Genomic DNA, 72089 nt, shown 5'->3' with positions numbered 1-72089 from the left:
TCATCAATCTAAATCAGCAAAAACAACACAAAATGGAAAGTCAAACTGTTTCAGGGTGCGTTTTACGTATATGAATTCATACAGTTTATTATGCATGTTTTTAATTTAAAAAGGTGTTTTAAACTCATTGATAAATGGACATTGAAAAATCTTTAATTCTGTAATGGAGTTATCAGATATTTAAAATTTCAAAACTATATAGATTATAAGAAAATCAAAGTTTTGTTCACAGGAAATTTATAAAAATGACCACATTATTGATATTGGATAGTTTGTTGGGTTTACACCATAACTGCTTTATTAACTGTTCAAATGATCTGTTCTGTTATCAATTGTCATTCGGATGACGATGAACCTGCTTTATTGCAATGCCCACCACTAGCGACAAGGAAATCCACATCTGAATTGGCAAGAGAGGCATACGACACGGTTCAGGAAAGCGTAGACAGAGGAAAACAATTAGAAAAGAAGATGGACAATTTTTCCATGTGCTTGTTCAGAAACAAAATTATTATTCAGTTGTATATCTTGGTATTACTTTGGAAAAAAAGTGATATGAATGCCAAACAAAACTCTCCACATGAGTGACACAGAACTTGTACAGGTCACGGCCTTAAACAATGAGCTTAATCAAACCGCATTGTGACCTATGAATGGCCGCGAAAAGACAAATGTATAACAATTCAAACGATAATTCTTTTATTTATTGGAAGGTCTATTAAAATAAAAATGATAATTAATGAAGAAAAACAAACTCTGTCCTCCAAACTATCATCCAGAGGTCACATCCAAGTCTTCAACAATGCGGAAACGTTTTAATTATAGTTATAAAAGGTACCAGGATTATAAATATTTCTAACGCTTTCAAAAGAAACACATGATTTCCCACAAAACCCCGAATGAATGAAGATACAATTGAAAAAGAATATTGTATCTTTGTTATAAAGAAAGTAGATGACATTTGGGGATTAACAAATTTTGTATTATGGTCACATCAAAGTATTTGTCCTTGCTATATACAAGAAAGAAGCATCATACATTAACAAATGTCAAGAATGTCAAAACAGAACCAAAAAAAAAGAGAACATTCGTATCAGAAATCAAACCTGTGTTAATGTAGATCGTTGCTGCTAACAATCGGCCTGTTTTCACGAGAATTGATTTGTGTGTAAAACACAATTGTAGATCAAATAGATCATATAGATAAGTAAGATACTGACAAATATAATATACAGATATAATTAGTTATCAAAGGTACCAGGATTATAAACAATTCCAAATTTTCACATTTTTATACTTTTTTTAAATCAACCAAAAACTGACCAAAAAAAGACTCATTTTTGCAGAGTTATCTCCCCTTTCAGTGTTTAATTTTCCCGAGGAAAATTAAAATGGTGATTTTGAGTTTTCCTCAAGTTAAATTTTATGGGTCTTTTTTCTGTGTTTATAAATTAAGGGCATTATTCTATAGATAACAACTAAAACATTTTCTGTTGCAATTAGTTTAATGTCAAATCGTAGTTTGACTGGTCTAAATGTCAAACGTGACCATTGTTGACTCATATTTGTCACTGCTTGTAAATTTTCTAAGTTTCAATGCTTTACAGTTGTGGTTTGAGTTTCGGATTATCTGAATTTTTTTATTTTTTTTACATTTAAAAGTCATTCACATAGTATATTATCTTGTCAGTCTATTTTAGATCACACCTTGATAAAGAAGGTTTTAAAGGCCAAGGTCATGCCTTTTAGATGGTGGTGCAGTGGTCTGCAGCCAAATTTACAGATTATAGCAACCAATTAAGGAGAAAAGTAAGATTTTTTTATGGAAAAATATGTGCCTAGGCCACACCAATTTAATTCCTTGTTCGACGGACTTGCCCACACCTTTTTATTTCAAAACTGATTGTTTTAATATTCCGGCTTCCCGCATCTGTAAATGTAATCATGTCCATTTCCAGCATCGTTTTTTTTTGTAAATATTATAAATAGATAAATAAACATTTGTCTTTAGATCAAGTCTTTTAAACCTGTATATAACAATATTAAAGATATTAGCACCCCACCACACTGTACATACATGTATCTGTGAAACCAATGAATCCCAAGTTGGAGTGCTCCGAAATGTAACAGCGGAAATACCTATCCAGAAAAAAACATGTTTCTTTCCCCCTTACCTACTTCTATTTGCTGGTGATCTGGTCATTATCTCAGAAAGTGAAGAGGGACTTCAAAACAGTTTAAATAAATTAAATGATTACTGTGAAAACTGGCAACTTACAATGAATACTAAAATCAAAGTGCTGGGTGGGGCTGACCCAAAGGGACTCCCACTTTATTTCATTTGATTTGTTTTGTTCATATTAAAATCAATTTATATATGTTTTATAACAATAGCGAGTAAAACACCTCCTTAGGATATAAAACTTAGTACTTACTAACGTAGTTAACATAGATCACAAATATGTTTTATGTATTGTAAATTTTAAATTGTGTTATACTTATCATCATGCCGAACGGAAAAGAAATATGGATGGCTAAACAAGACCAAATAGGGGATGCAAAGAAATGGCAATTACAAATTTGTCGATTATTCTGGACAAAACATTTGAAACACTGGGACAGAGCAGAGTTAAAATTTCAGCCTTTGCATATGTGAATGGTTTAGCCCTCTGGGCCTTCAAGGAATGGGTCAATTTAAGGACTTAGGTCGTGATGATCCCGCGTATAGGCATTTTGACAATCTTTTAAAACTCTTAGAATCACGTCATTATAATTTGTATGCTTATCATGTTGGATATAACCGATATGAATATATTGATGGTACTGTACATTTCTATACACACAAAAGCAAACGCTGGTATGTAAGTTTTATTTAAGTTGGTGCATCTTTACCTTATCAGTATGAATACTATATTCAAATTAATATTTTTATTTCTTTTTATTTCTAGCCTGAAACTAAAATATCGACAAAAAAGGCATATCCTTTCGTTCGTTTATCCGTCCGGTACAATAGAATTTTATACATTACCAAAGGAAGATAAAAATAACCATAGTTGTTCCTTACAGAATCAATTCATTGTATGATGTTGATGCTTAACAACAAATACAAGTACAGTTAAATCTTTGTTAATGAAAATTGTATTATAAATATTATTATTCTGTATTTTTATAAAGATATGTTTTCTTCAGTTGATGACAATGAAAGAAGCCAGACAGAGAAGAGACTTAAGATATATAATAAATTTATGTGATTTGAAATGTTCTTCTTTATCAATTTCATTTACGGAATAAAACAAATGATTATACCATTTTTTGAATAATAAGAAATAACAAAATGTTGGCTATAGTTGATTCCTATATATTTTGGCTTCACGGACATAACATGTATTCTGTTTCCGGCTTCGGCGGCATCAACAATGTATTCGTCTGTGATTCAGTTAGTTTATGGTGAACCACAAGGTTATTCATATTTGGTATGCAGTTATATAAGCATTGTCACATCTTATTGCTAAAGAGATTATTTGGTTATGTCCCCTAATTCATTCATGGTCTGTTGACTCTGGAACTTATGTTTATTATACATGTCAATGTTTAATCGAAATAGGTAAAATTTCCAATGAGTCAAATATAGGCCAGAGACTATACTTTAAATGAAAGGAACTATAGAATTGATTGATAGATTGCATATTCAGGACGAGAACGAGTTCACAATAAATACAATAGATAGGTCTTGTCACAATAGAGGCCATCTGGGATGATGGTCGGGGACATTTGGACTGCCACTGAAAAATAAGGGTATATTGGATAGGGACAGAAATATTGCCTTACAACAGGCCTCAAAAGAGTTGTTGCAAGGGTTCTTAAAGTGCAAAGAGCATGGCACTCTCTGTACGCGAGGCATCGGATTTAACGTCCCCTTTCTGACCGGACGTGACTGCGAATTTGATACATCCCGCACAGCCAAACGGACGCCCCACTTCAGCAAGCGTTTTACTGCCGGTCGGGAGAAGACCAAGTGACCATATTTCTATTCCCCAGTCACCCTTGGGAGGGAACTATAGGAAAACGTATGTTTATTTGGTGGGATTGTAGGAGGATACCTTAGGTCCTGGTTCGATCACTACTTGTGTGTTATTGCTGGGACTGTCGGAGGATACTTAAGGTCCTGGTTCAATCGCTACTTATTTTTAATTGAATTGACTATATGAGGGTAACTTAGGTTCATGTTCAAACCCTTCTTATGTTTTATTGGTGGGACTGCATGAGGATACCGTAGGTCCTGCTTCGATCCCTACTTATCTTTTATAGGTGGGACTATAAAATAATACATTAGGTCCTGATTCGATCCCTACGTATGTTTGATAAGTGGGACTATATAATACTTTAGGTCCTGGTTCAATTCCTAGTTATGTTTTATTGGTGGGAATGTAGACGGATACATCAGGTCCTGATCCGATCCCTACGTATGTTTAATAAGTAGGACTGTAGGAGGGAACATTATGTCCTGATTCGATCCCTACGTATGTTTAATAAGTAGGACTGTAGAAGGGAACCTTATGTCCTGATTCGATCCCTACGTATGTTTAATAAGTAGGACTGTAGGAGGGAATCTTATGTCCTGATTCGATCCCTACGTATGTTTATTAAGTAGGACTGTAGGAGGGAACCTTATGTCCTGATTCGATCCCTACGTATGTTTAATAAGTAGGACTGTAGGAGGGAACCTTATGTCTTGATTTGATCCCTATGTAGAAGGATACATCAGGTCCTGGTTCGATCCCTATGTATGTTAAATAAGTAGGACTGTAGGAGGGAACCTTATGTCCTGATTCGAAATTTGGGATTTACCCTTTTTAGCTCACTTGGCCCTTCGATTTTCTCATCACTTGGCGTCCGTCGTCCGGCGTCGTTAACTCTTACAAAAATATTCTCCTTTGAAACTACTGGGCCAAATAAAATCAAACTTGGCCACAATCATCATTGGGGTATCTAGTTGAAAAATTGTGTCCGGTGACCCGGCCATTCAACCAAGATGGCCGCCATGGCTAAAAATAGTACATATGGGTAAAACGCAGTTTTTGGCTTATAACTCAAAAACCAAAGTATTTGGAGCAAATCTGACAAGGGGTATTTTCAGATGAATCAGACAACCCGTTGTTTGGTTGCTGCCTCTGAATTTGTAATTTTAAGGAAATTTTGCTGTTTTTTTGTTATTATGTTGAATATTATTATAGATAGAGAATAACTGTAAACAGCATTAATGTTCTGCGTTGTAAGATCTACAAATAAGTCAATCATCATTGGGGTATCTAGTTTAAAAATTGTGTGGCGTGACCCCGCCAACCAACCAAGATGGCCGCAACAGCTAAAAATAGAAGATATGGGTAAAATGCAGTTTTTGGATTATAGTTCAAGACCCTGAATTGGTAATTTTAAAGAAATTTGCTGTTTTTTTGTTATGATCTTGAATATTGTTATAAATAGAGATAAACTGTACAAAGCAACAAATGTCTGCAAAGTAAGATCTACAAATAAGTCAACATGACTGAAATGGTCAGTTGCCTCTTTTAGGAGTTATTGCCCTTTATAGTCCATTTTTAACCATTTTTCATAAATCTTAGTAATCTTTGACAAAAATCTTCTCTGAAACTACTGGGCCAAGTTCATTATAGATAAAGTTAATTGTAATCAGCAAGAATGGGCAATAAAGTAAGATGTACAAACACATCACCATCAACAAAACACAATTTTGTCATGAATCCATCTGCATCCTTTGTTTAATATTCACATAGACCAAGGTGAGCGACACATGCTCTTTATAGCCTCTAGTTTTGTTGATGGAAGAGAAATATCCTGATATAAGATCAACAGTATGTAACATGGATATCAACGATATTATTATTGAGACAGATGTGCTTACAAAGAAGGAAGCACAGATGTCCCATCTGCAACTTATGCTAAAAAATTAGCAAACTTATTCAATATATCTCTCATGGAGGTGGCCAGTGTTACTACTTCAAACGCTCTGAAGTTGTATAACATAAAGCATTAGTTCCAGGATTCATGCGATTTTAAAACTCTACAAAACTTTGTTTAGTAGATATGACTTGTAACTTTTGTGTTCCCTATATGTTTGGGATAAAAAAAAAAAAAACGTTTGCCACGTGTGCGTACCTGTATATATGTTTGTGTGTTCATGTTTTAACGGATTAAGTTAATCTAACACTTTTGATGTTAGATAATATAACTCTTGGATTTTGTAGAAGGGAGAGGAAGTGGAGTACACCGATAAGGTACAATCAAACATCATATGCATCGGGGATTCCCTTAGAGTTAATATAGACGGTCAAGATAACAGACGTGTTCCCTGGACGTAGGAGCCTGGAATTCGGTGCTGTTCACAGACCCTAACTCGCAACCTAAGAGTACTCAGCGACACTCTTGGGCAAGTCATATATATCTATTGGTATACTTAAATCACCACACAACTATAAAAGCAACAAATGTAAATTAACCCGAATGAAAAGAATGGCTACCCAAAAGTCAATGTGGCCACTCATTTTGAAATGGTTAAACTTGCCTGTAAATGTTTGACAAATTTGCTTGTTGGTATTATTCCAGGAACCAAAACATCTTGATCCGTATTTATAGTTAATTGTTGATGAACTATTGCCTTTATCCGAATGTAAACTATTAAACACCTACAAAGCAGCACCATGCAATGGTAAAGTGGCACTATTACATGTGTCAAGTCAGGCAGCATTAAGAGGATGCTCATATTGCAGAGAAACTATGGAATACTAAGTTGTCCACTTAGGTAACAGATCATTTTTACTTACCAACCATCATCTACGATTAGATACCACAAACGCACAACAACTCAGCACATGTATACCAACGACGAAGAGTATGACTTGAGGAGGCAATATGATGATCTACCGAACACAAATAACAACAGCAATACTAGTATGCAAAAAAGAACAGGTTTGAAAGGTACACAGCTTCATGAAACTACCATATCATAAGAGATCAGAACAGATGGAACGCAAACAATTGCTGATGTTATTTGTAATGTTTTGGATACCACAACTGGAAAAGATGATTCAAAGACAGGAAGACTATGCGAACAAGAGTTCGGTCGTTTTAAAGTCACGTGGATGAAAGAAAATACAGATGTGACAGAAGAGTCAACAGACGGTTCCGGTAATGAAGTAGTGGGTCAGAAAAGGAAATCAGTTACTCAGATTAATGTGCACCAGCAAAAGAAAAAGAGTAATAACTTAAAGGTTGAACAATGCGTATTACCACCTGCCCTTTGGTGGTTAGATTTTACAGTTCTAGCACTTGCAGAAAAACAGATAAAAGTTTGCATAATATAATGCATGTCCCTTGAACTTAAATTTACAATTCAATTCGATGCTTTACTTGTCAAAAGTTTGGTCATGGAAGCAAACAATGTCGTGGTAAGCAGAGATGCTTCAAGTGTTCTGACGAAGGACACGAGGGAACAAACTGTCACTCTGAATCTTCTAAATGTGTAAACTGTGGTGAATCCCATTTTTCATCGTCTAGGGACTGCCCTGTTTACCTTAAAGAAAAAAATATTATTAAAATTAAAACAGAAAGAAACATTAGTTACCCAGAAGCTAAACAGATAGCTTCTGTTTCGAATGATCTCCTTGTTTCAAACAGACCATCGTACGCCAGCAAAGTTGTCCGCTAATTCAGTCACGAGAATACACAAACTCGCATGACTTGGCCAATTGATGCGGACAATTTTAAAATGCTGCCTGTTGAAACAGAACCTACCGATAGAATATTAATTCCAAGAAAACCAATATCTTCCAAAACCAGTACTCAGTCAACTCAATCTTCCCTACAGAGCTCACTATCATCACCAAAAAAAAATGAGAAAAAAAATAAAAAGAAACAGTAGAAATACACAATTGGAGCGGTGAATCTGTCTGGGATCTTCCCAGTGACATAGATGATTCTTCTACCTCCAAAAGTCTTCCTTCATCTGCATCTAAGAAGGAATCTTCTTCGTCCAGTACACAGTCTACCAGAGCCCCATCTCCTCTTCGTTCTCAAGAAAAGAAGGATGTCCAAAAGAAGCCAGGAAATACATCCTCTCAGAAGTCTTCTGATTCGAGGTCGCGGGGTAGGGGTCGAGGCGGAGTAACACCAGCTGCGCGTAGTCCTGGAGATCGACGACTCTCCTCGCACAACAGATTTTCAACACTTATCATCGAAACTGAAATGGAAACTGAAAGTGTTCCGCCACCCGAAAGATCACGATCTCAGGGTGAGCGAAATAAGAATGCTGGCAAACTCGACAGCATTCGCCCTTCTTTTATTAAATAATGTCAAATATAATCCAATGGAATTGCCGAGGTCTTAAAATAAATCTTCTCGAGTTAACACTTCTAGTCTTTTTTACCTATTGCATTTTGTCTTCAAGAAACTCATCTAAAAGAAAGTGACAACGTCTCTTTAAAAGGATACAACATGTATAGTACATTTTCTAAGGTAGATGAACGTGCTGCAGGCGGATCATCCATTTTTGTGAAGGACAACGTCATTCATAGCACAGTCCAACTCACAACGGATCTGCAAGCAGTTGCAATTCGTTTATCATTAGACAAAACAATTACATTATGTTCGATATATATTCCACCTAATTCAATTATCGATAAAGCAAAACTCAAAAACCTCACTGATCAATTACCCTCACCGTTTATACTTATGGGCGACTTCAATGCCCACAATCCATTATGGGGTAGCAAGACTCATAATGCCAAAGGTAAGATCATTGAGGACTTTGTCTCTCAAGAAGGATTATGCATTTTTAATGATGGATCTAATACGTATCTTCATCCTGGAAACGGGTCTTATTCTTCTATTGATATCACTATATGCGATCCCTCTCTGCTTCTGGATTATTCATGGCGTGTTCATGATGATCTATGTGGAAGTGATCATTTTCCAATAGTACTTGAACATCTTTTTAATTCTGCCCAACAGAGAGTACCACGTTGGAAACTTGACAAGGCGGACTGGTCCTTGTTTGAGAATCTCTGTCGAGCGGAACCTCAGTCAAAGATGTTTGAGACTGTGCAATATCCAATTTTAACTTTTAATACAGTTCTAACGTCAATTGCTGACAGAACTATTCCTAAGACCTCGGCAAATCCAAAACATCCCAGTAAACCATGGTTTGATGACGCATGTGATCAATCCATAGGTGACCGTAAAAAATCTGAAAGACGGTTCAATCAACAACCAACGACGGAAAACTTGAGTAATTTCCGTATTTTTCGCGCTAAGGCACGGCGGACTTGTAGGCAAGCCCGACGAACATCTTGGAAAAAATTTGTCTCGGGGATTACATCTCGCACTCCGATGACAAAAGTTTGGAATATGGTAAATAAAATAAAAGGTAAAAATTCTAAAGCCACTGTAAAACATTTGAAAGACGGCAATAATTTATTAACATCTGAAAAGGATATTGCCAACAAACTTGGTGAAACTTTTGCAAAGTCTTCTTCTTGTAACAACTACAGGGAAGACTTTAAAAAAGTTAAAAAACAAAAAGAAAAAAATAAATTAAACTTTAAATCAAAAAATGGTGAAAATTATAATAAACTATTTTCTCTTGAAGAACTTAAAACATCTCTGTCAAAAGCCCATGATACAGCTTGTGGGCCTGATAATATTCACTACCAACTCTTAAAACACTTGCCAGATTCCTCGCTAGAAGCTCTCTTGCAGCTCATGAATAACATCTGGGAATCTGGTGATTTACCATCAATCTGGAAGCTTGCAACCGTCGTGCCTATTCCAAAACCAAGTAAAGATCATACGGATCCTATTAATTATCGACCAATTGCTCTTACCAGTTGTGTCTGTAAAACACTCGAACGGATGGTCAATGATCGCCTTGTTTGGTTCCTGGAATCCAATGGGCTATTAGCCAATATCCAGTGTGGATTCCGACAGGGTCGCAGTACTCTTGATCATCTTGTTCGATTCGAATCATTTGTCCGTAATGGTTTTGCGAAAAATGAGCACGTGGTGTTGGTCTTTTTCGACCTTGAGAAGGCCTATGATACTGCATGGAAATATGGTATTTTAAAAGATCTATTTGATATGGGGTTGAAAGGCAATATGCCTAATTTTATTTCTAATTTTCTCTCTAACAGACAATTTAATGTTAGAGTTAATTCGACCATGTCTGATCTTTATGATCAAGAGATGGGTGTCCCTCAGGGCAGTATTTTATCTGTCACATTATTTAGTCTTAAAATCAACAGCCTTGTTGAAGTTTTAAAAAGTAATATTGAAGGTTCATTGTACGTTGATGATTTTTTAATATGTTACAGAGGCAAAAATATGAATAACATTGAAAGACAATTACAATTATGTCTTGGAAGAATTGAAACATGGGCCTCGGAAAATGGTTTTAAATTTTCCACTTCAAAAACGGTCGGGATGCATTTTTGTAACAAAAGAAAATTGCATCTTGATCCAGAACTAACTTTGTACGGCAACCCAATTAAAATGGTTGATGGTTTACTTTTCGATAAAAAGTTAACCTTTCTACCCCATATCAAAATGTTAAAAGCGAGATGTTTAAAAGCTTTAGATATTTTAAAAGTTGTCGGCAGCACTGACTGGGGTGCTGATCGCAACATTTTACTCAATTTATATAGATCTCTTGTTAGATCTAAACTAGATTATGGCTCTATAGTGTATGGCTCTGCAAGGAAGTCCTACATACAGATTCTCGATGCTGTGCATCACCAAGGTTTGCGTCTCTGTCTTGGCGCATTTAAAACCTCACCAGTTGAGAGTCTGTATGTAGAGGCTGATGAGCACTCACTCACTGACAGACGTTTGAAGCTTGGACTTCAATATGCTGTCAAACTAAAAGCGCATTCAGATAATCCTGCCTACAGCTGTGTTTTTAATCCGATTTATGAAGATATTTTTGCAAAACATGAAAATAAAATTCCTCCGTTAGGTTTACGTTTAAAACCACATTTAGCTTCTTTTGATTTAAAATCTGTTGCTCAAGTTCAAACTTGCAAATGTCCTCCATGGGAACTTCCCAAACCAAAAATGATATTTGATCTCCGTGAACACAATAAAAATAAAACAAATCCTCTTTTAATTCAGCAACACTATGCTGAAATTAAAGCCGATTATCTCGATTTTTCAACTGTCTATACTGATGGATCAAAAGATGGTGATAGAGTTGCATCTGCTGCTGTCTTCAGGGACAGAGCTGCAACCCTCCGTTTGCCATCTGATGCATCCATCTTTACTGCTGAAGCAGAAGCAATAATTTTGGCTTTGAAATTTATTGCTTCTTCAGATAAATCCAAATTTATTATATGTTCGGATTCACTTTCATGCTTACAAGCTATACGAAATACTAAAATTAAAAACCCAACAATCCTGAAAATTTTATATGTAATGAGGAATTTAAAAATTCTTCTGAAAGAAATAATATTTCTATGGGTTCCGAGTCATGTTGGAATCCTTGGAAACACAGCTGTAGACCTTGAGGCAAAGAATGTTTTTAATATATTGAAAAATAAATGGAGTAAAAAAGACGATAATAAATTGCATGAAATTAAACCTAATTTAGGCAAACCTTTTGATAATATTATGTGCAGAAAAGATCAGTGTGTTATTACTAGATGTCGTATTGGCCATACTAGAATAACACACGAGTATCTTTTAAAAAATGAAGATGAACCACAATGTGTTCCTTGCAACTGCAAGTATACTTTTAAACATGTTTTAATTAATTGTATTGACTTTGCTGATATTCGTAAGAAGCATTTCAATGTCAATAATATGTATGATTTATTTAATAATGTTCCATTTACAAATATTGTTGCTTTTTTAAAAGAAATTGGAATTTATTATAAATATAAAAATGTTATTATATTTAAATCGATTTTAATTTTTATCACGTTATTTTACTGTTGATTTTTATTTGTATATAATCAATTTGCTTTAGTCAAGAATTTTAGTGCATTGAAGGACCTTTTGTCTTATTTTAAAAATATGCTTTAAATTGTAAAAATATTCGAATTAGCTCTCGCCGCGATATAGCCTTTTTGTGCTAATGCGGCGTAAAGCAACCAACAATCAATCAATAAATTTACAATTGCCGAAAATATTTTCTTCTAAAAGGTCCTCTTTCGTGACCGAATTTTGGATGTTCTGTAAGTCGGTCCAGGAAATTAAGAGTTCTTTATAATATTTGGACATTTGTATTTGCCTAAAACATGTAGTATCCGAACTAGTGACGTTAACCAGTATTTTCCTATTGCATTCCATTTTTGTGTTTTTGAGTTGACAATACTGTACATACTTTTCACTTGTAAGTTTATCATTCCTATCCCCTTTTTTTTTCTTTCGGTAAACAGCACACTGTTCTAGCGATTTGGTTTGTTTTCCCATCCCATATAAAGGACCATATAATATTATTTATTTGTTTTTCGTATATATCCGGGATACCTCTCATTTCAATTTCGTATCCAATGATGGACAGTACAAAGGATTTAATAATTAAAACTTTTCCCGTAAATGTGAGATCTCTTGATTTCCAAACTTCCATACAGCTTTTTACTTTATTTATTTTTTCTAACCAAATTTGATCCAAGTCCACCCCGTATCCATGTAGTACCCCTAGTGCTTTCACAGGACGCTTAGACCATTTAATTTTGTTAAATTTTGGTTTTTTATTTCGCCACTTGCCTAAATACATGCCAACAGTCTTATCCATATTCATTTTAGCCCCCGAAGCATTTTCGTACAGTTTTAAAGTTTTAAATGTTTCTTCGATAGATTCCTCACTTTTATTAAAGAGTTGAGTATCGTCAGCAAACATATTTAGCTTTGTTTCAATAAAGTCCCCAGTTCTAGTAGAAATTCATCAATGTTGATAACCAAAATAAGATGGGTGGCTGATTCTGTAAATGGCAGACTCAAGCTGTGGCGGTACCTGGCAAATATTGTGCCAAACACACAGATACCACACATTGTAAATGACATAAAATTAGTCGCTGCCATTTGTAATAAATACAAACCTCGTATGAATTCTGGAAATCAAGAAGAAGATCAACTTCTTGCTACTAAAATGAAGGTAATTAACGCACTTAGACAAGGAAGAATATAATTCTAGAATAATGAACATTATGTATAATTACTATGCTGGTGTTTCACACATCTGGGGAATTAATTTTTAAACTGAATGTGATGACTCAGTTTGCATGTTACCATTAAGGGCTCACTGCTGGTTCTCAGAACATGTTATACTGTAAAAGCCCATAAAGATAGTATTATTCGGCAATGAGCATGTTCACTATACAAATTCAGGGTAGGAATACACTACAGTAATATTAATTCAGTGAACAAATGTCACTTTTAAGCCACACCATTGACGGAAGTGGTTATTCTGGAATTAAATATAGTCCATAGACATTCAATGATTTTTATGCATAGTGTTCTGTTAAGTTACTTAGCGGCGATGAGCCGAAGACAACAGTGGTGAAAATGATTTGTATGTAGAATACATGCATATAATATGCAACATGTGTTTGTCAAAGTAAATGATGGTCAACACCGATTCCAACACCTCTATGAGGACAGACATAACCTCTTTATTTCAAATTTTTAATTGATGAACCTAACAAAATCGATCTGAGTACAAAGAAGCCTAACTTATACCTTGGATCCTCTGAGAAAACCTATGCTCAGGAAAAGCCAACTGGAATTCCCAAAATTGAGAGCACATTTGTTCGTAAAATAACTTTTGATGAGGAATGCAAAGCTTTCCAGAGACAAGTTATTCGTTTCGTATTGAAGACGAACAAGCGCCGACTACAGGTACACTTTTAAAACAAAATCTGCCAAAAGATGCGTTTATGTATGATATATATCAATTGAACGTAACGAATTTGAACGATTAAACCTTCAATTCCTCTAATACTGAAGTCAGACGATAAAGAATTAATATCAAAGATACATTAAAATCATGTCAACGGAGAATGTAATCTTACTAGAACAGAAATATTCCATACAATCGTATCAGATTTTTTTCCTAAAAAGAAGTTTGTTTCCAGTTTTTGGAGAAAAAAATAATTTGTTTTTGATTCTGCTTGTTTCACCCTCACCTGTCACTTTATGTAATGCTACAATTGAAAGAAAAAAAATGTTTTCGACTTGTTGCGAAAAAAAAAAATTAGCCACAAACAAATCCATATTTTATTTATGTTATATTTTATTTTAAAATGTGCAGTTGTTCACAAGTGATGATCCACAGTCTGATGTACCAGATGATGAGGTGAATACCACAAGTCCATGGTTGACATGTCATCAGGTACCATAGAAGCTTTCTTTGACATTGATCCTTACTTGTCATGCCCAAAGGCCAGTTGTAATAATACCAAGGTTAACTTATTCCGATTGAGGTAAAATACAGTTTAAGGAACAACACATGGATTTATCAATAAACAAATCCATAGACCCCCCCCCCCCCCCCCCCCCCCCCCCCAAATTGGTACAATTAAAAAAAAAAGTGTTCTGCTTAAAGATAATGCTAACAGAAAATAACTTTGATGTTCATCTGCATTTCATCAATCGTACTTGCGAAAACATTACGAGATGTTGTAACAATGGTGATTAAATTAAATTCACCTTCAAATATTAACAGAACACTACATTCAAAAAGTCGAAGAAGATCAAACAAAGAAATACAACAACTATCAAAACGAATGTCCTGATAAGGAGATTCGCTGACGAACATGATTATTTTATTTCAAAATCGTTTCCTACATATTTTGTCTTCTGCATTATATAAATTGTTTATTGCCTCAAAAAAAAAACATAGCCCCCCCCCCCTAAAATCAAATGGTTGCTGCCCAAGGAGACCTATGTCTTTCAAGGTTTTAGGACCTTGATGTAATGAAAGTGCATGCCTTACTGGAGGAGGAGTAAATAAAAAAAATGATTGGCACTAATACCACATATTTCTATATCTATTGAGCATAAATGCAATAATCATATACCTATCGGTCATCAAATTACCATATATGAGGGTAGAGGGATAAAGGCGGTGGATTTTCTGTCAATTTTCCATGTTTAGCATTGAATCCATGGTACATTATCCTTAAAGTCATAAAAAACGAGTGACCGGTGAAAAATAATACAAGAGTCTACAAGAGAAATCAAAATCATTATTATCTTGTAATCGTACAAATAAATGTATAGAAGTTCATTCAATTAATCGATCATCAATAAATGTGTTGAATTTTAATCCATCTTTATGTAGTTTTATAGTTGAAGCTTCAAACATATTTTATGCAACATTACATTTTAGCTAAAATTTTGTATAGATAGAGCTACAAAATAATTTTTTTTATCATGCATCCAATTTTTCCTCGAAATATGCACACTGGGGATCATACATTTTAGAGCCTGCAAACCCTGATACACGGTAGCTATTTGACATATCAGAATGGTACTTCATGGATCGAAATCGTAAATTTGAACGTACTGCTGACAACATTTTTTTGATTTTGCGTACAGACGTTGGTTATCATCTAAATAACGCGTTATAGTATTATTTTATTAGTCTTTATTAATATTACTTGTAAATTTTTGAGATATTCTTTTGAATTGACTCTGTGGTTATATAAAAACATCATGCTTTGAACGACAATATTATTTCATTTACTTAAATTACTCTTGCTTATGGATTTTGACAAAATTACTCTTACTTATGGATTTTGACATACTATGAATGAAAAAATTATTTCATTCAATAAAATACTTTAAATTTCTGTGGAGTCTTTTATATTTTATACTTTTAACGTGATACTGTACGTATGTATCCCGCCATACTTTGAACCACACCTTATTTAATTGTTATTACCATGGTGATACGGTCTGATTAGTCAGAGGCTAAACGTCAGGTTCGGGGAAATCTGTTTACGGTATTTCTGTTATTTAATTGGTTATAAATACTATCTAATGGCTGCTTCATGGCTGTTTCCGGAATGATTCTGGGGGAAATGAAGGTCATTTTAACGTCTGATTGGCTATAAATGAGTGGCATGTATTATATGTTCCACACGTCCGTAAGTGGGGTCGGATTGATACTAGGTTATAGGTACATATTATGATAAAGTGTTCATTTGCTATAGTGATTAGTTATGATGATAACTCACGACAAACTGTCAATTTGGTGCAGATTATATAATCGTGTGACAATGTAAGGATTTAATCTTGAAATTCTGTTGCTAGTTTGGTAAGAAACTGTACATTTATGTATTATTGCTATTCTCTAAAAATAGAACAGTAATATGTATAATTTACACTTTACACTGCGTATTAAAATGGTTAAATGATTGAGATACTTTTGTGTTAGATTTCTTCGTATAAAGCTTAAATTTTAATGCAATAATCATATACCTATCGGTCATCAAATTACCATATATGAGGGTAGAGGGATAAAGGCGGTGGATTTTTAAATAATACAATGCCGTATTTAGCAAAACCTTTTCAACTTTTGATCTTCAGTGCTGTACAACTTTGTACTTTTTTCACTTTCGATCTTGTATATCTGGGCGTTAAGTATTCGGGTTTAGTTTTCTGTAATTAGTTTTTACTTCAGTTTCATTATGTATATCTCTTTCATATTCATTTGTTAAAATTTACTGTTTGCAATAGTGTGAATTGTTTTATATTATATGAATTTTCTTATCCTGGGCATACAAACAATGCCGTATTTGGCAAAACCTTTCAACTTTTGATCTTCAGTGCTGTACAATTTTGTATTTTTTTCGTCACTGGTGAGTCTCGTGTGGACTAGACGCGTTTTTGGCGTATTGAATTTTAAACCTGATGCTTTTTGTTATCTATTAATCATGCTTTTCTTTGTCTAATATGTTCTGCTTTTTATTTGTATTGTAGTCCTGTAATATTTTGTTTTCATTTCAATGTTATATTTAACTGTGCCATTAAAGTGCGAGGTTTGGCATGCCTTAAAACCAGGTTCAACCCACCACTTTTATTCCCCTTTAAAAGTGTCCTGTACCAAGTCAGGAAGATGGCCATTGTTATAATATTGTTCGTTTCTGTGTGTGTGTTGCATTTTAACGTTGAGTCGTTTCTGTTTCCTCTTATTTTTGAGATAAGACGTGGCACGGTACTTGTCTATCCCATATTCGTGTATTTGGTTTTGATGTTATATTTGTTATTCTCGTGGTGTATTGTCTGTTGCTTGGTCCGTTTCTGTGTGCTGTTGCGTTTCGGTGTTGTGTCGTTGTTCTCCTCTTATATTTAATGCGTTTCCCTCGGTTTTGGTTTGTTGCCCCAATTTTGTTTTTTGTCCATGGATTTATGAGTTTTGAACAGCGGTATACTACTGTTGCCTTTATTTAAATAGTAAAATAACGAAACGTATGCTCTATTTATAAAACTAATTACTATTTATTTTTCATTGCTTGGACATATTGATTAGGAAATATTTAATATCACGGAATTTACCGAAGAACTTTCATCGCTTCATTGATTTCTGGTGTAAATAAACAAACCCGACGATACTGATTAGAAGAATGCAAAAATTACAAGGTGAGCAATATGTGCAAAGAAGCCTATACCAAGCATCAAGGTATTGTTACTGGCAAGGGTTTAAGTGCATTATAGAATACTATAGTGTCAGCTGTTGCAAATCATATAATTTAGCGTTTTTCAATGCACAGCTCTATATTTGACAATGACCCCCAAGGCAATCATTTATACGATCCTTCGAACCCAAAAAACTTGCAACACAGCGAATTCCCAAAAAGATGTTTACATGTTGGGGTAGACAGTTTGATGATCTTTGATGTACTCGTACATGATGATTTATTCTTAGGAGTTGTCAGGAGGCTGATTTAGAAGGGGGCCAGGGGGCATGCTATCCTTTTCTGGGAAATTTTGTGGGCCTGCACTTATGAAAATTTCTGGATCCGCAACTGGTTGTTGGACCATAATAGTCCCAGTATGGACACAGTGGTGATCAGCAGTCATTATAAAAAAGAAGATGTGGTATGATTGCCAAGGAGACAACTGTCTACAAGAGACCAAAATGACACGGACATTAACAACTATAGGTCACCGTACGGCCTTCAATAATCATCAAAGCCTATACAAAATAGTCAGCTATTAAAGGCCCTGATCTGACATGTTAAACAATTCAAACCAGAAAATCAACAGCCTTACATTGTATTTATATAAACAATTGAACAAAAAACAAATATGTAACACATTAACAAACGACACTCAATGAATTATAGGCTCCTGACTTTGGACAGACACATACATGAATAATGTGGCGGGGTAAAACATGTAAGCGGGATTCCGATCCTCCCCCTTATCTTGGACAGTGGTACATGTATAACAGTACATCATAAGAACGAACAATAAAAATCAGTCAAAAAAGACCTAACTTATCAGATTGCCCATTGATATATCAAAAGCACTGAAAATTTCATTTGATATGTCTGATTTCAATTTATTTACATCATCAGATCTTACACTTAAGTATATTTTCATGATGATCATTAATATTTGGTTGATTATGTAGGGAATCACTGAAGCATGACTGGAGAAGTCGCCCACCTCCCCCACCCACACTTATTGTCCCAATTGACCTGAGAATCTGTCCCTCTATAACCATTAACGTCATACAACACTTTAATACTTTTCCATTGTGGCATCATATATTTTGTATTAAAACATCAAATTTTTACATGGAATATTTGTGATGTACATGTACAGTTTGTAATTGCGGATATATTGTAATTGCGGATATATACATATAAATACATATTGTAGCAATAAGGTGTATTCAAAGCAAAATAATTAATAATAAATCAACTCAATGGATAGAAGCATACTGGTATGTCAATTATTTTTTCACACAGCATCTGCATAGAGTGATGAGATGTAAATCAGGAGATCAATCACTGGTTTTAGAAGTCAAGATTTTTTTTAACTTATTTGGGTAGATACATGTATGCTCAGTGTTCTTCATGAAAATTATCACACTGATTTTAAATCATTATAGGAAAGCACAGTGTATCAGTAAACTTTTCAGAAGGCAAAGAGTCTTTTATAGGCTGACTGCAATAGTCTGTATATTATCTGAAAAAGCTTAGTTCTTGTCAACTTTCTTATTATTTCAAACATTTTAATAGATGTCTCCCAAATTTGGTGTATTTCTATTAGCATTTTTTCAAAGTCATTTTCATTTATTTTTCAACCCGGCCCAGAAATATGTTAATACATGTATAGCTGATTTAGAGAAAGGCCACCTGGGTCACCTCTAATAAAGGCTATATTTATTGTCAATGCAAACATTTTACCTGTTCAACACCAAATGCTGTCAAGCTTAGGGCCCCTGGCCATGGCTCTTTTTTTCATAATTCATCTTACATGTACAATGTACATCTCCTTTGAATTTGTTTGCTTATTTGTTCTATGGTCTATCTATGCATATCTATCTATATACCACATTTTCATGGTCCCTACTCCCACAAAAATGTTTAAAAAGTATACATTTTACTTCTTTCTAGCTTCTCATGTGACAGCCGTACCTTTTTGGTCACTATTTATGTGTTGCGTTTAAACATGAATTGTAACACTTTACAGTGACTGAACAGGTAAAATAAATACTTCTCAAGAAACAGAAAAAAGAAGACTACTTGGAACAGCACCAGACTACATGTATGTATGAATAAAAACTCTGATCAGAATAGCATGAAGGATATTATATGTCCTTGTGAATAAGCAAGGAAAGCTTTTAATAATAGTGCCTATTTTTTAATTTACTAGATTTTTCATTCATTATCTGTGCAAATTTCAACATTATTTGTCATAAATTTAATTGTTATCTAACTTTACTCAAACTTTCAGTGGTGGATCCAGAAATTTTCATAATCGGAACCCACTGACTGGCTAAGAAGGGGCCAACTCCAGTCATGCTTCAGTGATTCCCTACAAAAACAACAAAAGTTTTCCTACAAAAGGGGTGGCCAAGGCCCCCAGATAAACCCTCTAACTCAACCTCTGACTTCAATTTAATATGACATGTAAGTACCAAAGACAACTGTCTATCCAAGTCATAATTTATAAAAGTAAACTATTAAAGGTTGTAGTTTGGTCTTCAAAAAGCTTGGTTCACACCAAACAGCAATTTTATATAGTCCATATCAATCATGACAATGGCGTTTGGGGTTAAACATGTTTTCGTAGGTAAATAATATTGCCATGGTACTTTTTCATTAGAGTGTTATAGTCTATAGAGTATTACTTCCTGTTTGGTGGAATAGTGAAAAAAAGTCAATATGGTCTTGCTCAATCCTATTTGGCTTTGAAGGTGTCATGATTGTCATCCTCAGCTTAAGCAATGTGTTACTGTAATTTTAACTTCAAAATGACGTGAGCGATGTTTTTCGAAGCACTAGTCAACTCCACCATAGCAAATCACATGACTTTGACAATCAGTAAATTATGGCGAAAAATATCTTCTTAAGTAAAGAATTGTCGCATAAATATTAAATAATAAGAGTTCACAGGTTATGGCGAAGTTCACATAGTCTAGTAAAAGCAAAAGGGGGAGATGGGGCGTACGCCCTCTACGTCCCACTCTGGATCCGCCACTGCCTTCTGTTGTTGTCCATTTTGTCAAGTAGTAATCCTCAAAAGTATATTTACTTTATATGCTATTTTCATCAAGTTGTTTATCGACACAGAATACATTTATTATAATATCATTCCCCATTTCCATTCTTAATTTTATAAAGTCTCCTTCCATTATAACACGGGTCCACCAATAATACAACAAAAATGACATATTAGTAATAAAGCGCTATGTTTTCATATTGCTTGAAGTGCAATATTCCAATAAAAATAAACTACTCACAAACCACTGATCTCAATATAATCAGCTAAAATACGGCAAGCTTTTTAGAAAAGTTATTACTTGTTATTACATTTACTGTTGAGTCTGTTGTTTGTTATATCAACTTTACGTGACTATGCATGTATGTATACCTTCATACTTTGAACGACAAAATTATTTTTATGTCTACCTGTGCGAATTTCAAACGCGCAATTTTTCACCAGCAATGAAAACCATCTTTTCCTTAAGTGTAGACTTTATATAGATAAATTAAGTGGTATAAGAAAATCATAATGAGTATAATTAATTTGATGTATGCCTTTTTGTGCTTGTTCGTTACATTTCTTGTTTTTATAGTGATGCAAGTATGTTTGTTTTGTTCATACTTTTAACGACAAAATTATTTTTATGTCTTCCTGTGCGAAATTAAAACGCGCATTTTTACACCAGCAATATAAACCTTCTTTCCTTTACGGGTAACTTAAAGTTGATAATTTGTTCTAAATCTATGCTTAGGCACCACCCTCCCTAACAACAGGACAGGTAAGCTACTGTTACTAAATGTATTCACACTAAAATATAGTTCCCTATAGTTCTCATGTATGTGCACATAATACACAAATAAACTGAAAAAATGGGAACATTATTGGAGCAGTTCAAGAATGCATGTCGTTGATGTGCAGGATTTTTTAAAAAACATTTTGATTAGGTAAGTGGGTATTGATTCAACTAGTATGATTGACAACTGTCATTATCACTAAACAATCAGAGACAAGGTGGACTTTTAATTACAATGCCCCACCTCCTAAACTGCCAATCAAATTGACCACATTACCTATCTACATAAGTCTTACAGACGCGCGTTTCTTCTTTTCGTTTTATATTCAGGAAATTTATAAAAATGACCACATAATTGATATTCATGTCAACACCGAAGTGCTGACTACTGGGCTGGTGATACCCTCGGGGACGAAACGTCCACCAGCAGTGGCATCGACCCAGTGGTGTAAATAGTTATCAAAGGTACCAGGATTATAATTTAGTACGCCAGACGCGCGTTTCGTCTTCATAAGACTCATCAGTGACGCTCATATCAAAATATTTATACGCCAAACAAGTACGAAGTTGAAGAGCATTGAGGATCCAAAATTCCAAAACGTTGTGCCAAATACGGCTAAGGTAATCTATTCCTTGGATAAGAACATCCTTAGTTTTTCGAAAATTCAAAGTTTTATAATCAGGAAATTTATAAAAAATAACCACATAATTGATATTCATGTCAACACCGAAGTGCTGAATACTGGGCTGGTGATACCCTCGGGGACGAAACGTCCACCAGCAGTGGCATCGACCCAGTGGTGTAAATAGTTATCAAAGGTACCAGGATTATAATTTAGTACGCCAGACGCGCGTTTCGTCTTCATAAGACTCATCAGTGACGCTCATATGAAAATATTTATAAAGCCAAACAAGTACGAAGTTGAACATATTTGTTTTTCGTTCCCTTTTTTAATATAAATGGGCCGTTAGTTTCTCGTTTGAATTATTTTACATTGTCATATCAGGGACTTTTAAAGCTGACTGTGGGGTATATGCTTTGCTCATTGTTGAATACCGTACAGTGCCCTGAAGTTGTTAATGTCTTTCATTTTAGTCTCTCGTAGACAGTTGTCTCATTTGTAATCAAACCACATCTTTTTTAAAATTAATATTATCAATTTTCTTTAAAGAGGTCTCTTGAGCTTACTCTTTAAATTGTTGTCTCCCTCCTCTTCCTCTGGCCTTCTGGCTAAACAGTTCCCTCTTTCTGTAAATATAACAAAATATCATTAGCATATCACACTACATACAAGGAAAGATAATATTAAACATTTACACACTGGTTAAAACAATTCTATAATCTTATGAAATTCAAGCTTCCGTTCAAAAAAGAATATTGGTGCCACATATTATTATGTACTTTGTACAAATTTACACATCCAATACTTGTAAAAGGTATCATTTATTTGCATGGCATTGATTCTTTTCTTCTCGAGTCACAGAGAGGCATGTTGCTACTGCTAGATGTTGTTGGTAGATTTTGTGTGGCAATAAACCCATATGAATACTTATTTGGTGTCAGCTGTTTAATTTGTCTACTTTATCTATGTTTGGAAAGTAACCATGTTCCGGAAAAGTATATTTTCGTGTTTGAATTCAAAGACGGACATCTCACAAGGACCTTCAAATGCTGGCATAAGTAGTCTCGTTTGCAGGTGTCTAATGTGCAATATTTTTTTCATTTTAATTTGTCATCCCTTGTAAAAAAAATTGAAATGTCTGTCATATTATAAAAAAAGATTTGCAGTTGCTGGCAAACCATCCATTCCTATTCTCCTTTTTTCCTGTATATATGCTGAAAAAAAATACTTATGGTTAATGTACATGCTTTTATTATTTTATTTTGTGCCATAATAAAACACAAGAATTATTGCCACAACCTATAAAAGTTATCAAAGGTACCAGGATTATAATTTAGTACGCCATACGCGCGTTTCGTCTACATAAGACTCATCAGTGACGCTCATATCAAAATATTTATGAAGCCAAACAAGTACAAAGTTGAAGAGCAATGAGGATCCAAAATTCCAAAAAAAATGGGCAATATACGGCTATGGTTATCCATGCCTGGGATGAGAAAATTCTTAGTTTTTTCGAATAATTCAAAGTTTTGTAACAGGAAATTTATAAAAATGACCACATTATTGATATTCATGTCAACACCGAAGAGTTGACTACTGGGCTGGTGAAACCCTCGGGGACGAAACGTGCACCAGCAGTGGCATCGACCCAGTGGTGTAAATAGTTATCAAAAATGTTCATTGTAGTCCATATTGCTCTTGTGTACTACTGCGTTTTACAGACTTCGGGGCGTCACATTTATCTCCATTTGCTTAAGCATTTCCTTCTGCTCTCTTGCTTAATTTCTGCCGCTGCCAACACCAAAATTGAAAGTATCTTTCTCTGATGTCAGCAGAATGACTTCTTGGTCTGGAGTCACGTCAGGCATAGTTGGCAGCTTCCTCCTATGGCTGTATAGTAGTGTATTTGTAATTGGGAGGCCTTCGGAAAAACGTTTCATCATTTTCCCACAGCCACATGCTTTTATCACTGTACTCCCTTTCCTGTTAATGAGGAAGAGGGTATCAACTGGCTCGTAGACTTGTTCTTTTTCTAACTTGGTGGCAAATTTCTGTAAATTTAACAATTCTGCTTTTGGACTTTTGAAAGGCATTTATTTTGCAATTTCTCTCCTTGTACTTATTAACATATATTCTCTTCTCCCCTGGTTTTAATTTCTCCTATCTTCTCTCTATAACTGAAAAAAAAGTAAATATAAACCATTGAAATTACAAACATATACTGTAAAATCTAGGAATGAGGTTTAAGGACTTGCAATATTTTCAAAAAAAAACAAAAAAACATTTTTTTTAATTGTGTTTGTTTATTTTATGTTATAGGTTAGTCATTTAAGGTGTTACCGTTCTTAACATAGCAGGTCTATATTCAGTGCACAACTTTCTTTTGATGAAGGATAACTCTTCTTGCATTTCGGAGGGTTTTGCAGGGTTTCCCATTTCCTCCCTTATTAATGCACTGACTTCAGTCTACTAGAGAAATCAAAACCATAATTATCTTGTAATCGTACAAATAAATGTATAGAAGTTCATTCAATTAATCGAACATAAATTAATGTGTTGAATTTTAATCCATCTTTATATAGTTGTAGCTACAAACATATTTTATGCAACATTACATTTTACCTCAAATTTTGTATAGATAGAGCTACAAACATATTTTTTTTTATCATGCATCCAATTTTACCTCGAAATATGCACACGCCTAGGCAAAGCCAAACCCACACTGGGGATAATACATTTTAGAGCCTGCAAACCCTGATACACGGTAGCTATTTGACATATCAGAATGGTACTTCATGTATCGAAATCGTAAATTTTAACGTACTGCTGACTACATTTTTTGTTTACCTGTGTTGCAGTTCATGGTTAAATAATTCATCAAACTTAAGGTCATGCAAGGTTCTCGTTGAAAGACCTGTCCTGTGATGAAATTATCATTGCCAGGACATTATTTATACGAACCGTTAAATGTTTTTGTGTCTGAAGTACGTTATACCAACTATAACCATTTCACAAAATGCATTCGAATCGGAGGCGAATACCCGCCTTTATATAAAACTAGTATCTCAATTGTTTGTAAAAACTATGTTGACAAGAAGTAAACAGAAGAAGTCTCAACCAATCATTGAAAGGCCTTTCCTGTAAAAGCATCTGAATCTGCACCCATGTAGCCATAGGTAACCATAGCATGTGTCAGAATAGGGGAAAATGCTACACCTTGAATTATTATTGTTGCAAGCATTTGCCCTATAGTTTTATATGTTCCTTCTATGAAGGCCAACATATTGAATGACAGCTCCTGACCATTGCTGCCTATTTCTAAAAAATAACAAAGAATTTGTTGCTTTAAATCATTAATTTACATGCATTCACAAGACAATAGCAAAAAAAAGTGATTATTTTGTATTTCATTATTTAAATGCATAAAGAATATATTAATAAATTGTGCTCGAACAACACACTAATTTTGGACCCAAAATTCCAAAAAGTTGTGCCAAATACGGATAAGGTTATCTATTCCTGAGGTAAGAAAATCCTTATTTTTTTCGAAAAATGTAGACATTGCATTATATGTATTAAGACTGTAAGTATTCTTGTACAAGGTTATCATACTTTAACTTACTCTATTGGTAATGTATAGATACCAGCTATGGATATGAACCAACTAGGCTTTAATTTCAAAATGTAATGTTGAAAAATGAAAAAAAAAAGGTAATATTAAAAGCTTTACTATAGTATGAATGAAGATACAACATATGTTGATGTTAAAAGTATTCAAACTACCTCTTTGACTGGGCAACAATTAATTATTGCTTTTTCCCTAAATCTTCATCATTACATTTTTATCAGTAGATTCAACATGTTTGTAGTAGTAAGCATAATGTTGTAAGTGCTTAATAGCATCATGAATGATTGGTTGATGCAAATTAAAGTTAGAGAATGGAAACAACAGTTGTCAATTTTGTCCATTAAGAAATGTTTTTTAAAAACATATCAAGTGTTTTGTTCATATTTTTGTATATTAATTCGGGCTTTAGTTTTCTTGTTTGAATTTTGATTTCAGGGCCTTTTATGGCTGACTAATGAGTATAGGTATTGCTCATTATTAAAGGCCTTACAGAGACCTATAGCTGTTAATGTATGTGTCATCTGGTCTATTGTAGAGTCTCATTGGCTATCATTCCTAATCTTTTGTATAATAAATAAACACTTACTTCTTCTTCAACATCTAACAAATGTTCTGGTACCACATTTACATTTTTGAACTTCACTTCATGCTTAAGTGATCTCAAGCCCAGGTTTTCTTCTACTGTAACTAGTCTGCGAGACCTAACGCTGGGTATAAGTCTCGTATTGTATCGATGTAGATATACAGTCCTGAAGACTACTACTTTATACTTTCAGAAAAAAAAGGCATCTGCTCTATTCATGTCAGCTACTGTTCTCCATTTTTAGTGAGGTACAAAGTCTGTCTGAAAGTAGCTAACGACAATTGTCTTCAATTAATATAGAATATGCCGTTGAAGGGAAAAAAATGGTTTTCGAAAAGAAACTACTATGTATCTGTAGTACAAACTAGAGGCTCAAGAAAACTTGTCTTCTTCATTGTAACTTATACTCTATAGAATCAAAGTCTTAAGTAGTTCCGGATTGAATGCACTTAATTGACATCTCTACATCGTCCAAAAAATCACGCCACAAAGACACAATTGCCGTCTAAGTTTAGTGATTGTTGCTCCCTTCCTCTGATACACAAAAACTGAAAAACTCTGTCCATGTTTAATATTTTGTTCTTTTGAAACAACTTTCTGAGACTGCCGAAATTCTCATGCACGTCCAATGTCCTGGTACCAATAGAAGCAATTGTCACAGTTTTATTTGGTTGTATTTTTTGGTGGATCATTTTCATTTTTTTCGCAAGTTAAACACAAATAGTATTTTCTGTTCAGAAATTCGCTATATATTCAACCAAATTAAATTAAAAAAATTATTTTATGTGTGCACATAAAGAAAAAAAAGAAACAAAACACCTAAAGGCAAAACATTTACCAAATAAACAAACATACTTTAGACAAGACGTCTTTGCAGAACGTGCATGATCTTAAAGCTGCTTGACCTGTTAAGTGCAGTAATTTTGCAAATGCTGGAATATCACATAGATATTGAAGGAGCGCCATATTAACTGTCACTGGAGCATTTTTGTGGAAATCATATAGCTGACATCCCATATGACAGCAACTCATCAACTAATATTGTTATATATGGATCCAAAGACAGGCTTTTTTCTGCCATTCCCTGGGATAATGCCGACCAACATCATTGGTCCTAGAATGTAGCGAATCTCCTGAGGCAATGATATCCAAGTCAAGATGATAGGCCACATACATTTGTGAGCAGCATTGTTTTTGTTAGGTTACACCATCAGTAAACAGTGCAAGTGGTACACAGTGCTCAACATCAGTGTCTTTAAATGTACCGTTATTTAATTCTGCTTGAAATATTTGCCCATCATTATAGTCACAGTTTCCCATTTGTGTCAAATTTCTTTGCACAAAGTATTTTTGCTATTTTTATTTGTTCCGAACCAACAAGCAAGTCTTGGAACAACTGGCATATAGCTGAATGTCTTCTTACAACGATTGCTGTCTTTATATAGAATTGATTCATTACAAATGCTGCACTCATTCATTGAATATATTTTACAGTCATTCCTACTGTTTTATAGGAATTTAACTTGGTTTGATCATTTTAACTGCTTCCTTGTATGAGGCTGGTGAATAATAAGGTTGAGGCATGATGAGCTTCTCATGCTGTAAGCATTCAGTTAAAGCTGCTTTGGGCATTCCACTGTTTGATGAAAAGATAAGAAAATGCTCTGATATAGCTTCAATCAATGATCTAGAAGAGCCTTCATTCAATGGTTTCAGAAGACCATTCTTTTCTTGCTGTGCCTGTACTTTTTCATTGTAACTTGTCAGTTGAAACATTGTCCAATTATGATATTCATATGAGTTCAGATGACTAGCATGGGTCTGTACGCAATGTACTTTAAAAGTTTTTCTTGGAACAGACTTTTCATTACAGATTGTACACATGCACTTTTGTTTACTGCTTGATGCCATGTTGTATAATAATACTGTCGACCTCTCTGTACCACATAGGTCTGTTTCCCTGAAATAAAAAGATATACATATATTATTGCATGTCTTAACCAAGAATGTGTCCATAATACATCGATGCCTCCAATTTTCTATGTAAGATCAGATGCCACCAAAATGTAACCGGAGGGGTTTTTACGTTGTGTATTTTCTGTGTCAACTTTAACATTTTTTACCCCAGACCGGGTAAAGAGTAGGTATTAGGAATCCTTCATATTCAAAACTTGCTAGTGTTTTCATAGTTTATTAGCAAATTACATAAATCAATCAATCAATCTAGCAATAGTACTTTTGGTGACAGGTTTGTACGGTTTAACAGTAGCAGGAACACTTTTTGTTCTTTGTTCCGAAGAGTTTCTGTTTTTCGTACATACTTCTCACAAGATCATGTCTATCTATCATGTTGTGTTAGTATTTGTAGTGAAGTCCTCTTCATAGATCATAGATAATCGTGAATTGAGACATTTTTCAGATACTACAAGACCTCAAGAGATATCGATGGTGGGTTCATTCAAACATTAAACCTTTAAAAGAAGGAAAAGAATACATCTTACCCAATGGTACAGACCCTATAAAAACGTGAGGCCAAAGTGATACCGGTATTGGCTCCACTTATCGTCGTTGAAAACTTCATCTGTCGGCTTAAAACCTTCTGTTCTCTCTTATTGTAGAATCAATGAAACAAGGACAACAGTTGATGAATACCATAAGGGTTCTTTGGTTCTGAAAAAAAACTCATCATAGATACCAGGACTAAATTTTGTATATACGCCAGACGCGCATTTCATCTTCAAAAGACTCATCAGTGACGCTTTCATCTAAAAAAGTTAATAAGGCCAAATAAAGTACGAAGTTAAAGAGCATTAAGGACCAAAATGCCTACAAGTTTTACCAAATCCAGCTAAGGTAATCTATGTTGTTGAGGTCGAAAAACCATAGTTTTTCAAAAAATATAAATTTTGTAAACAGTTGATACACTTATTTTCTATATTTCAGATGCTTACCAGGAATGGAATCAGATTCAGTGTAAAAATTCAAAAAATAAATATTTGATGTGTACCAGGTATGCCACAACAATCCATTGGTGTATCAATAAAATATCTGCATTTCATAATATATCAAGTAGTTTAATTGCTATTTTCCATCACCTATTAATGAGCAAACAATTCAATGACAATGAATTGATTACTGAAGACAATTCTTAAGTTCTACATTGATTTATCGTTTGACTGTCAAAATAAATTGATAAGACATTGTGCTTCACTTAGAACTGTTGATTTTTGCTAATAACAATGACATTGTTATTTAATGTAATCTTGTCTTCAAACCATTATAAAAATTGCCTCTCAAAGTATACGATTTCACTGAAACTGAATTTATTTTTAAATAATGTTGTCATGTGGAAGTATAGCTCATTGCCACATGGTAAACCACTTTCAGATGGGGCCCTTCAGAATGCTTTAAGAAGTGTGTGCACCACTTATGCTGAGAATTCTGGTAAACTTTCGTCACTAGGAAGTACACAGTCAAACGAAAGTTTTAACATAATTGTGGCTTCGTTTTTTATGCATTTTGTTTTTTGATTTTGCCATGTGATTATGGACTTTCCAAATTGATTTTCCTCTGAGTTCAGTATTTTTGTGATTTTACTTTTTTCGAATGCCCCTACACAACAACACTACAGTTCGTCTGGTTCCTTGAAAAATAGAATAGCCGCACGTGTTGCTCAGAAAAAAAAGGGGAATAAATATATATTAGATGCAAGATTTTACTTTTAAATTATTCTAGCCCCTGTATAAATATATTTCATTATCAAAAAAATAAATTAAAGGAGCCAATACTAATAAATTGCACAAATACCATGATAATGATAATTGGAAATATCCTACTGATAAAATTTAAAAAGAGGGACGAACGATACCAAAGGGACAGTCCAACTCATAAATCTAAAACAAACTGACAAACAATAGTACACATGACACAACATAGAAAACTATAATAAACAACACGAACTTTGCCTTGAGCATAACTGTCGAATTCTTACTTGAAAGAAATGAGACAAAGGACAATGGGCCAAACAAAAAATAACGCATCAATTGACCAAAGACAACAGACCTCTCTCCTAAATAAAAACAACAAAACATAAAAAACCAAAATTCAGAATTAAGTTATACTAATTAAGATTGCAATTTCAAATCATCATATCATGTACCTATGTGCAGGATATATCAAAGTGTTATAATTAATCGTAATGGCTGTTTGTTTATGACATCAATGTGGATTGAAGGAAGCTATGTCCGCTGTGTTACCTTAGTAATCTCTTCATAACAATATAGCTCTTTTTATATGCAGGAATGAAAGTATTGCAACTACAATGAGAGATAATAACATGAATAGTAATGATTATTATATGTTATTTCTTTATTTCAGTTTACCAAGAACATGTAGTATCCCCAGTATATTTTTCCGTACGATCGGCAGTCCTTAGAGTTTCATATTGGAAGTGGTGTTTGAGCTGATAGAAGGAGTGGCAGCTCTGGAGTGACTGATGGCGATCTGTATTGGAAAGGGTCGTCTATACCATCACCGATGCTTAGCATTACGGCATCCTGTCTAGCTTTCTTTGGTTTATTGTAAGTGCGACCAATCAGTTTCTCAAATGGCGACGGTGATTCAGTTGAGTCAGGTGATGTGATGTTAAGTTATTTGTCTCTGCTCTTCATTAGCAGCATGTAAGTTCATTTCTCTGCTCTTCATTAGTATGTAGTCTCCTGTGTCTTAAACCTCTGATGTTTCAGGGGTCTCTACGCTACTGCCATAGGTAACAGGATAGCGCTAACCGATACGGACACGGCCTTGAATGTTGACTTTGACTCTTGGGCATGTATATAATCTGCCATCATCATATCTTACAAGGAAATGACTTGACTCACGGGTTGTTGCTCTAGTAGCCATTTTATCCCCAAGGGTGACTGGGGTATAGAAATATGGTCACTTGGTCTTCTCCCGACCGGCAGTAAAACGCTTGCCGAATTGGGGCGTCCGTTTGGCTGTGCGGGATGTATCAAGTTCGCAGTCACGTCCGGTCAGAAGGGGACGTTAAATCCGATGCCTCGTGTAAGGAGAGTGCCACGTTCTTTACACGTTACGAACCCTTGCAACAACCCTTTGAGGGGTCCGTAGGTGGCCTGTTGCAAGGCCAAATTCCTCTCCCTATCCAATATACCCTCATTTTCTAGTGGCAGTCTAAATTTTCCCGATCATCATTCCAGATGGCCTCTATTGTATTAACCTACATATTGTATTTATTGTGAACTTGTTCTCGTCCTGAATATGCATGAAATATTTGCCACTGGACGTTAAGCAACCATCAATCAATAAATAGTAGCCATTTTAAGTATAATAATGGATTTTTTTTTAGTACTATTTATATTATAACTCTAGATTAAAAAAAAAACACTGTAACACTATTTGCATGAAGACTTAAAACATCTTAAAACTTAAAACTGTGCTGAAAATTTGAGAATCTAAACCAACACTGATTGAAAACCTGAATGCTAAATTTTCTTTTCAACCATTAAGCCAACTTTAAGCGCACACTACTTAAAAAAATTCGTCAATTAATGAAAGTTTCCTATCCGAGCAAAATATGTATCACCTTTTCAATATCTCATGTTTGTAGCCCTTGGTTCCGAATATTGAAATAAAACATAAACATTCTCATAATTTGAGAAACCTGTCCAAAAAAACATGCGTTTTGGATTTTCTTCATGTTTTGTACGCTCAAAATCTGCTTAGCTTGGCGTACATTTTTTTTTCAGACGATGAAGATCATTTTCATTTTTCGCAAAATGCAGATCAAATTAAACTTAGAATGTCATTATTTTCTTATTTATACTGTTTTAATTGTGCAAGACATTTGCATGATGCCTTCGGGTTAAAACATTTTCCTGGCAAAGTATTTACAAGTACGTGATGTTTTCATGGATGAAAGACAAAATTGGAAAAAAAACAGGATACAAACAAGACTGTTCAAATATCAGGACCTCCTGAACATGTATGTGATGTTTTCATGTATGTACGACAAAATTGGGGAAAAAACAGGATACAAACAAGACTCTTCAAATATCAGGACCTCCTGAATATTTATTTCACATTTTGGACATTTATAATAAGTTACGATAAAGGGGATGATCACTTGATTGTAGCCCCAAAAGGCACTTTGAATCTCATTTTGATTCACACACGAGTAGTTCTCTGTAAAGTATAAATTGAGGACATCCCAATCCTCAGGTAGATTTTTTTACTAGGTTAAAAATGGTCTCTTGTTTACTAGCTTCAAACTTATGGTAGGATTACTCAGATACTTTCTAGGAATCTAAACAAGAATGTTAAAGCAGGAAGTAGATATAAATACTAATAGAGGTAGGACTGTTAGGTCAATAAAAAAACTCTCTTATTCAAATATTATAATTTTGGGGAAAAGATGTTGGAAATAAAATCTCCATTTAACAATTTACATATGCATTCATATCATTAATAATCAGTAACACCCAAACGTGCCAATACGAACTAAGAAAATGACCGAGGTAAGTCTGACCTAAATCTCGGTTTTGAAAATCATATACAACAAAGATACAGCACAAATAGAAATGTGTATTTGCTATGGGATACTCATGAAGTGCATTTAAAATTTGAAAGCCAGTCTCGTCAATAAAATTCGCGTTTGTTTTTCAAATACTTGAAAACAACACGTTTAAGAGTTGCTTGCGTCCGAAGCACTGTTCTGGATTTACCTTCATCAGGAGCGTTCAGGGCCAAACATTTGAAATTCGAAGATGTATAGTACCGAAACCGTTGACGAGTTATATGTCAAAAATATCTAAAATAAATTGCCAAATTCATCTTACGCCAACTAAGATGAACAGCAGCAAATACAAATACTCCAACGCGAGAACAGACTTCGCCTATGCCAACTATACAGATACAATATGCAGAAGATTATTTGATAAAAAAAAACATTGTCACTGGTGAGTTCAAAACGATTTAACAAATCTGGCTATTTGCAGTTAGTTTCTGGCACTTTTTAGTTGGTTTAGGTGTCAAGTACTTTCTAAGGCTCTTTGCAAAGAGAACTGTCTTCCTTCCGTTCACCTTGTATACACCATTCCCCATATCGTCTGTAATGATGAATTGTCCTGTCCCTCTGTGTACCATCTTGTCCCAACATCTTTTGATTCGTTCACCAGGTAGGAATGATTTCTGGTGGTTCTGTCATGGTATTCTTACTGCTTAGTCTAAGCTTTTTTTATTTCTTCGTTGGTCTTTCTGGATCTTAATCAGATGGACAAATGACATCATTCTATCGTTCAGGGACAACATCAAAACTTCAATGAATGATAAAAAACTTAATTCACATAGTTTTTTCACTGACCCCCACACCCCCGCTCTTAACTTAATTTGGGAAAAATTGATTGACCAATAGGGATATAGGTAAAATCAGGTAAAAACTTGCAGCAATGTTGACCCCCCACCCCAAACTATTTGATTTAAGTTTTTTTTATCCTATCCTAAAAAGAAATTTCTACAAACAAAATTTTGAGAGGATTAATATTCAACAGCATAGTGAATTGCTCTAAGTCAAAACAAAAATTTTAAGTTCATTAGACCACATTCATTCTGAGTCAGAAACCTATGCGGAGACAAGAAGTATGAAAAACTCATAAAAGTATTGTCGGAGTGTTATGTCTAGCAGCAATCACGAGAAAATGAACCAGTTATCATTAAACAATGAAAAAACGAATAATGTATTTATTTTATTTATGTGCACATTTTGATTTAAACATAACGTGTGTTTTTTTTCTTCAGAAGTGCACTAAATTGGGCTTACACTGTTGGCTACAGACGTATGGGTCAAGGGGAAGATCTACATGACTTCCCACTTTTTCCATTTTTTTATTATCATTATGGCCAGAAGGGTCTTGGAATCTGTTCATTAACACAGCAACTTGAAATAACTTGTCTGTTCAAGCTTCAAAGATATCCATGGAACATATAAGCGATATGCAGTATGTATGTGGCACATATTGTAGACTTGGTCTGGAGGCTCACCAATCTTGTCACTCCTGTGTCTCATTGCAACATCCAGAACCAAAAGGGTCCAATACAACATTGTGAAAGTCACAAAGAAATGAATACGGGGAAATTGTAAACATACATTTGGGAAATATCAAAGTTATAAAAATACATAAGAATGCATTTTAAAGTCTTCTGTTGGCAAAATACTGTAAAAATCTTCATAAAGGTGAGGATTTCTGGAATAATTTTATACCAATCACTCCACAAATAGTTCAAATAACAAGTAGGGTGCATATGTTTGGAATTGATCCAGTTTACAATAACAAAGTTGTATAAAAATACATAAGAATGCATCTGAAAGTAATTTTTTGGCAAAATATTGTAAAAATCTTCATAAAGTAAGGATTTCTTGGATCATTTAAGTAGCAGTAGCCAGTACTTCGGTACTGGCATGAAAATACGGATTGTTTGTGGTATTAAAATTTGCTGTTACAAAATATTATAAATTATTATAAATTAAGGAATGTATCTCCCTCATGCAAAGCTCTGATTCCTTTCACGAATTTGACTATACTTTTTGGACCTTTTGAATTATAGCTCTTCATCTTTTATATAAGATTTGGATTTCAAATATTTTGGCCACGAGCATCACTGAAGAGACATGTTTTGTCGAAATGCGCATCTGGTGCAACAAAATTGGTACCGTTGATTTTATTAATGACTATCACTCAACAAATAGTTAAAATAACAAGTATGGTGCAAATGTTTTGAATTGATATAGTTTACAATATCAAAGTTGTAAAAATACATAAGAATGCATCTAATAAAATAAAAATAAAATGCATAAAATTCTACAGCAATAAGAATATTAGGAAATACTTCGTCATACTTGCTTTGTCTTTGAGATTATCATTTTACTCCTGAAAAATTGTCATATCAAATACATAAGAGCATGGAATATTGAACCCCTGCAACAACTCTTTTTGGAGTCCGTAGGTGGCCTGTTGCAAGGTAAAATTTCTGTTCTATCCAATATACCCTTATTTTCCTGTGGCAGTTCAAATTTCCCCGACCATCATCCCGAGTGGCCTCTATTATGACCAGACCTACCTAATATATTTTTTGTGAAATTGTTCTCGTCCTGAATATGCATGAAATATTTGTAATTTATAAGGAAAAAAAGCTAATAAAGCAATATGAATAAATTTTCTTTCTTCTTTTATCAAACCCTCCCCTCATTTCCATAGTCTTCATTATGACTAAAGTGGTCATCATGATCACTATCTGCACCATTCTGATCATCTTGGACCACTGGACGTTAAGCAACCAACAATCAATCAATCATCTTGGACCAAGGTTTTCTTTGTCTGCTGCAGCCCCCACTGATAAATTATGTTCTTCATCCACATGCTGGGATTCAGTTTATTTCGCAATTACTTCATTAATATCAGAATTCACTGATTGTTTTGCAACTCTGATCAAGGTCCGCTCCTTGAAATCCGTGTATAGTGGTCTTCTTAGACCACCAGCATTTCAAAGCCGTATGGCTGTAGTTGGTTATGAAAGGTACCATGATTATAATTGAGTACGCCAGGCTCGAGTTTCGTCTACATAAGACTCATCAGTGACGCTCATATCAAAATATTTATAAAGCCAAACAAGTACAAAGTTGAAGAGCATTGAGGGTCCAAAATTCCAAAAAGAAACTGAGTACGCAAACTCAGTAGAATTTCATTTGTCATGTATATATATATATATATATGTATCAATTTTAGTTCTGAACTGTATATACATGTACATATAGGGTTCAGTAATGTTATTAGGGGCTTATATTCCATCTGCTTAATTGTAAATCAATCTGTTTCAGTAGTTTTTGCTGTTGAGTCCCGATTCTTTGTCAATTGGCCAAGCAGTTTAAAACCAACTAAGCCTTGGCTTTTTCATAGCTCTGTCTAAATGATTGATCAAAGGAATGTTCTTGAACAAGTTTCCTGTAACGCTTGAAAGACTTTACATCTTCAGTGTCAGCACATAGTACTTTATCTAGTAGTTCAAGTGTAGACATTTTCAAGCTCACTGTAAAAGTAGATTCCAATATTATTAGTTTCAATGAACTATGAAGAAATTTAAAAGAATATGAAAAAACTTTGAGCTGAATATAAGCAGTTATCAAAGGTACCAGGATTATAATTTAGTACGCCAGACGCGCGTTTCGTCTACATAAGACTCATGAGTGACGCTCCTATCAACATATTTATAAAGCCAAACAAGTAAAAAGTTGAAGAGCATTGAGGATCCAAAATTCCAAAAAGTTGTGCAAAATACGGCTAAGGTAATCTTATGCCTGGAATGAGAAAATCCTTAGTTTTTCGAAAATTTCGAAGTTTGGTAGACAGGAAATTTATAAAAATTACCACATTATTGATATTCATGTCAACACCGAAGTGTTGACTACTGGGCTGGTGATACCCTCGGGGACGAAACGTCCACCAGCAGTGGCATCGACCCAGTGGTGTAAATAGTTATCAAAGGTACCAGGATTATAACTTAGTACGCCTGACGCGCGTTTCGTCTACATAAGACTCATCAGTGACGCTCCTATCAAAATATTTATAAAGCCAAACAAGTAAAAAAGTTGGAAGAGCATTGAGGATCCAAATTTCCAAAAAGTTGTGCAAAATGCGGCTAAGGTAATCTATGCTAATATAATATAAGGGGACGACCATTTGATATTCTGGGGGGGGGGGGGGGGGGGGGGGGCAGGAGGATTTGTTTTTGATCGGTTATTTATTTTCGCAAACTGAGAGGACAGATTATTCATTTTCTGCACCATTGAAGCAAGATTTTTCATTTTCATTAAAGCAAGGGACTGATTATTCATTTTCACAACTATATTTGTGATATTCGAAAACATGCAATTTTTTTAAATATTTGTTAATTGGTCCGAGACCACAATTATTTTGTAGTGCATTTCTTTTAGAACAAAAATGAAAATAAAAAAAAATTCCAACCTGCGCTTTCTCAAAGAAACTTTTACAGTATTATGTACTACTTTTGGGACAAATTATATCAAAATTGTAGAAAATTTCATCGTCTCTAACTAAAAATATGGACAATTTTATGTTTAGGGCATCTTGAAATCTATTGACAGCTTCCGAAGTGCTAATTTTAAATCTTTTTCCGCTGGACCAAATCACTTCTTTCCTTTAAGGAATTCTGGACCCAATTTTTCTTACAGTGTAATTTCACCCTTTTAATTTGAGGCATTACACATGGAGAACTAAATTTGGAAGGGATATACAAATTAATGGCAAGTAACCAACTGTCAACACTAGGGACTATACCAATTATGAATAATACATGTAAAGTCAAGTCATTATGTACCAATTAATCAGAAAAGATCATTATCCCCTGCAGAAATTTTAAGATTTCATTCATAACCTCAGACACATACTTGTGTACTAGAGGACAATATGATATACAAACATTTCAAGATAACACATAGCGATACAGGACAAACGAAACACAAATACATAGTTTTAAGTATATCATAATTAAAAGACAATTGGTATAATTAGATTTTTTAATTTTCTTCACGAAATGAATCATTTATATTCCCAAGCAATATACATGTATAGTATACATACATAGTATTAAAGTCATAAGAAACCTCAAATCAAAAAAAATAATGCATATGTTTTTTATAACTCAATGGATAGTTTTCATTATAAAACTAATGTACATATACTTTTTTCTGAAGAATTTTTTTTTAAATATATTCATATATAGAAGTTTACTTTATTTTAATTGCTTGCTTCCAGCAACCAATTCCCCCGACATATTTTCCGTATGCAAAGTGACCTCAGTGTAACCCATCTCGTAAAACTCCGGTGATCACAATACGCATGGATGTCCTTAAAATAAACTATTATCTGAATTCACATGTTAAACACGTGCTCTCTTTCCATAGATATAGGAAGATGTGGTGTGAGTGCCAATGAGACAACTCTCCATCCAAACAACAATTCAAAAATTAAACCATCATGCTTTTTTGTTTATTTTTTTGTCGATTGTTGACAAACAGGTGACCATCGTTAAATTTCGGCTTCAAAACACGAAATTTAATTACCTGCCATATTTTCACAACAACACTGACTGATTGAAAAAAAAAATTGACGATTATACGAAATTTACACGAAAAAAATGATAAATTCGTGCACAGAAGACTAAGTTTATGATGTGTGTATGCATTGGTTCAAGAATTGGAAGAACATAATTTTTCACCGGTCACTCGTTTCTTATGACTTTAAAGTTGATTTAGTTTGGTTTTACCTAGCTACTTTGAAAAGTATTGTCAAACATATTTTGCCGAGTGGAGCGAGGCAAAATTTTTTTTTTTAAGGGTTTTGTAACCGCTGAAGGCCCAAGAAGCTATAGACCTGCTTATTTATTTATTTTTAAACTACCACAGAACAATTTATTTTTGTGATTATCAAGGCCGATTATCAAGGCCTGCCCCCCCCCCCCCCCCCCCCCCCCCCCCCCAGAATATCAAATGGTCGTCCCCTAAGACGCTACCTATAGTTTGATTCAGAATTGTACATGCAGTTCTTAAATTAATAGGCTAAATTTTGTTTTGTGAAGTAAAAGTACTCTTAAAATTGGTTAAGCTATAATCATGATTTTTGTCTTGCGTATCATGCATCTGTCTACCATGTTTTAATATTTGATTAACAGGTCAGCTTATGGTCAACCTCTTGTGGTAGGTTAATGATATGTTGTATGCAGTTGTGTCATCATTGGTCCATTTTAATCAAATTATCTAGTTCAGCATGGTTTATTGACTTTAAAACTTATCCATAAATTCCTGAATTATGTTATGTTTTTCATTATGCTTTTTAATTTTTTAGTCCTCATAGGCAATCCGTCCATTGTTGTCTGTGGTGCCACACGTTTAGCATGCCAAAAATCATTTGCGAACTGGACTGAAAGTGAACCTTACCATATGATAAGCCACTTATTGAAGGAAGATAAGTATAAAGTCACTATATTTGAGAGAAATGTCAAATTGTTGGATTATTATTCTGTCCATTACACATGCCTCTCTGTTGACAAAAGTGGTTTTAATTTACGTCAGAATTAAGAAAAGCAGGTGAAATAATGTTTCCTTTTCCTCAACACATCTTTCAAAGGGAAACATATCCACACAAGAACTGTTTAATCATCACGTGTTTCCTTTGTTATTATATGTTTCTTACTAGTGAGCAATTTGCTGTTGTGGACATGTTTTTCCTTTTTTATAAAGAAAAGTAGAAGCGATTTAAGCATATCAACAATGTTGTTCAGATCTAAAAAAGGATGTGTCATGGAAAATTTCAACCAGTTATGAAGTATTTTTAAGCAGTTCAACTGTAGAACTAAATTAAGAAGGGGTTTCGAATGTTGCTTGATAGGATTTGATCAAATAAATTATATCCCTGTTGAGAACATCATCTGAATATTTATTTCTCATTTTTCTTGCACCTGTAATGTTTCTATGTTTTTTTCAGGTGTCTATGGATACGAAATCCACCACTTTGGTTAAATTTAAATGCTTCTTCAAAGTGGTCCCATACAATTGGCTGATAATTAAGAAGGAGGTATCTACCGCAGCACTTCAATTAATAGTTTAACTAGATAAAACACTGTTTCTATTTTTTTTAAACAGGTTTTTATCTTGAATAATTGCTAATTGATTACTGTCGTTATAAATGCCAGTGGCAAGAAAATTCGAGGCCCTTATATCATCACCAAGAAGCAGTTTTGAAAGACAACGGTTTGTTATATAAATTATTTATTTATACTTATAGCTGTATTTGGCTCTAGTCGCTTGAATTCTTTCAAAAGCTGTCATCAATGTTGAAACACATAAATTATATATTTGGTCAATTATCCATAGTTGAATTAAGATTTTTTAAACATAAATAAGCGCCCAAGGGTGACTCGGGAAACGTAAAATGGTCACTTGTTCTTCTCCCGACCGGCAGTGAAATTCTTGCAGAAGTAGGGGCGTTCGCTTGGCTGTGCGGGATGAATCAAATCCGCAGTCACGTCCGGACAGAATGGGGACGTTGAATCCGATGCCTCGTGTAAAGAGAGTGCCACGCTCTTTGAACGTAAAGAACCCTTGCAACAACTCTTGGAGGGGTACGTAGATGGCCTATTGTAATTTCTGTCCCTTTGCAATTTACCCTGATTTTCCAGTGGCAGTCAAAATTTCCCCGGCCATCATCCCGGATGGCCTCTGTAATGACAAATGGTAGAAGCATGATCATACCAATTTTACATGAAATCAAATTCAGTGCCAAGATAATCCTACTTCTTTATTTGTATTTTTAAATTCTATCTTCGTTATGTTTGCGTTAAATAGTCAATGGTTTTTCACAATTTCACAATCGTCTTTTAAATTAAAAAAAATCGTACCTCATGTCATGCAAGCCATGGGTAAAAGCTCAACCAAATCCCTGACACTAATTTTGTCTTCAACTATTTGTTTTCGTCTTTGCGGGAATAGAGGGTTACTGCTCACAAGGAAGCTATTAAACCAAGAGTTCCAAATGGTGAAGTTGAAATCATCTCTTCGTAAATTTTACGGACGTCATCACGAGTTGGTTGACCGTTATGGAATAACCGTTTCACAAATGATATCGGATATGTTCCTTACTTACGTCGTAACTACAACCCCCTTCCCTTTCATGAATTTGACCTACCGAATTAGACTATTTACCGGATTTGTAATCACATAAGCAACACGACGGGTGCCGCATGTAGAGCAGGATCTGCTTACCCTTCCGGAGCACCTGAGATCACCCCTAGTTTTTGGTGGGGTTCGTGTTGTTTATTCTTTAGTTTTCTATGTTGTGTCATGTGTACTATTGTTTTTCTGTTTGTCTTTTTCATTTTTAGCCATGGCGTTGTCAGTTTGTTTTAGATTTACGAGTTTGACTGTCCCTTTGGTATCTTTCGTCCCTCTTTTAGGTCCATTTTCTATTAACATTTTCCAAGTCTTCGTCTGATTTTAATGCTTTCAAAAATATGTTATTTACCTATACATGCAGTAATAATAGATATTTGACTATAACGAAGATAAAAAAAAACTGCCAAAAAGAATGCATTTTAATTGCTCTAATAAACGGATTGCAGTATAAATAAAATATGGTTTACAATGACAAAATTTGTTGTCAACTTATTCTATTTCAAAACTGAATTTAGCTTTATAATTTTGTAAGTAAAACAATGTGTAATTTAAAAAATAAAATGTAGTAGATCTGCGTACAGTATAAATGACACGACTGAGAACACAAATTACACAGTACTAATAAGCAAATCAATGGTAGATTAAAACTGACATTTCTTCAAATCTGTCAAAAAGAGCTACTGCGGAAGACTTTGAGGGCATGTTTTTCTGTGCAGCTAACCAAGCAAATTAGGATGTCAATTGACAAGAATACAAGTATTCACTGTTACAAAACTTGTTGGTTCCATTCTCTAGTTCAACTCTCATATTTCTTGCTTCAGTGCCAGCATTCAACTTGTTTCCACTCTTTTAACCATCATCAATTATTGACTTCAAATACAACTTAACTTTGTCTGAAAATCTCACGTGCATCTTTTTTTTAAGGCGTTGTTGGTCTTTGGATATATCTTGTGAGATGAAACCATAAATTCTATTTAAATTTAATATACAGACAATTTTATAAAAACATCGTACAATCTTAACATAATCTTGTCTCAGGTTGACATTTGCTGAAGATCGTTGTGATCCCCAATAAAAAAAATGCATATGCATATCCATACATGATGTAAACGTCTGAACACAACCTTCTTGACAACCGAAACCATCATCTCTGTTGATCCTTCCACCTTTATTGGAGGTTCAAAATCAGCAATCAATTTCAATGACCTGAAAAAAAAGTTTATAAAATTCATGTTTTTTCTAAAAAAAAATAATCCGCAGCGATAGCATTCTGACGATCTCATTGTCACCTTGTGGGTTGTTGAAACTTCATTTCTAAATTCATTGGTTTCCTTTTCAGCAGCTTCTTTGCCAAAGTATGAAAAAAAAACACTCTCCAATAAGTTGTAAATAATATAGTAGCCAGCTAGATGATAACAATGGCACGTATTTCAGCATTTATTAGGTAGCTCACAAAACCAGGGTGCTCGCATAAGGCAGCTGAACTGTCTAAAAACGTTCTAGGGTGAATGCATCAAATGATGACATGCTTATCTTCATGACCAAAAATATGGAAAGATATTGGAAGTGAGTCCAGTGACCTTTTGATATGGCACATTTCTGTATTGAACTGTAAATGCACTCATGTTGACGAATTGTTTACAAATACTGTTTTTATTTTTTACAGGGTTTTTGTTACCAATCTTAAATATGAACTTATTTAGCTCTACATCATTTATATAAGCTTTGTATTTCAAACATTTTGGCCACGAGCATCACTGAAGAGTTTTGTATTGTCGAAATACGAATCTGCTGCAAGGAAATTGGTACCGTTAATTTTATTATTAAAGTTTGTTGTGAGTATAATACCTCAGATAAAGAGGTGTTTAATAAGACAAACTAAAATGCACTTTTATTAATAAAGCTATGTTTTGTTCAAATTTCAGTTCTTATACAATTGTCAATACATATTAGAGAACTGTCTTGATACATTTTCTATTCTAATATTGTATTGTGTATTTTTGTTTATATGTTATGTTTGTCACGGATCATGTTTTTGATTTATATGGCAATACAATGGCTCTGTTCCGCAATAGCAAATCCGGGGGTAATTCCGTATACGTTCCGAAATTAGTATTCCGGTATAACTTCCGGGGCGTTCAACATTATCAGCAGCTAAGATGAACGCAGCATCCTCCACGATGTTCACGAAGAAAAAAAGGTAAGGCAGACATGAATAGCGTTATCTTACTTTAAGATTTATATTTGATATGTGATATGAGTGCCAAAGGCAACTAGAAGCCCAAATGCAAAATGACATGGTTTTTTTTAAACTTTTTAAGCGTAACCGTACGTAGAAATTATTATAAATTAAGGAATGTATCTCCCTCATGCAAAGCTCTGATTCCTTTCACGGATTTGGCTATACTTTTTGGATCTTTTGAATTATAGCTCTTCATCTTTTATATATACTTTGGATTGCAAATATTTTGGCCACGAGCATCACTGAAGAGACATGTATTGTCGAAATGCGCATCTGGTGCAAGAAAAATTGGTACCGTTAATTGTATTGTGTTAGTCAGTTACTGGCAGTTATACTGCACTTTAGTCAAGTGCTATAAATTGGGATGCCAACTTTTCTGCTAAAATGACAGAACTTTCAATCTATTGTGTACCTATCTGAACACATTTGACCCCCCCCCCCCCCCCCCCCCCCTTTCCAAAAAAAAAGAAAGTAAGTTATATTAATACAATGAAAAAAAAAATGATAAAAATTATTTTAAAATTCTAACTGTCTGACAACATATCCAATTATATTACATTGATTGCTTAGAAATAAAATAATAAAATGACCTTTTTTATCATGTTTATTTTTATATTTTTCAGCACTGGAAAGAAATATTGTTGTGTCCCAGGATGCAGTCATACATCTGACAAGATAGGACCAGATGGAACAAAATTTATACTTCACCGTATTCCCATGTCAGAAAAAAAAAGCCCATATTAAAAAACTGTGGATTCAGAGACTTAAAATGTGAGGGCAAACTTAATTGTTAATGACAGTTCAAGAGTTTGTAGTGCTCATTTTGATGGACCATTTACACATGAATCAATTCCAACTATCTTTCCTTCTAAGCCAATGAAGAAGGTGACTACACGTCGTCCATTTTTTAGAAAAGAAGTCCATTCAGAAAATACAAATACTGACACAGCGGAGTAAGACGAAAATGAAAATATAAAAATACCAAACATTAGTATCATGAAGGATCTTAATATTGCCTCTGACATTGACAAAGTAAATACGTGTTCATTCAGGACAAGCTGTACACAAACTGAAATTACTACATTTACAACCAATGCAAGTACATGTACAACAACAGACAATATTGAGACAGATATCAAGATCCATTCTGTGAGTGTAGGCATTCTGACAGACTTGCCACAAATAACAATTGAAAATGTGAAACATGATAATGCCAAAGTGAGATTTTACACTGGATTTGTTAATTTTAGTGTTTTTTGGATGTTCTTTTCAGTACAACTTAAACATGGAGCAGATAAGCTGAATTATTGGGAAGGAGAATCCCGATCCATGGGTGAAAAATCCTACCAACAAGAAGGAAATTTAAAACCAGGAAGAAAGCGCTTTTTAAGACCAATTGATGAATTCTTTATGGTTATGATGCGATTGCGACTAGGACTTCTGCAGGAACATTTAGCTGATATTTTTAGAGTGTCTGAATCCACTGTTTCTCGTTTAATGAACACTTGGATTAACTTTCTATTTGATAATTGCAAATCATTAGTAACCTGGCCAACACGAGAACAAGTAGTTTGTAACTTGCCAAAACTTTTCACTGGGCATCCAGATACAAGAATTGTGGTAGATTGCACTGAATTTTACATTGAAAAACCTTCATCATTAAAGGCTCAATGGATGACATGGTCTGAATACAAGCACTCTAACACCTTCAAGGTACTGATTGGTGTAACACCAAGTGACATGGTAACTTTCATTTCTAGACTGTGGGGAGGAAATGTGTCAGATCGTCACATTGTGCAACATGATGAATTTTTGCCAAAACTTAGCAAAGGGGATGTAATTATGGCTGATAAGGGCTTTACCGTAGAAGACCTGCTTCCAGCCGATGTGGGACTAAATATGCCACCAAGAGTCTCAACGAAGAAGCAGATGTCACACCTAGAATTTTTTAAAATCAATAGCATTGCTTCTGCAAGAATAGTTGTGGAAATGAAAATGGAGCAAATAAAAAACTATAATATACTAAACTCTCGTTTACCAATATCTGAGGCTCATTTATCAGAGCAAATGATTTTCATTTGTGCCGCATTTACAAATTTGTTGCCTCCACTTCTTAAATGAAACTGTTCATGTATTTTGCTTGCTAATCATGCCAATTTAACTTCCAAAATTTATAACTTATTAAGACCAAATAATGGAAATTCCAAGATATTCATATATTTTGTATTTAATGGTTGTACATACACAGTGTCAGGGATGCAACATAATCAGTTGAAATTGTTGTATACATTTTTGAATGCTTAAAAGCAGAATCGATAGAAAAATATGACTAAAATTATATATAGTTATTTTCAGTATGTCTGTCATGTATGTCATTAAAAATAAAACATTTTAAATCATGGGAACTCTCTAAAAAAAACAACACAAGTTTATTTTAACAAAATTAATACATACTTGGTGTATTTTTGTCAAAAGAATCAACACTTATATGAAAGAAATAACCTTTACTTTAATTATCAAATGATTATATTATTTAAAAACTTTAACCTACATTTTATAATTCATATAATTTCTTTCAACTGTTCTGTCTGTTGTAAATGGAAAGTGTCAGGAGTGCAACAAAATCTGGTTAAACACGGTGTTGATATACAATTTTTTTTTATTTATTATTATTGATATTTGAATAATTTTTTTTGGTGTACGCCTTCTAAAAGGGTTACTCTTACATGGAAAGTAATTTATCTTCATTTTCTTATCATTTGTTATCATTATAAAATCTTTTTGGAACCTGAGCCTACAAAAAAAATGAGGGAGAAAACGACAAAAAAAAAAATGTAAAACAAACTGTATTTATGACAGAAACTAATAACTATATTTCCTGCAATTATTTGCAGAGCAAAAAAAACTGTCATTCTCGGTTTTGAATTTTTTTCAAAAGGTAGTAAGTAATGTGTTCATGTTATGTTTTTTTTTTGTTATATCCTGTTAATAAAAATGATGAAACGTTTTTTAATCATTTCTTGATTTTATTGCCCTCTTGGATTTTACAAACTTTAATTAACATAGGACCTAAAATTACCAAAGAAAAAGTATTTCAACTCGATTGACAAAAACATTCAGTTCCTGCCTCATTTATTTTGAATTCACTTTCATCCGCCATGTCCATCCTCAACAGATGTTGATTTTGGAGAGAAATTTTAGGTGTAAACAGTTTGTCTGTCCATCTGTCAGTCCGACATCAGTTTCTCACTCTTTTTTATTTATTTGTTCTTGAAGATATTGATTTGATATTTGGTATATAATTTTATTATGACTCGATTCCTATCAATTTCGAATTTTGTCTTAAGTCTGATGATTTTGTCCAGAGTTATGGTTCTTGGACTTTTGTTTTGGCATGACTACTTTTATTATTTAGTTTAAATTTGTTTTCTTTATTTTGTACATACATCAGGTCATTAGTTTTCTGGTTTCAATTGTTTTTCATTTGTCAGTTCGCATGGTTATGACCTTTTATATCCTACTATGCAATATGGGTTTCACTCACTATTGAAGGTCATACAGGTCTTTGTAAATTTCTGTGACATTTAAATTTAGTCTCATGTGGAAAATTGTCTCATTGGCAATCATGTACCACATCTTTTTATTAATATTTATTTCATTTATACGAACCATGAAAACTTAACTTTGACTATTGAACCCTGGAACTGAGATGAACCGACCAGGCATTCATGTATCATACAATCATTTCATTCAACAAATATAATAAGATAAGAAGAGGGGCTAAATAGTATGTACATGTACATTGTACCTGAACAAAGGGACAAGAGGTCAGTATCATGAGTCTATAGCTAGACTCAATGTTCTTATAGGCATACATAATCTGATGTACAGTAGTTGTCGTTTGTTTATGTAATTTATATGTGTTTCTCGGTTTTCCCGTTTGAATGGTTCTTCACGTCTAGTAATTGTGGTGCCCTTTAAAGCTTTTTGTTCAGTGTGAGCCAAGGCTCCGTGTTGAAGGCCGTACATTGACCTATAATGGTTTACTTTTATAAATTGTTATTTGGATGGAGAGTTGTCTCATTGGCATTCATACCACATCTTCCGACATCTATGATAAACATGATATAACACCAAGAAGGTTTAAATAATTTAATTAACAATAACACCTTTGATGAATGATGATAACAAATCAATTAATAAACAATGTCATACAGCAATAATAAGATTCTCATTTAAGTACAAAAATATGGGGGAAAAAAATATTTCTTTTTTTTATTTTTTTTTTTTTTTTAAATATTTCTTACAATTTACAATAATTTGATTTTGGATGTAACGCATCTTCTGATTGGCTGACGTCGTTTTGTTTATCAGCCCATAGACATAATATAGTCATGTGACCGTGACGTTTTTTCATGAACCCCAAGAACATCCAGAACCCCAAGACAATCCAGACCACCAAGAACCCCAATTAAACTCAGAACACTAAGAACATCCAGAACTCCAAGAACATCCAGAAATTTGTGTTTTGTTACCCGGCCAACCAACCAAGATGGCCGCCATGGCTAAAACTAACACATAGGGGTAAAATGCAGTTTTTGGCTTATAACTCAAAACCTAAGCATTTAGAGCAAATCTGACATGGGGTAAAATTGTTTATTTGGTCAAGATCTATCTGCCCTGAAATTTTCAGATGAATCAGACAATCCATTGTTGGGTTGCTGCCCCTAAATTGGTAATTTTAAGGACATTTAACTGTTTATGGTTATTATCTTGAATATTATTATAGATGGAGATAAACTGTAAACAGCAATAATTTTCAGCAAAGTAAGATTTACAAATAAGTCAACATGACCAAAATGGTCGGTTGACCCCTTTAGGAGTTATTGCCCTTTATGTCAATTTTTAACCTTTTTTCGTAAATCTCCATGATTTACAAAAATCTTCTCCTCTGAAACTACCGGGCCAAATTAATCCAAACTTGGCCACAATTATCATTGATGTATCTAGTTTGAAATTTGTGTTTTTTTATAATTTGTAAATTTTTACTAACATTTTCCACTGAAACTACACAGACAAGTTCATTATAGATAGAGATAATTGTAAGCAGCAAGAATGTTCAGTAAAGTAAGATGTACAAACACATCATAATCACCTAAACACAATTTTGACATGAACTGTCTGCTTCCTGTTTAATTCACATATACCAAGGTGAGCGACACAGGCTCTTTAGAGCCTCTAGTTTCCTGTTGGTACCTTGTCCCGCTTTCTTTTCTCAAGTACTGTCCTCTCGTTCTTTTTCTTGTTTTTGGGCTTTGATCATTGTTGAAGGCTGTACATTTACCGATAGTTGTTAATAATTGTGTCATTTTGGTCTTTTGTGTATAGTTGTCTCATTGGCAATAATACCACATCTTCTTTTTAATAAGTTATATTTGCATTAAATGACAACAGAATAATATATTAATTTTAACAAATTCCTACACTAATTGTTTATATTTTTATTTTGGATATCTAAATCAACAGTATTCCTGGGATGAAAATGCACCTCTAATGGCGGTAACGACACATGATGACAACTCTTTGAGCGGTCCGTAGGTGGCCTATTGCACGGCCAAATTTCTGTTCCTATCCAATTCACCCTCATTTCCAGTGGCAGCCTAAATTTCCCCGACCATCATCCTGAAGGCCGCTATTACAACAATGTGACTAACCACGTTTTAGGTTAATGGCTTCTGCAGGTGATTTGAGTAGTTAGTCGAGAAGTTAAGTTGTAGTATAAAGTCTACGGAGTGGAATATCTTTTAATATCTGTTATTATTGTAAACTTACTTATATATTTGATGCTAATACAAATATCAACCATACAGTGTAATTTATATAAGCAAATTGTCTAACTATACAGGGATCCATAACTTTTTATGTGACCAAGGTGTCAAGGACTTACATGTTGCCATAACCACTGGATTATCTTGTAAAAAGTGCATGTACTTGGCATTCATCGTCTGTGTTGGGTAAACGTCAAGAGACAAGCTTATACTGTATCGAGTGGAGATTATAACATTACCACACTTTTTGGACTTTGTCACAAGTATATATAAAGTGATAATGTAGAGTATGAAAAGATTTGAACATCATAAAATATACCGTCATCGCAGCGGGATATTGAGGCCCTGCACAGTCGTTCAGCTGTGATGATTGGAGACGTGCACCTCTTTGTACCATGAACGACAAATTTATTTTTCCATCACCTGTGTGACGTGCAAAAAATATTCAACACTTAATGTCTACTGACTTTTCATCTAATTTTAAATGATATTTTTGAGTTTTAAAAGAACCTTAATATTTTGCTGATTTAGATTCACTTCTATGTACTATGAGAAGAATAGAATAGAAGATTGTAATTTACCAAATTAGATCCCCAGGAGAAAATGTAACATACAAACAATATTTTGAATATCTTCTTCTGTATGTATTATCCTTCCATTTAGGAACACCAGGAATATCTTGTAGCACTTTAAACATATATACACTATATACACAAGTTCTCCATATATCCTCGTAAAACGCTTGCCGAAGTGGGGCGTCCGTTTGGCTGTGCGGGATGTATCAAGTTCGCAGTCACGTCCGGTCAGAAGGGGGACGTTAAATCCGATGCCTCGTATAAAGAGAGTGCCACGCTCTTTGCACGTTAAGAACCCTTGCAACAACTCTTTGAGGGGTCCGTAGGTGGCCTGTTGCAAGGCTAAATTTCTGTCCCTATCCAATATACCCTTATTTTCCAGTGGCAGTCTAAATTTCTCCGACCATCATCCCTGGTGGCCTCTATTATATTAACCTACCTATTGTATTTATTGTGAACTTGTTCTCGTCCTGAATATGCATGGAATATTTGCCACTGGACGTTAAGCAACCAACAATCAATCAATCAATCAATGGATTCCCTAAGCTCAAAGAAGCAGGTGGGTTTGAGTTATTAAGATGTCATCAAAGCACTCGCACACATACTCTTACTTCTTACAAATGGAATGCAGATGACCTGCAGAAAAATGTAAACCCACAAGCAAATGTGTATATAAGACCAAATCAAGATTTTTAATCAACTAATATTTTGTTTTAATAAATATGAATATAATCGAATGTGTTGTTCTACTGCCATGGCTGTGATACACAATCATGTCCAACATTGCCCCTATTTTGTATGTGCCTATCCCAAGTAACGAGCTCATTATTAGACCATTTCCATAATATTCATTTATGACTCAATAATTTATATTAATTCGAAAGGTTACCTTCTTCATGGTGGACATCATGGTACTAGGTCAAGTAACAGCAATATAAGTAAATTACAGATTTTAACCAGTACACTTTTGAGGGAATTCAAAGTTTTCCTATTGTGGTTGTTGTACTTGACTGATTACCAGGATGTTATTCCACACAGTAGGTATATTATATAACCTGTGGTCAAAAGTCCATAATCTGTAAAAGGTCTTATAGTGCTTGCTGTCTGTCATATTTGTTTATCGTATTTTTATAGTTAATGGCTTTGGTTTTCTTAATTTATTAAATCTAGATTTTGTTATGCTGACTTAAAGGTGTGTTCTTTGTTGAAGGCCTTTTAGTCACTCTTGTAAATGCTCAAATAGCACGGTTGCAGTATAAATAAATATATTCAACTTCCTTTATTCCGTCTTCTAGAATTTATCAGTCCAAAAACAATTTCAAGAGGGAAATTATGAGTGTGTAACCCAGTCAGATATAAATCATTACATATACAAAGTGATATGGGAAAGCTAATCCATGTACCTTCAAATTTTGAACATGACTCTTGCTTTTGGCACGTGGACCTCTCTTTGGAAACAACTGTAAAAGGTCTTCATCATTTAAGCCTAGCAAAGCTATCCCATATATTTCTTCCTTTGAAATAAAAATGTATATTCGTACTAATATTCAATATTTTTTAACAAACATTTTCACGAGGAATCTTAAAAAAAAATGTCTTTAAAATCTGATTAAAAATAAAAAAAATATTAAATGTAAAAAAAAAAAAAACTCTTTCGGCCCCTTTTACAGTACGTCTGTCTAAAATTGCATGCTAAATGATTTAATAACTTGTATGTCAGAAAAGGAATTTAAGAGTTGCATATTGCCTTGAAATATGAACCAAGAAAAAATACAATCCAAGTTTGTTTTATGGCACATGAACACAACACACAAAAAATAGACATATACTTCGAGCCAAATAGTACTGATTTATTTTGTCATCCTGAAATTAGATGGTGACTGCATTTAATATTATAAAAGCATAGGGGATACACGTAATTTATAGATAAAACCTACACAATATATCAAAGTTTGATGCAAATTATCATTACTCTATTCGCCTATTTTCTGTTTTGTTCAATGAATCTAAGTGATGAACTATACCTATATGATAACAAATCTGCTTTACGTGACAATCCTGGACATCAATCTCTTCACTTGAACTTTAAGCGCGAAATAACATTTGGTCAAGACATTGTAATCTTTCACTCCGAGTTAATCCATGGCTAAAAAAGGAACATAGGGGTAAAATACAGATTTTGGCTTATAACTCGAAAACCAAATCATTTAGAGCAAATCTGACACGAGGTAAAATTGTTCATCAGGTCAAGACCTATCTGCCCTAAAATTTTCAGATGAATCAGACACCCGTTGTTGGGTTGCTGCCCCTGAATTGGTAATTTTAATAAAATTTTGCTGTTTTTGGTTATTGTCTTGAATATTGCTATAGATAGAGATAACCTGTAAATAGCCATTATGTTCAGCAAAGTAAGATTTACAAATAAGTCTACAGGACCAAAATTGTCAGTTGACCCCTTTAGGAGTTTTTGCCCTTTATAGTCAATTTTAGTAATCTTTTACCAAAATCTTGTCCTCTGAAACAACTGAGCCAAATTACATCAAACTTGGCCACAACTATCATTAGGGTATTTAGTTTAAAAATTGTGTGGCGTGACCCGCCAAACCAACCAAGATGGCTGCCACGGCTAAAAATAGAAAATAGTGGTAAAACAGTTTTTGGCCTATAACTCAAAAACCAAAGCATTTAAATGAAACGGTTTCGGTACTTATACATCTTCGGATTTCAAATGTTTGGCTTTGAGCGTTCTTGATAAAGGTCGATCCAGAAAAGCGCTTCGGACGCAAGAAATTAATAACCGTGTTGTTTTCAATATTTTACATCACTGGGTCGATACCTCTGCTGGTGGACTATCAGTCCCCGAGGGTACCATCAGCTCGGTAGTCAGTATTTCGGTACTGACATGATTTAACAATCTTTACTAAAATTGTTCGTTTATAAATTTATAAATTATTAAGAAACTTAGGTTTCAACTCCCTCAGGCAAAGTTGGCTTTAGATTAATTTGGCTATTATTTTAGGTATTTTTTGACATACAGCTCTTCAACGGTTTCGGTACTTCTACATCTTCGGATTTCAAATGTTTGGCTTTGAGCGTTCCTGATGAAGGTAAATCCAGAAAAGCGCTTCGGACGCAAGAAAATTAATACCGTGGTGTTTTCAATATATTATAGATAGAGATAAACTGTAAACAGCAATTATGTTCAGCAAAGTAAAATTTACAAATAAGTATGCATGACCAAAACGGTCAGTTGACCCGTTTAGGAGTTATTGCCCTGTAAAGTCAATTTTTAACCATTTTTCCTAAATTTTATATATCTTTAACAAAAATCTTCTCTGAAACTGTAGGGCCAAATTTATCCAAACTTGGACACAATCATCTTTGGGGTATTTATTTTAAAAATTGTGTGGTGTGACCCGCCAAACCAACCAAGATGGCCACCATTGCTAAAAATAGAACATAGGGGTGAAATGCAGCTTATAGCTCAAAAACAAAAGCATTTAGAGCAAATCTGACATGGGGTAAAATTGTTTATCAGGTCAAGATCTATTTGCCCTGAAATTTTCGGATGAATCAGAGAACCCATTGTTGGGTTGCTGCCCCTACATTGGTAATTTTAAGGTTAATTTTCCTGTTTTTGGTTATTATCTTGACTATTATTATAGATAGAGATAACAGCAATAATGTTCAGCAAAGTAAGATTTACATATGGTCAACATGACCAAAATGGTCAATTGACCCCCTAAGGAGTTGTTGTCCTTTATAGTCAATTTTAAAATATTTTTTATAAAATTTGTAAATTTTTACTACCGGTAACATTTTCCACTGAAACTACTGGGCCAAGTTCATCATAGATAGAGATAATTGTAAACAGCAAGAATGTTCAGTAAAGCAAGATGTACAAACACATCACCATCACCAAAACACAATTTTGTCATGAATCCATCTGCTTCCATTGTTTAATATTCACATAGACCAATGTGAGCGACACAGGCTCTTTAGAGCCTCTAGTTAATCTTTATTCATATCCTTACCTTTTCTATTTTAAGCTCACCTAGCCCAAAAATTGGCGTCCATCGTCCGTTGTCTTTATCTTTTACAAAAACCTCTAACTACTAGGCTAAATTTAACCAAACTTGGCCACAATCATCATTGGGATTAAATTGATTCAATTTCATTTTTAACTAAAATAGATAACCCTCCTGATCCTTTGTTTGTGCGATTTGATTCCGGTCGTATCACATTAAAATATTTGAATCCTGGTAAAGATAGTGAACCCTCAAAGGAGCAGTGTGTATTATCTTCCTATTACGAATACATTAATAATAATAATAATTCTTTATTTAAAGAGGGTTACACAGTTAGCTATACAACTAATATTCCCTGAGGCCCTCATGAAATACAATGAAATATAACAAACAATTACAAAATATCAAACAGACACACATACATGATTAATGAAATACAAAATTGTCATAAAGTATTAGTGAGGATGACACCATTTTTGACCTGATTGAAGAACTTAATTTTAGTGATACTTCACAAAAATTTGATATAAATAACATTATTCCAGACGTAAACAACAAAGAATCACAAGATGACAATATTGGGCAACTACTAAAAGAATCTGATAGTCAATCATCAAAAAAAATAATCAGCTGAGAATATGGAGACGGACGCCAATGACCAGGAGGACAACATTAGTGTCATTACAGTAAGTGATCAAAAGTTGTGTGAAGACACTACCGTTGGAGATCAGGAACTAATGTTCAGACAATAATGATATCCATGAGGAAATTGATTGATTGATTGTTGGTTGCTTAACGTCCAGTGGCCAATATTTCATGCATATTCAGGACGAGAACAAGTTCACAATAAATACAATAGGTAGGTTGATACAATTGAGGCCTTACGGGATGATGGTTGGGAAAATTTGTACTGCCACTGGAAAATGAGGGCATATTGGATATGGACAGAAATTTTGCATTGTCTTATCGGGGCCTATTATAGCTGATTATGCGGTATGGGCTTTTCTCATTGTTGAAGGCCGTGCGGTGACCTACAGTTGTTAATGTCTGTGTCATTTTGGTCTTCTGTTGATAGTTGTCTCATTGGCAATCCTACTACATCTTCTTTTTTATAATATCAACAGAGTTCCGTTTATGTTATTCAACTTGATTCGAATGCCGCTCCGGGTATTTTTGTATAAAATTAGTGGGGAAAATAATCATTATGGAAAAGCTAGGTTTTGAAAGTGTCGAGACGGATAAGATTGATCTGAAGACATGCATGGCATTAAATGACACATAACTGATTAGAGTAGGCGTAAATACAATGGGTGACAGATTGAGGTTAAATGAAAGAGTAACGTCAGATTTGAGCAAAGATGATCAGTTTAAAGAAAGTAAAGCAGGGACTGCAGATTTGTCTTTTCGGTCGCAACCCACTTCAATAGCACGTGGAATAATAAGACATTACAATTTCTTGGTATAATATGGTGTGTTATATATAGATATAGGAAGATGTGGTGTGAGTGCCAATGAGACAACTCTCCATCCAAACAACAATTCAAAAATTAAACCATTATAGGTTAAAGTACGGCCTTCAACACGGAGCACACGGAGCCTTGTTATATATGTCTATTCTTATGGTTTACATTTACACTACGAGTTTATTGTTGTTGAATTAATGAGATGATACATTAAGCTGAAATGAAAAATTGTGTAAGGCATTTAAGAATTTTAAGGATGGCAAAAAATAGATAAATATGCACATTTATATCCCTAGGGGTTGATGTTGCGTAAGTCCTTGTCAACACAATCATTGGAATTTATTTAAGACACAACTCATAATCACTGTATAACATTTATTTTTACTCTAATTTCAAATTACAAATCTTTTTCTTTTAAACAAAAAACAACTCCGTTTCTCCGTTGAAGATATGCCACGTGAATAAATTACATAAATAATAGACAAGTAACGGAGTTATGAATACAATGAACGAATCTGTAAATTACATAATAATAAGTATGGAGCACATTGAAAATGAAAAGAATATAAATCGCGGTTCGCGACACTCCCGACCCAGACATTTGGGTTTTAATTATAATGTTCAGAATATTGTTGTTCTGTTTCGACTTCAGAAAAAGCTTCATCTCCATTGATATATGAAACAGTCCTGGTAAATGTCAGTACGATTGTTTGTGTTTTTGTTGTCACATGGGAAATATCTACAGCAGTTTCAGAATTGTTACGGTATTCTTCATCACTTATCACAATTACTTCATTATATGTATTATTATTTTCGACACTGTGCTCAAAAGAATCAGGAGATGAAATGTCTTCGTTTCCATTAAGCCTACACTTTCAGTACTTGAAAGACAATCATTCAAATTTTCACACATATTATTATTTTCATCATGAATTAAATTTTCACCTTCATCACTTGATAAGAATTCATCAATATTAAAATCTCTAAAAATGTCTAAAAAGGTATTCCTTACGAATGAATTTAGAAAAACATCCATCTTCTGTGCAATTCCAGTGTTCAAGGATCTTGGAATGGTTTTCTTTCACATGCCTAGTCCGATTTCTTTTATATTTGTATTCTCGAGTACACATATTACATCCAAACATGTCGGTATATTATTGGCGTGAGACATCTTTTATAAATCATTTTCTTTAAATAGGAATATTGAAAGAAAGCGCATGAAATTCACGTGCATTATTCGTTACATAAACGACTCCGTTAAGTCATTTAAACATCTCCGTTAGAACATAAACATACAGGTAAATTTTATACATCTCCGTTAGAACATAAACATACAGGTAAATTTTAAACATCTCCGTTAGACTAAAATAACTCCTCTAGTTCACTCTTGTTACAATTATTTACAATGTTAAATTATATATGTCTCTCGTAATCAAACTATTATTCACTGTAAAAATCTTTGATTTTACGTCTAGCCTTTCCAGCAGACTTCCTGACAGGTCTTGTTTCAGCAGATTCACCCTGACACGTATTCTCCTCATCAACCTTTGTTTTTTCTTCAATTTCCAAAGGGTATAGTAAATTTAACGGACGACTAATAACTTTTCTTGATGAAAGAACTACTTTTGCTGATCTAATCTCACAATCATTGCTATGAATTAACTGTACTAGTCTTCATAATTTCCACACTCCCCTTGGAAGGTTGTCTTTAATAATGACAACATCTCCAACGATTGGAGCATATGGTGATTTCACTCTACCACACTTTAACTTGGTCTGAGTTCTTTCTCTCAAACTTAATAAATATTCATCCCTCCACATTGTCCAAAATGAATCCAAAAGTTTTTGTCCCTTTTTCCACATCTTAAGTAACTTGTCAGTTGAACTTTAAACAGGTGAGTAACTTTGGTCATTTATATCATATTCAATTTCTGGAATACCAATATTTGGGTTCAATGTGAGAAAGTGGCTTGGCGTAAGGTTAATATTCGAATTCACATCATCACCTATGTAAACCAATGCCTCGCATTAACAATTGCTTCAGTTTCCTTAATAACTGTAAGTAGTTGAACGTCGCTGACTAACCTTCCTTTCAGAACTTTTCGCAAAGAACGTTTTGCCACACCAACAAGCCTTTCGTAAAAACCTCCAATCCATGGCGCTAATTCCGTTATAAAGGTCCATCGAATTCCACAAGAAAATGCTGCTCCTTTAGGATTATTATGATTTATTGTGTAAAGGATCTAGTGCAACAGATAGAGGCACGTTAGTCCATTTGAAAAATTTATTTAACTTTAGAGCAGTGAAATCCGACGTTTCAGATAATTTTACTCATGCCTGGGAATTGATGTGTCTAGCCACGGAGGGTATTGTTTGCTTATTAACAATGCAAATTACGGAAATTGAAGAAGCAGATAGTGAGCCTGCAAATATTGAGACCACGCTTAATAATGATGACTTTGAACAACGTAATAAGTACTTTACGGATGTATGTAGCACTGTCGTTCAAAGATTATGGCATACACTAAACACCAATGCTCTCACAGTGAAGATGGGACTGGACCACCCGTATTTTGTTGTGGAGAAGATTTGAAAGACGACACAATTGCATGCTCTGCAGGAACAAACTGTACACATGGAGAAGTTTGCCATTACATGTGTGCAGATATCGATCCGAACAACCTACACGAAAACTGGCACTGCAGTGAAGAATGTAGAAACCGTACTAATTTGTACGCGTTTAGCCATTGCAGACAAAAACTTGGGAAATGACGAGCCGATGATAGGTTGTGCGGCTGGATCTGCTTGTACAAACAGAGAATGGTATCATGTGAAATGTGTCCATATCAATTCTGAAAATGTTCCAAAAGGCTACTCCCCAAGGGTGACTGGGGAATAGAAATATGGTCACTTGGTCTTCTCCCGACCGGCAGTAAAACGCTTGCTGAAGTGGGGCGTCCGTTTGGCTGTGCGGGATGTATCAAGTTCGCAGTCACGTCCGGTCAGAAGGGGGACGTTAAATCCGATGCCTCGTGTAAAGAGAGTGCCACGTTCTTTGCACGTTAAGAACCCTTGTAACAACTCTTTGAGGGGTCCGTAGGTGGTCTGTTGCAAGGCAAAATTTCTGTCCCTATCCAATATACCCTCTTTTTCCAGTGGCAGTCCAAATTTCTCCGACCATCATTCCGGCTGGCCTCTATTGTATCAACCTACCTATTGTATTTATTGTGAACTTGTTCTCGTCCTGAATATGCATGAAATATTTGCCACTGGACGTTAAGCAACCAACAATCAATCAATCAATCAATCCAAAAGGCTACTGGTTTTGTCATGATGCCTGTAAAACAGCTAAGAGAGGCAAGAGAAAGCGAGGAAAGAAAATTGTTGACAAACCAGAACAGGTTTCGGATCATATTTACAACTATAGTCGTTCAATGGCCTGGCTTGGTTTGAATTATTGTGTAGACGAGATGCAGTACGGGGAGCAGATGGTAATGCAATGATTACACATTGGAAATTAGATCTTGTTCATTTCTTTGCCTCAAAACATCCAAAATATCTTATTCTGGCGCATATGTTACTGGCATCAGTACATGGCTGGCTACCGGAGAAGTTACGGGAGGATATCATCCACAATCGGACAGTGAATTACGGTGGTGGCATAGGGCGGAATTTGCCGATGGATTTCATGAATGAGATATTGAATAGACTGTTAAGCTGAGTTGTGCAAAAGGGCAGTACACTTATGCAACCATACAACGTTGTAGTCAGATATTGGGCCACTGAAAGAGGCTTTATATACCGTGTTCGATTCACAAGTGGTGGAAAACGAATTGTACAGACATAGACGTAGGAGTGGTAACCGCGATGAAAATGTCAAACAATTAATTTCAGTCCTACAAAATGATAAGTTGTTTGCATTTACAGTTGGTCGCAATCATAAGGCGTTTCCTGATTTTCAGTTCAGGGAAAATCCCCGCAAGCCTGGACAGTTTCAGCAGAAAATGATTCAACTATAAAAAAAAACCTTGACAAAAGGAGACGAGTTAATTTAAATGATAATTACAAGCTTATTTTCAGCTGATAATATTTTTTTCAACGGTCAATTTTGACGAGGTGTATTATTTTACATTGTTACAGTTTATTGATTAAAGGCGGGAAACTTTATCACGTGATATAGGAACAACGTGTACAAAAATGTCCCTCAGCAATTTATAGAAGCAATTGGATCGTTTTTAAGATGGAATTTTCTTTGATCCTGTTCAATGAAGGAAAGCTTTTCTTTTAACAGACAGCAAGGATCGTTACCTAAAAGATGTTGTTCAGCCGCTGGACATATAGTGGATATTGTGTATAAGGGCGGGGCGAAATAGATGATGCGGTTTTATACCAGGATCTAAGACAGAAACTTACAGGTCTAGACGACCCATTGATTTTAATTTGGCTGGGAACTTGTGAGTTTACTAGAAAGACTGGAAGATACATTTCCATCAATACAAAAAAAAATCAGTATCCGATGTGCTAAATAAACTAGGCAACTTGAAAGAAAAATTCTAGCTGTGAACTCATCGGCTGAAATTATAATTTTAAAGTGTCCGGCTTATTCGATTGAACATTACAATAAATATCATCACCATCCCGACAGTGAGTCGTTTCACGACGATGACTCCATTTTACAAGACAAAATTCAAGATTTAAACGACAAAATAGTTCATTTGAACACAAACTTTCCGGGACCTAATTTTTCATTTGATCTGTTAGAGAATACCAAAGTAAATAAAGGTATGTCTTTATGTTTAAAGACTTGTATAAAGATGGAATACATCCATGTCCAACACTTTCGAGAAAAATTCAAAAGATAGTCTGTAAATTGTGTTTTTAGTTTTCAAGGGAAATATTTCCAACAACATTTCATACGGGTGAATGAGGATTGGCTCGCTCACCCCCGTTGTATGAAGTCGTATTTTGAAATAAATTTATCACCTCGCCCGCTCTTACAACTAGAAATATATCTTACAAATAGAAATATATTGCTGCTGATGCTTAAAAATGTGACGAGAGAACTTTTTGGTGAATTGAGAATTGGCTCGCTCACCCCCGTTGTATGAACTCGTATTTTGAAAGACATTTATCGCCTCGCCCGCTCTTAATCAATTGTCTGCGATGTGCCGACGTATAGTCATCAATGTTCTGATGGTTCGTCGTACAATGTAGATGTAGGAAAACTCGTTAGCTGTACCTCTTTATACGGTAAATCCTGTAAATTTCTGTGTTTAATAATTTCGATAAGATAATGGTCACTAATTGCATATGTACACACATGTGATTCCTCTAACCATATTTTTGGATTATTGACATCAATACGATTTACCAGTGTACTAGTATCTTTTGTTACCCGTGTGGCCTCTTGAATCAGTTGTTGAAAATTATATGGTTCTAAAATATTCAACCATTTTTTAGGAGGTTTGTTTGGTGCTTTAAAATTAAAATCAACCATAATTGTTATATCTGAATTCATGGTCATTGTCACTCTTATTTCCTCTTCAAAATTATCAACCAAATCTATCTATGGTGGCCTATACATAAAACATAATAAAAAAGTTGGTTTTTTTGTAATCTGGTTTAATTTCAAACTACATTGTTTCTGTGCCCCTTATTTCTATGATGTTTTTTTTCTTTAGAATGTAATAGTTTCAGAAAAGTAAACAAATACACCACCCTGACCTTGGGAAGTTCTGTCCTTTCTTTCAAATGTATAACCAGGTACTTGTAATTCATTATCAGGAGTGTGTTTTGTTAAAAAAAGTATCACACAATCCTAATACATCAAGTTGGTTATCAGAAAACAAGGTTATATTTAATTTCTTCCTATTTACTTTCAAACCTTTTAACATTGTAAGAACAAATCATAATACCTTTTGATTTACTAAAACCATAAGAATTAAAAATCTTATCATTAGCTGTCAATGCATGGTTTTCTAAATTGATTATATAATTTATACAAAGACTAATTGTTAAAATAAGCAGAGAGGATGTTTTATGGTTAAGTTCACCACAGTTATCACATTCATCATGTGTATTGATTATTCCTATTATGTTATCGATTGTTTTGATGTTCCTCTTGAATTGGAATGATTACCATCATGAACATAGAAATTATTGTTTTGATTGAAGCTGTCACGCATAAACATAAAGGCAACAGTAGTATACCGCTGTTCAAAACTCATAAATCCATGGACAAAAAACTTGTCTAAGGTGTTGACATAATCTTTCTAAAGCTACATTTGCCCTGTAAACATTTACATCAATCCTGGTAGGGAGTCCTGAGACTATGTTATAGTCAGAGTTACTAAAACTACGAGCTGCTAGATGCAAAATTTCAAATTCAATTTCAAAATCTTTCAAGGCCTTTAAGGCCTTTTAGTCACTATTTTAATTTTAAGGGTGACTGGGGTATAGAAATATGGTCACTTGGTCTTCTCCCGACCGGCAGTAAAACGCTTGCCGAAGTGGGGCGTCCGTTTGGCTGTGCGGGATGTATCAAGTTCGCAGTCACGTCCGGTCAGAAGGGGGACGTTAAATCCGATGTCTCGTGTAAAGAGAGTGCCACGCTCTTTGCACGTTAAGAACCCTTGCAACAACTCTTTTGAGGGGTCCGTAGGTGGCCTGTTGTAAGGCAAAATTTCTGTCCCTATCCAAGATACCCTCATTTTTCAGTGGCAGTCTAAATTTACCCGACCATTATCCCAGATGGCCTCTATCGTATCAACCTACCTATTGTATTTATTGTGAACTTGTTCTCGTCCTGAATATGCATGAAATATTTGCCACTGGACGTTAAGCAACCAACAATCAATCAATCAAATTCAATTTCAAAATCTTTCAAGGCCTTTAAGGCCTTTTAGTCACTATTTTAATTGCTCAAATAGCATGGTTGCAGTACAAATAAATATATTCAACTTCATTTATTCCGTCTTCCAGAATTTATCAGTTCAAAAGCAATTTCAAGAGGGAAATTATGAGTGTGTAACCCAGTGAGATATAAATCATTACATATACAAAGTGATATGGGAAAGCTAATCCATGTACCTTCAAATTTTGAACATGACTCTTGCTTTTGGCACGTAGACCTCTCTTTGAAAACAACTGTAAAAGGTCTTCATCATTTAAGCCTAGCAAAGCTACCCCTTATATTTCTTCCTCTGAAATAAAAATGTATATTCGTACTAGTATTCAATACTTATAGCTTAGTTTTTGGCTTATAACTCAAAAACCAAATCATTTAGAGCAAATCTGACACGAGGTAAAATTGTTCATCAGGTCAAGACCTATCTGCCCTAAAATTTTCAGATGAATCAGACAACCCGTAGTTGGGTTGCTGCCCCTGATCTGGTAATTTTAATAAAATTTTGCTGTTTTTGGTTATTGTCTTGAATATTATTATAGATAGAGATAACCTGTAAATAGCAATAATGTTCAGCAAAGTAGGCCAGAAGATCTAATCCCTTTAAGAAATGATGATCCAATGATTAAATTTTCTCTGGACTATGTGTTGCTAGTTTTTGGATTAGGACTTGAATTTTCATGTTGGGATTTTGGCTCAAGGACAGGTCGGCATTGATCTTTGAGTTTTAACTTGGAAAGTCTTGGAGCTGGAATAGGTCTTGTCGGGGTTGACGCATCATAAGTGTTGACATATTTGGATGTTTTGGCATTCAAAAGAAACAGCTGATAACTTATTTTGTATTGATTGCTCACTGCATTTTTTCACTGCTAGTTCAGATTGAAGACGTTGAATGATATTTATTAAGTCCTCTCTACTTTTGACATCATATATAGAGTTTGTACATATATTAAATAATTTCAATTCAGTTATTGAGTCATTTTGGGGATTTAGACTCTCCTTTTGACTTGCATTTTCAGATATTTCTACATTTGATTATATTGAGCTTTTGAAAAATGATTGATAAAAACTTGAATAAATTCAACTGGTGTTGATGATCTTATTTGTGATGAAATTATTTCCTTTTCAAGTAATTCACACTTAAAAACAAAAGTTTTATGAAATATTAACCGACGTCTGTAGAACACTTAAGTAATATTTCCTAATCAGAATTTGACGGGTACAGAACATGCACAAAGCCTATATCATCTTTCATAATTCATCAAAACTGCTCACGACCTTTTTTTTTCAAATTTTTGTCTGACAGTGTTAACACAACCTATAAGTTACGGTTTTGACATTTTTCGGTATTCGGGACTTTCAAACTGTTGCCTATTTGGCACAACTTTTTGGAATTTCGAGTCCTCAATGCTCTTCGACTTTGTATTTGTTTGGCTTTTTAACTGTTTTGATCTGAGCGTCATTGGTGAGTCTTATGTAGATGAAACGCGCGTCTGGCGTATTAAATTATAATCCTGGTACCTTTGATAACTTTTCCCCTTGTTATGAAGGTAGTAAAGTAAGCAACTGAATTTTTATTTTGTTTTCTTCTTTGCAAAAGAAGGACGAAAGATGTCCTAAGGGACAGTCAAGCTCATCAATCTAAAAACAAACTGACAACGCCATGGCCAAAAATTAAAAAGACAAACAGACAAACAATAGTACACATGACACAACATAGACAATAAAGACAAAACAACCAGAACCCCACCAAAAACTAGGGGTGATCGATCTCAGGTGTTCCGAAAGGGTAAGCAGATCCTGCTCCACATGTGGCACCTGTCGTGTTGCTTATGTGATATCAAATCCGGTAAATAGTCTTATTCGGTAGGTCACATTCATGAAAGGGAAGGGGATTGTAGTTACGACGTAAGGAACAAATCCGATATCATTTGTGAAACGGTTATTCCATAACGGTCATCCAACTCGTGATGGCGTCCGTAAAATTTACGAAGGGATGATTTCAACTTCACCATTTGAAACTCTTGGTTTAATAGCTTCCTTGTGAGCAGCAACCCTATAACAAGAAAACCATGATAGGAAATGCAAGCACGGGAATATCGTATCAATCGGGATATATACCCCGAATGCAGGTGCAGATGGAATGTTGCTACTTAGAAACGGAAAGTTCACAATTGGAAAGCTTAAATCATCTCTTTTGTCGTAAAGTTTTGTTTTCAACCCTCATTGTCGATTTCTAGATGTAAGTCAAGATAAGAAGCCGACTTAACTGTATCTGTAGTATCGTTCATTTCTAGTTAAATGAGATCGCGTTCAACATAGTGACAAAATTTTGAATTATTTAGTGAAAGAACATCATCTATACAGTTGGGTGCAGACCAAGCATTACATAAAGTAAACGCAAGTTAACGCCGCGTGCACATATTTCGTTAGTTAACTTCAAATTTTCCGTTTACTGGTGAACGCACGTTTACAATAATTACGTTAACGTGGTCGAGATAGAACTTTCTAATGTCTACTCTAGTAAACGGGCGTTTACTCTGTGTCCGTTTAGTCAGTAGTAAACGGGCGTTTACTCCAGAATTCTCTTCAAATTTATTTTTACGTGCACATAAAGGTAAACGGGCGTTTACTACAGATTTTACAAGTGTATTTTTACGTGCACTTGAAAGTAAACGCGCGTTTACTTTTCGCGTTAACTGATTGGGTAAATTTAGAAATACACTTCAAATTCATTTGTAAATTTATTTCATTAAAACGACCTTTAGTCTTAAAATTTTACGTATATGTGTTTCAAACCAGAACAATTCAAAAACTTTTTTAATTCGAAATATTTAATTACACAAAATCACTTCCATTAAGTCCATTAACTTTACTGATTGGCAGATTTTCTATATTTTCTTTTCAAAAGTTACATGTACAAATATTGATTCGGAAAGAAAGGTTATCCGAGACATCGGAAACATATTTGTATATGATGGGATATAAACATCATGGTTTACGTTGTTTCGTTCCCCATTTTTAATTGTCTCTTCGAATTCCTAACTAAAACTCTGTGTATTTAATACATTATGTTTTAATCGAAATTCACCTTGTTTGCCTTGGAAAAACATGATAAGATTCTGTTTTGACAAATGATCAAACGTAAATTGTACAGTGTATTGAAAGGGATATCAATAAAGTGTAACATAAGTATGTACATAATCATGTGTACCAACTCGTCAATTTAAATGTTCAAATATTGCTATCCTTACATGGATATATAAGTAATTTACTATGCAGCTATATATAGTGCTAATATCATACGGTCTCATTTGGTTATTATACGAGTCAGTCTGAGATTAGAAAACTAGTGAAATTTGTTTCAATATTCAATATTTTGAATAAAATCAAAGAGCTGAAAGCTCTGAAGAAAAATGACGCCACTGTCTCTAATATTGGGATAGTTTTTTATGCAAGTCTTGATTTTCACATACCGTAATTAGTTTAACAATGCAACATGTATCGTAAGCATATAATTGATATTTGTATATATGTGTGTGTGTGAAGTGAAGGTGACAACTGGCTGTTTTTTTAAGACAAATGAATAGGTCAAGACTAGCTGAATTGTACAAATAAATACCGTAGAAAGGCTTGTATATTTCTCACTGGTACATAGTCTGAATCTGAGTCTGTTCGCATCCATTCACGTTTGCGCCCACTCATTTTCACCCCTTTCACTTTCACACCCTACATGTTCGCACCCAATCTTAATTGGTTTTGTGTTTAATTACTATGTAAGCAAGTGTTTTCTAATAAGTATAATTGTTGTCATTGTCTCAAAATAAAGTGAGACAGCAATTTTTTTTTTTGTGTTGAATAAATCTTAATTATGATTTGGATAAGGTATTGCTAAAAATAATAATAATCCTTTCTAAATAAAGTGGTATTTTCAACGTTTTATTTTGTGTTGAATAACTCTTAATCATGTTTTGGTTAGTGTATTGCTATAACTTGTTTCATTGACTTGTTTCAAAATGAAGTGAGATTCTGACTATGTTTGTTTCTGCGTGTTGAATCAATTTTATCATGTTTTGGTTATATTAGTGGATTGCTATATTTTGGTTTCTATGTTTTATTGTTTCGTTGTTTCAGATCAATGGGACCAAGCTGTTAAAAACAATTATCTTTTGTGTTTTTTCCATTAAAATCTTCAATGTTTTACTCATACCAAGCTATAAATACATTCAGTATTTACACCAAAGCAATTTAAATCAACAACCATAATTTTCCAATTATTCAACTTGAATTTGAATTAAAATTGGGCGTGAATGAGTAGAGTGTGAATGTGCGACCGTGTAGGGTGCGAAAATGCATTGGGCACAAACAGACCTGATGCCTCACAGTCTGAACCCCCTTCTCCCACAAACTATTAAGTAAATAATATTTTTATTACTGCTATCAAAGGTCTAATGAAACTCAGATAGTTTCAAACATTTGTCAAAGAATTCAAGTCAAACTGGCACCTAGTTAAATTGGCACCTGAACGTCGTAAGAAGGCGTCCCAGAAAAATAATAAAATAGCCTTGCCAGACGTCATTATTATTTGGACTAATACATGAGATATTGTGTATTTTTCTGCATTATTTTAACCAGTTGAGCATTTTACAGGATTGTTGGTTTAATGCTGTTTAAACTTTACTGAAAAACACACACCTTAAATTTGCTAATTATTTGGCATGAAAGTTTGATTTATTGAAAGGGACTCATAGTTTTCCATTTTATTTTAATAATTGACTTATTTTTACAATTACACAAATTGTCTAATTGTTAAAACAACAGCTTTGGTAAGGGCTTCGTTGTTTAACTTTATACACTACATATTCACTTTCGTTTCGTGGTTTACCAAAATACACAACAACATATTCACTATGTACTTGGTAAAAGTAATTAATTAATTGAATAGAAAATATTATATCAAATATTATTGGATGCCGAATTGACGTCGAATATACTTTGTACGGCAACCCAATTAAAATGGTTGATGAAACCAAATTTCTTGGTTTACTTTAGGATAAAAAGTTAACCTTTTTACCCCATATCAAAATGTTAAAAGCTTTAGATATTTTAAAAGTTGTCGGCAGCACCGAATGGGGTGCTGATCGCAACATTTTACTCAATTTATATAGATCTCTAGTTAGATCTAAACTAGATTATGGCTCTGCAAGGAAGTCCTACATACAGATTATCGATGTTGTGCATCACCAAGGTTTGCGTCTCTGTCTTGGCCCATTTAAAACCTCGCCAGTTGAGAGTCTGTATGTAGAGGCTGATGAGCACTCACTCTGTGACAGACGTTTGAAGCTTGGACTTCAATATGCAGTCAAACTAAAAGCCAATTCAGATAATCCTGCCTACAGCTGTGTTTTTAATCCGATTTATGAAGATATTTTTGCAAAACATGAAAATAAAATTCCTCCGTTAGGTATACGTTTAAAACCACATTTAGCTTCTTTTGATTTAAAATCTGTTGCTCAAGCTAAAACTTGCAAATGTCCTCCATGGGAACTTCCCAAACCAAAAATGATATTTGATCTCCGTGAACACAATAAAAATAAAACAAATCCTCTTTTAATTCAGCAACACTATGCTGAAGTTAAAGCCGATTATCTAGATTGTTCAACTGTCTATACTGATGGATCAAAAGATGGTGACAGAGTTGCATCTGCTGCTGTCTTTAGGGACAGAGCTGCAACCCTCCGTTTGCCATCTGATGCATCCATCTTTACTGCTGAAGCAGAAGCAATAATTTTGGCTTTGAAATTTATTGCTTCTTTAGATAAATCCAAATTTATTACATGTTCGGATTCACTTTCATGCTTACAAGCCATACCAAATACTAAAATTGAAAACCCAACAATTCTCAAAATTTTATATGTAATGAGGAATTTATTATAGAATATAAAAATGTTCTAATATTTAAATCGATTTTAATTTTTATCACGTTATTTTACTGTTGAATTGATTTGTATATAATCAATTTGCTTTAGTCAAGAATTTTAGTATATTGAAGGACTTTTTGTCTTATTTTAAAAATATGCTTTAAATTGTAAAAATTATTCGAATTAGCTCTTGCCGCGATATAGCCTTTTTGTGCTAATGCGGCGTAAAGCAACCAACAATCAATCAATTATTGTAATCGATGTAACCTTCATCGGTCAATTGATCAAGATAATTTTATAATATGTATTGGCATGTGATGTTAACTAAAAATCCATAATTTAAAAAGGCAAATTTATTATATGTATTGATAATTGTATTTGATGTTACATTAAATCGGTCATATGATCAAGATGTTTTCTAAGATGTATTGACAATTGTATTTGAAGTCAACTTGAACCAACGAAACTTTTTTATAAAAATGTAATATTTTTCAGTAATTGTATAATAATTATACAGAATGTAACAGTAAACCTGTTTTTGGTTTATTGGTCATTTTCATGCATTTTACTGTAGATTTGACATTTTTTTTCATAATTGTATTTGATGTAACTTTCATTTGTCAATTGATCAAGATAATTTTATAATATGTACTGACATTTGTATTTGATGTTACCTTAAATCGGTCATTTGATCAAGACAAATTTTTACATGTATTGATAATTATATTTGAAGTTACCTTAAAACGGTCATATGATCAAGAGGTTTTCTAAGATGTATTGACAATTGTATTTGAAGTCAACTTGAACCAACGAAACCTTTATTATAAAATTGTAATATTTTTTAGTAATTTTATAATAATTATACATAATGTAACAGCAAACCTGTTTTAGGTATATTGATCATTTTCGTGACATTTTTTTTCATAATTGTATTTGATGTAACCTTTATCGGTCAATTGATCAAGATAATTTTATTATATGTATTGATAATTGTATTTGATGTTACCTTTAATTGGTCATATGATCAAGATGTTTTCTAAGATGAATTTACAATTATATTTGAATTCGACTTGAACTAACGAAACCTTTAATATAAAAATGTAATATTGTCATTAATAGTATAATAATTGTACATAATGTAACAGCAAACCTGTTTTTGGTATATTGGTCATTTTCTTGCATTTTACTGTAAATTTGACATTTTTTTATAATTGTATTTGATGTAATCCTTCATCGGTCAATTGATCAAGATAATTTTATAATATGTATTGACATTTGATGTTATCTGAAATCGGTCATTTGATCAAGACAAATTTATTATATGTATTGATAATTGTATTTGATGTTACCTTAAATTGGTCTTTGATCAAGACAAATTTATTATATGTATTGATAATTGTATTTGATGTTACCTTTAATCGGTCATATGATCAAGATATTTTCTAAGATGTATTGACAATTGTATTTGAAGTCAACTTGAACCAACGAAACTTTTTTATAAAAATGTAATATTTTTCAGTAATTGTATATTAATTGTACATAATGTAACAGCAAACCTGTTTTTGGTATATTGATCATTTTCATGCATTTAACTGCAAATTTCACATTTTTTTTGATAATCGTTTATGATGTTACCTAAAATCGGTCATTTGATCAAGACAAATTTATTATATGTATTGATAATTGTATTTGATGTTACCTAAAATTGGTCTTTGATCAAGACAAATTTATTATATGTATTGATAATTGTATTTGATGTTACCTTTAATCGGTCATATGATCAAGATATTTTCTAAGATGTATTGACAATTGTATTTGAAGTCAACTTGAACCAACGAAACTTTTTTATAAAAATGTAATATTTTTCAGTAATTGTATATTAATTGTACATAATGTAACAGCAAACCTGTTTTTGGTATATTGATCATTTTCATGCATTTAACTGCAAATTTCACATTTTTTTTGATAATCGTTTATGATGTTAACTTAAATCGGTCAATTGATCAAGACAAATTATTATATGTATTGATAATTGTATTTGATGTGACCTTTATCGGTCATTTGATCAAGATAATTTTATTATATGTATTGATAATTGTATTTGATGTTACACTTAATCGGTCATATGATGAAGATGTTTTCTAAGATGTATTGACAATTGTATTTGAAGTCAACTTCAACCAAAGAAACCTTTATTATAAAATTATAATATTTTTTAGTAATTTTATAATAATTATACATAATGTAACAGCAAACCTGTATTTGGCATATTGATCATTTTCGTGCATTTTACTGTAAATTTGACATTTTTTTATAATTGTATTTGATGTAACCTTTATCGGTCAATTGATCAAGATAATTTTATTATATGTATTGATAATTGTATTTGATGTTACCTTTAATTGGTCATAAGATCAAGATGTTTTCTAATATGAATTGACAATTGTATTTAAAGTTGACTTGAACCAACGAAACCTTTAATATATAAATGTAATATTTTTCAGTAATTGTATAATAATTGTACATAATGTAACAGCAAACCTGTTTTTGGTATATTGGTCATTTTCTTGCATTTTACTGTAAATTTGACATTTTTTCATAATTATATTTGATGTAATCTTCATCGGTCAATTGATCAAGATAATTTTATAATATGTAATGACATAAGATGTTACCTCAAAATCGGTCATTTGATAATGACAAATTTATTATATTTATTGATAATTGTATTTGATGTTACCTTTATCGGTCAATTGATCAAGATAATTGTATTATATGTATTGATAATTGTATTTGATGTTACCTTTAATCGGTCATATGATCAAGATGTTTTCTAAGATGTATTGACAAGTCAACTTGAACCAACGAAATGTTTATTATAAAATTGTAATATTTTTCAGTAATTGTAGAATAATTGTACATAATGTAACAGTAAACCTTTTTTTGGTATATTGATCATTTTCATGAATTTTTGTGTAAATTTTACATTTTTTTATAATTATATTTGAAATAACCTTCATCGGTCAATTGATCAAGATAATTTTATAATATGTATTGACATTTGATGTTACCTGAAATCGGTCATTTGATCTAGACAAATTTATTATATGTATTGATAATTGTATTTGATGTAACTTAAATCGGTCATTTGATCAAGATGTTTATTAAGATGTATTGGCAATTGTATTTGATGTCAACTTGAACCAACGAAACCTTTATTTTAAAATTGTAATATTTTATAGTAATTTTATGATAATTATACATAATGTAACAGCAAACCTGTTTTTGATATATTGATCATTTTACAGTAAATTTGACAATTTGTATAATTGTATTTGATGTAACCTTTATCGGTCAATTAATCATGATAATTTTATTATATGTATTGATAATTGTATTTGATATTACCTTTAATCTATCATATGATCAAGATGTTTTCTATGATGAATTGACAATTGTATTTGAAGTCGACTTGAACTAACGAAACCTTTAATATAAAAATGTAATATTTTTCAGTAATATTATAATAATTGTACATAATGTAACAGCAAACCTGTTTTTGGTATACTGGTCATTTTTATGCATTTTACTGTAAATTTGACATTTTTTTTCATAAATGTATTTGATGTAACCTTCATCGGTCAATTTATCAAGATAATTTTATATGTATTGACATTTGATGTTACCTAAAATCGGTCATTTGATCAAGACAAATTTATTATATGTATTGATAATTGCATTTGATGTTACCTTAAATTGGTCTTTGATCAAGACAAATTTATTATATGTATTGATAATTGTATTTGATGTTACCTTTAATCGGTCATATGATCAAGATATTTTCTAAGATGTATTGACAATTGTATTTGAGGTCAACTTGAACCAACGAAACTTTTTTATAAAAATGTAATATTTTTCAGTAATTGTATATTAATTGTACATAATGTAACAGCAAACCTGTTTTTGGTATATTGATCATTTTCATGCATTTAACTGCAAATTTCACA

The 72089-nt window shown here is 33.7% G+C and overlaps 1 protein-coding gene across 1 annotated transcript; it reads left to right on the top strand.

Annotated features, from left to right (window-relative positions):
- Window positions 1-44359: 44359 nt before the first annotated feature.
- LOC134718049 (uncharacterized) lies at window positions 44360-45484 on the top strand. Its single transcript, XM_063580548.1, has one exon. It carries the CDS (start codon window positions 44360-44362, stop codon window positions 45482-45484), a length of 1125 nt encoding a protein of 374 aa, XP_063436618.1.
- The last annotated feature ends 26605 nt before the right edge of the window (window positions 45485-72089 follow it).

The sequence above is a fragment of the Mytilus trossulus genome, chromosome 5, assembly GCF_036588685.1.
Source record: "Mytilus trossulus isolate FHL-02 chromosome 5, PNRI_Mtr1.1.1.hap1, whole genome shotgun sequence".
NCBI lineage: Eukaryota > Metazoa > Mollusca > Bivalvia > Mytilida > Mytilidae > Mytilus > Mytilus trossulus.
Note: the sequence above shows the minus strand (reverse complement) of the source record. Positions and strands in the feature narration are given on the sequence as shown.

Excerpts from the sequence above, each read along its gene's own strand:
- LOC134718049 (XM_063580548.1), top strand. The coding sequence starts at position 44,360 with ATGAAGGATCTTAATATTGCCTCTGACATTGACAAAGTAAATACGTGT.